Consider the following 72,089-nt stretch of genomic DNA (forward strand, 5'->3'; position numbering starts at 1 on the left):
GGAGCGTGGATACAATTGACTGGTGCATCCATGGGGAGACTTATTTAGGGATATAACATTGGCATACAATTATATAGTAATTAGTAATCCTGACATGTACTTTACACAGAATCGCTACATGGTGACAGTTACTCTGGGACGGACATTACATTTACATACACTATACTAATAGTATTTCAGACATGAACATTGCAAAGACACACACCAGACACCCTTAGGGTGACTTAATTAGGGACAGACATAACACTGATATACAATACAGTAATTAATTATCCTGATGTGTACTTTACATAGAATCCCTACATGGGGACAGTTAATCAGGGACGGACATTACATTAACACCACTATAGAAATAGTAATTCTGAAATGAACATTGCAAAGACACACACTATGGGGAAAGTTAATCAGGGCCTGTCACACTAAATTGACATACACTATATAGAAATAGTTATTCTGAAATTTATGAACATTGCAAAGACATACCCCATGGGGACAGTTAATAAGGGACGGACATTACATTGACATACACTATACTAATAGTATTTCAGACATGAACATTGCAAAGACACACACCAGACACCCTTAGGGTGACTTAATTAGGGACAGACATTACACTGATATACAATACAGTAATTAATTATCCTGATGTGTACTTTACATAGAATCCCTACATGGGGACAGTTAATCAGGGACGGACATTACATTAACACCACTATAGAAATAGTAATTCTGAAATGATTGAACATTGCAAAGACACACACTATGGGGAAAGTTAATCAGGGCCTGTCACACTAAATTGACATACACTATATAGAAATAGTTATTCTGAAATTTATGAACATTGCAAAGACATACCCCATGGGGACAGTTAATAAGGGAAGGACATTACATTGACATACACTATAAAAATAGTTATTCTGATATGAAAATTGTAAAGACACACACCATGGGGACAGGGATTTCAGGGATAGACATTTCATTGACATACATTATAGGAATAGTTATTCTGCCATTATCATTGTAACAACAAATGCCATGGGGACAGTTATTCAGGGACGGACATTACATTGATGTATACACTTTTATAAGTACTAGTTATTTTGACATATTAACATTTTAAGACAAGCGCCATGAGGACTGAGTTATTCAGGGACGGATGTTACATTGACTAGACTTAATTGACATACACTATAGTTATAGTTATTCTTCCATTAACATTGCAAAGACACACACCATGAGGAGACTTATTTATGGACAGACATCACACTTGACAATAACCATATACTAATAATTATCCTGACATTTACTTTACATAGAATTGAACCATTGGGACAGTTATTCAGGGACAAACATACATTGACTAAATGACATTATACTATAGTAATAGTAATTCTGACATGTACATTGTAATGACACACCCAATGGTGACAGTTATTCAGGGACGGACATAACATTGACACACACTCCAGAAATTGGTATTCTCAAATGTACCTACAAAGAATCTCACCATGGGGACAGTTATTCAGGGACAAGCATTACAATTACATACAATATAGTATAAATAGTTATTCTAAAATGTACTTTATAACAAAAAATGACACTATAGTGACATTTATTCAGGGATGGACATTACATTTGACTTTCAATATATAGTAATAATCATAATAGTCATTCTAAAATGTATGGTACATTACAAAGACACGTGCCATGGGGTCAGTTATTCAAGGACGAACATTACACTGACATATACTATAGTAAGAGTTATAAGGACATTTAGTACAATGAAGAGATACACCCCATGGGAACAGCTATTCACGAACAGACATTTCATTCATGTATACAACTTACAAATTAATAATTCTGAGGACAGGTACATTGAAAGTAATCACATCTTTGAAACAGTTATTTAGACCAATATAACAGTGACATATACTATAGTTATAGTTATAATGACATTTACATGGAAAAACACACACCATGGATACATTTTTTCTGAGGGAAGAATTTACATCTAACAAGCACAACTATGCTACCAGAAAGTCCAAACAGTAATAAAAATATGTCAAAACATGCACATACTGAGTCAATCATCCAATTAGACTTTTGAAGGTACAAGCCCGACTTCTAACACTAATGCTTGGCATTAATGTTTTTATCAAGCCCTGCTAAATAAAAATTGGGCTGGTGTCAATTTTGACCACTGCAGTCAGCTAAATATGCCATTAATATATAAAAATCATGCGCCAACCTGCAGATCATATATAGGCAAAACTGTTGTCTGTGTCATAAGAAGCTTACTAAATCTGAAATCTGGGGGCAGATCATGACAGTTTATATTGCATTATTTAGGATGTTGAATGCGCAATTACAGGCAAAAGACTTTCATGAAAAGAATAAATACTTTTAATAATAATGTTGTTTTTTCTCACCATTTTTTTAGGAGAGTGGGGAGGCCATGAATACCAGAGGCCTTACCTAGGGTCCTTGGGGTACAAGTCTAACATAATAGACGTGTTATACGGGTTTCTTCCAATCCCTAATGTCTAAACGGGTTTGTGTAAAAACCAGAGGTGTTTGAAAAATATTGAAATTGTATTAAGTGCAGTATTTTATGGTTGAAATTGATCATAAAGGTTTATATTCATAATTTACCATACATGTAAAAGAAGTTATTTTGCACAAAACAAGCATTAAATGCATTAAAACACATTTACCTTTCCAATAAAATGAAAGTTGACTGACACAGACAACAATTATGCCAAACGGAACAACTCGACACAATCTTAATAAGTAGGCCACATCCGACAAGCTTCGTGATAGACCGTCAAACTCATAATTATTCGTTGGATACTTATTTTTTGTGTACGGAACTAATATAAAATAACATAATCTGGTAATATTACTTGTTTTTATGATATTTAATGGACGCAATATGCTTTAACCCGGAACAACTACCCACTTTTGGTACAAAACAATTTGTACATTAAGGATTTGCCATATCAAAAATCATAAAAAAATCTGTCAACGTACAATTATTTGGATTACTTGGGGTACGGGATCATTTGGCAGGGATTTTATCGGCAGTTTGTCCCCGCAGGACAAGGATTTTACCTGGGCTTGGCTTGACAGAAAGCCAAAGTCCCCGCTTTTCTCCGGACCTGGGAAGGCTGTGATTGCCGGAGGCCTTACCTAGGGTCCTTGGGGTACGGGATCATTTGGCAGGGATTTTACCGGCAATTCGTCCCTGTAGGACAAGGATTTTACCCGGGCTTGGCTGGACAGAAAGTCAAAGTCCCCTCTATTCTCCGGAACTGGGGAGGCCGTGATTACCCGAGACTGGGTGTATACCGGGGATAGCTGGGGAAAATGGGCCGGGCTTAGCTGGACCGAAAGTCAAAGTCCCTGCCATTCCCTGGACTGGGGGGGGGGAGGGGCGGTTACAACTGACTGGCGCATAACCAAGAGTTGTCCTACTTCTTAGCCACAGGTGCAAGTCACATAATCAATAATCGCCTTATATATGGGATAAGTGTATTAAGATATTCTTATTAAAATTGTTTGTGTCAAGTAGATCTACCTGTGTTCTTAGCTGATACATATTCAACAAGCCACACAAAAATGCAATAGAATAAAATATATATGACTTACCATGGAAGTTAGGGATATATCCATTTTGCAAAACTTAGTGTCATTCAGTCATTCTGATTCATCGTTCTGCAAAGCTCGATGATTTTGTTTATCTTCTATGAAAAACAAAATAATCGTCTGACACATTCGTAATTTTCCAGCATGATACATGTACCCTGGTATTGATTATTGTAATTGTATGTTTGTGTTAAACCGGTTTAAAGTCAGATTCAAGTACCAATAATTAAACAATTTTAAGCAATATCATCTTTTTAACGTTACAACTCTTTAACGTCACGTATAATTTTCATTCCTGCAGTATTTTTAAAGACGTTTAAAAAAGGAAGATTTTTTTTTAAAAAGGTTACATTACACTATTTCATAAGTTTCGAAATTAGTCAAATTACCTTTAATAATATCATTTACATAACTAACATGGTTGTTATATTAAACATATAAGATACATATGTAGTAACATTTGTTTTTGCTTTAAATGAAGTGCAATAATCGCGTTTAAATCATAAATAGTCAAAACAGGTTTGCTGGGTTTTTCTCCCGTAAAAAAACATTCATAAAATTTCTATTGTTCTTTAAATAAAAAGCAAGTATTTCAAAATCCTTAAACAAGTGATAATTAACATCATAACAATAATATACTAGCTTAGAAGTGGGGTTTTTACGGATTTTGCATTATCGGTAAAATCTTGGAGTTTTATCCCGCAGGAGAAAAACCCCGTACTGAAAAGCGGGTTTTTTTTGTTTCGCGTTATTTCACTTCCGGTGTCGAAGCATAATGCTCCTTTTGATATAAGATGTTGTTTTGAGCTAAAATAACTTGAATCGTGTATTATTGAAACCCCGCGGGATTTTTCCCCAGCTTTTGAAAAACGGGAGAAAAATCCCGCGGGATAGTGAAAAACCCCGTGTTTTTCTGCGAAAACCCCGCTGGGGCCCGAAGTTGGCGGGTCAATTAGACAAACTTCCAAAAACATTTCGCAAACAAAAAACACCAAAATCATACCTTAATGAAGCCTTCTAATTAAAGTATAGGCCAGTATTCGATTACACCGTATTTAAAGGGTACTTGAGTTTGCGAAATCTAGGATTTGCAAACACAAATTGGAGGTCGTTAAAGCTTAATAACGCCGTGGACATTTTTACTAACACTTCTTTCTTTTTCATTTAACTTTGACCTTACGACTGATCCGATCAACAAGTGATCGATGGCATAGGGATCGATTTTTCTCGTGGCCATGACTTAATAACTAGTTCTCAAAAGTAAGAACAGCTTTATTTTGTCGTAGCCACCACTTGGTAATTTCTAAGTCGCGGCCACGACGTACAAAGTTGTGGGACCGATATAGATAGCCGTAGCCATGACACACTAAGTCGTTGAATATATATATTCACAAATGTCACATATTTGCCATCGAAGTTTGATGTGAAAATGAAAGAATGTCCTTTATATCGTTGCCTGTAAGTTGTAGTAATGACTTATAACGAACACAAATTGTTTTGTCTCAGGGATAGTGTAAATGATATCATTCTGTCATTTATACCTTTCATCTGAAAAACTTCTTTTACATTTATATCAACAAAATATGCTAATTGTATAGGCCAAATTATCGAGGGGTTATTTAATGTTGTATGCTCTTTTGTCCCTTCTTGTGACAAATTTCTTTTATATTTGTATTTACAGAATATGCTTTTTGTAAATTCTGACGTATACGCCCAATTGAGCACAAGCGCCAACGATTGCAAGACAAACATGAAATACCAACAGAGAATGCTCCGAGGTCACGGACAACAGATCATAAGTTTCACCCAACTTAAGTCCTGACTCAGCATTGATGGATTTCGGTCGACATAAGACCTGCTCTGAGCAGAATGAAGAACAGAAAGTGACGTCAAATTATCAGAAACACTCAACAATTGAGGCAATCCAAAAATGTATTCATAAAACTTTCGTACTTATTCTGCTCCGCCAGCTAATGTTCAAGACTGCATGCTTGATTTAGACATAAATCTTTATATATCTTCTGTTGATATCATTCCACCATATGATGACGATGCAACTTTAAATATCGCGCGTCCGAGACTTTTTCTGAACGCGCTTTTTTACATTTGTGAAAAAAATTCATAAGACAACATCGACCATTCCAGTGATTCTGAAAAATATTATTTAAAACCAGTCTAAAACGAAAACATAAATCAAGAAAAGGCGCAAAAGATCTCAATCACTAATAACAGAAAGAATGAAATTTTCCGCTGACACCACAATTTGGTAAATTAAGAACGAGAGTGATCGTCCCTTATCGAATACGTTTAGAGTAGCGACACCATCTTCCACTGGGTAGACAAATTTCGAAGATACACTTAAAGCTTATTGTTGCCACTGAAAAAATAGGACTAATGTTCAAAATAATACATGAGGTTCAAAACATATCGTAGATTTAAGATTAGGTCGCCGGGTATCTTCTGTAAATTAAACAGGTAAACATGTTTACCTTTAGACTTATCTAGAACGTTAGAAAACAGTTAAAGTAATAAATACTAAATGCGTTTTGAACATATTTTTTGAAGCTATTTCTATCCCAAATCATAAATTATAAGACAGAAGGGTAATCATTTTTTTATGTTTGTACGTTTCGATAAACACAGCTCTGTTTGATGCTGATTCCATTGAGGCTTAGCTTTGCTTTTATTGATAAATGATAGATTTAAAGTATTGAGCACTAGTAAATGGGTTTAAGCCCTCATTTAATGTTAAGTGGTATCCAAATGTATATCAACATCCAATAAGTTCAAATAATGTTTGTTGTTTTTCAGTTCTTTGTTGTTATTTTTTCTTATTTATTGCGTCTCGGTTTGTGGCCTTTGTGAGTACAAAAAGTTCGATGTTTAATGTCCAGACACATGTAAGGTCCTTCGAACGGGGCTTAGCAAACCCTGGATCTCCAGTTTACATTCATCTTTTGATTGGATGTTATCCATTGTTTATGGCCTTGTGGTAATAAAGATTTTATTGATGTTACCCATTTAAGGCCCTTAATAACGGGTTTAAATATTCCATGGATTTCCAGTAGCATTGTTCTTTTGACAAGACGTTACCTATGGCCAGCCCTGAGTTAAGGGCAGTCAAACAGTCTCTCGTGTTAGCTAATGTTAGTTAACTGTCCGTATGCATCGAAGCGTATACACTTCAAGCAGAGAATCAAATCACAAGAACATGTAGACAGCAAACACTGAAGCAGGACAGGCTTGCAGAAGTTATGACAGAGAGTTAGGCCTCTATCAAGTAACCAGGATTTTCTTTTATTTTAATGTGGACTGGTTTTTAGCAGATATGTCCCATAATATAAAGATATATATGATCTGTCACGAGTCGTCATATAAAACACAATTTTATTCAACGAGTCCAGGTAATATGTTAGTAAGCGAGCCTTTGGTGGACGAGCTAAATTTACTGGACGAGTTAAATAAAAGTTTGTATTATATGATGACAAGTGTCAGATTTTCTTTATCGCGTGCTTTTCCAGTAACAATAGTAATATATCAACCTACATGTTTCACTTGTGATGAAATGCATTGCAGAAACGAAGTAACCTGGATAATGTTAAACCATAGAAACAGTACAATACTGTTTATAAGTAAGATGATATCTAATGAGAATTACAACAAACACATGTTTCACGAAATTGGCTTTCTTTTAGATAGTGACGTCATATTCGGTAATATGATGTCACCTTTGTGATATGTTCATAACGTCATAAGCAGTTTCAAAACATAAGTTCCGACTATCTTTAAAATTGCTGTTCACAAAATCAAGACAAAATACCACGCTTTACTCAATATTTGGAAGTAAAGTGTATAACTGTATTCAAATAAGTTTCATCATAAAAACAAAATGAGAAATAAACGTATGACTTGATAGAATATTGCGAGATAAGCAATTATGTTTGCCATTTGTTTACAAACATGCGGAATGATGTATTTTTACCAATATAAAAAGAGGAATGTTATATTACATATGTGAAATACAGAAAAATACGTGATGACTATATTCAACCGGAAACAAGGTTTTACATGTGATATTAAACATACTGAAAACATTTTGCCTCTTTGTTAAGTTTCTAGAATGTTTTTGTCTTATATGTAACCTTGTGACCAATATTTTTACCCGACATGACCAACTGTCAAACTTGTGAGAAATCTTTTTTTTTTACTTTTGCTTAGCTGACCTCCAATTTCGTTCCGACATAATTAATAAATGAACTTGATTTTGGAGTGCGAATGACAAACAAAGTGACAACATTTCATAAAGATGCGGTATAATAATTATGTTACAATTAGCAACCAAGTTTTTGACCAGATATGACCCGTATTAAAGCCTGACCAGATCCATAAACACATCAAACACGCAAGTATGCGCTGTAAGTGTTTTACCATAAAGCAAAATATGAAGATGATATAGTATGATTATTGTAAAAGAAATAGTTGCAAGTTTATTGAATATATTCCTTATTTTGAAAATAATAATAAACCACAAGACATTGCCAAATATCAAAGGTATGAGCCATGTGGTTTGCAACAAAAATATTTTCAATCATTTCTTTATGTAAATATACCAAACTTGTGAACCCCTGGGCGTGACCAGTAATGGTCCCAGGGGCATACTTTGAACAAACATACATAAGCAATTGTGTTCAGACTGACGCACGAACGACTGCGCCATCGCATAAGCTCTTCTGACCTTGGGCCAATAGAGCTAAAAATGGCCTTGCCAATAGAGCTAAAATCAACCAACATCTTTAAACTGTAATTTAATTGTAATCTTTTTTAACAAGGGCAAGGGAGGGCAAACCATTAAACCAATAGCACAACCTTAAAACAGGTTGTCTCCGTGTAATTCTAGACTTGGCTAAAAAATGGCATTTGTTTATAATTTCAAGGGCCAAAATCTAGTCATGCAAGGGCGGATCTGGCTGATTTTAGAAAGAAACCTACATTCTCATTATTTTCCCCGAGAAGATATTTTTACTAAATATCCGGTATTCAATATTTAAAGAAATGTTTTATTATTAATATAACATTTTTTAAAGTAATGTGCCCAATCATCATAGACTGGCATTTATTTCTCAGGAGCCCTGATTTTGAAACTTACATTTTTAAGGAACACTTGAAATGAAGATTTGAAAATGAATCATCATAGAACATCACAAAATGGCACCTTGGGGCGGGATAATATTTTCTCCACATTATTTCAGACTCATTCAGTCTGATATTGGGTCTGTTATGTGGGGGAAATATCGCCTACTTTATAAGAAACTTAACTGTTTCTCTCAAATGGTAAGACAAAACGTAGCATAAAAAAACGTTAGATGCAATGTAAAATCATAAGCACAATGTATATATGTAGTAAAAGGCGGTAAATTGTAATATTCAACTTTTCACAATGAAATGGAAAAAATTGTTAACAAAAACTATAAGAAATAAATGCATTATCCAAATTCCCACAAATCATGTTTTGGTATTTGAATGCAAAAATAAATAACTACAGCATGAATTAAAAGAAGAGGAATTGAAATGTTTGATTTTGTGTATTTGTCTCATTTTATAATCATGGTTGTTTTATTTTAAATGCAAACTTGAGGGACATGAATATACATATACGGGTAAAAGGGTATAAAGTTGCAGATCAAAGCAGATCTCAGCCGATGAAAGCAAAGAAGAACCGCTCCAATGTTCCATGATATTAAAACAGATAAAACACATAATTCCTAAACGGGTATAATAGTGCAGATCAAATCAGATCAAAGCATAGAAGAACTGCTCCAATCTTCCATGATATTAAAACATATAAAACACATAACTCGTATACGGGTATACTGGTGCAGATCAAAGCAGATCACAGCATGGAAGAACCGCTCCAATCTGCCATGATTTGAAAACAAACAACACATACAACTCATACAATATATATTTGTGTGGCACTCAAAACAGTTCTACTTAATTTGTGATAAAGACATACATTATACGCAATGTATGAAATATGAGATATGTTTATTACCATGTTTTTAACATACCATTTATGTTAGGGGATTTTTAAGGTAAAACTCATAAGCATACAAAAACATCAATTATTAGAAATCTACCTCGATGATGTCGTTGTAACTTTTAATTGGAGATGAACCAACAACCTTGAAGTTTAGCCTATTCACCCTTATTCAATAGTGAACATCTACTGCTTAAGAACAGTTATTGTCTGGAGTTACTGGGCCCAAGCGTTCTTGGTTTATTGAGCGGAAACCGTATTTTCACATTAAGGTTACCGCGACCTTGACCTGATATCAAAATCAACAGGTGTCATCTTCTGGTCATGACCAACTGGCATACCAAGTATGAAATTCATGGGTGCAAGCGGTTTTTGGTTTTTAGGCTGAAACCATTTTTCAGCTTAAGATCACCACCAATATATATCATTTTTACCTGATAGTCATCGCGACCTTGACCTTTGACTTACTAAATGCAAACTCGTTAGGGTCATCTACTAGTTATGATAAACGTGCATACCAAGTATGAAGCTCCTGGCTCCAAGTGTCTACAGTTATTGTGCGGAAACGAAGTGTTACTTACGGATTGTCGGACAAACTACCTGACTGACGGACCGGACAAAAACAATATGTCTCCCAATGAATGGTGTAGACATAACAATCAAATTCTTTAGGTACACGAGTTCAATAAACCTTTTTCTGCATGTGGTCAAAACGCTTACATTTATATCAGTATGGTATGGTTTTCCGTTGCCGGACATTAAGTTTGTCATGCATGGAGGGATTTTAAAATTACTTTGCACATATTTTCGACACATTAAGTTGACGTATCACGTGCATGACCCACGTGCTCGTTTTCAATATAGACATAACACATATGCTGAGTAATTTTAAAATCCCTCTCTCTCAGACAAAGTTGCAGCCTGGACATGGAAAAACGAACGAACCGACGCAGGTACTGAAAGACGTTGCGATTTAAAATATTTTGGGGCATAAAAATCAGTGAGTATTTTCAACAGATCATGGTAACCATGTTAGTACGTGCATTGTGTAATATATAAATTAGATAGAGAAATTATTTTCAAACTAATACAGAAATAGAAGTCATAGCAAAATACACAAGTGATAGAAAACCCCCAGCGAAAAACACGTGCATAAAATGGCAAGACAGCTTTTGTCCGTATACAATCTCTTATCTATATGTTATTGTGATTCTGATTGCTAAAATTGTCATTAAGTGTGTCTCATTTGCACGGTGTTTTAAAATACATTGTTAAGCAATTTTCAACATATTTCGTTCACTTTGAGGCGCGTAGCTGTGCCCTAACTGAGATTACGCACCATTCTAGGGTCCCACAATATCTAAATGAGTCTACGTCATACCATAATGTGCCGCACAAAAACAAAAATAACCTTAAAAACATTGCAGCATTTAGAATTTATTTTTTTAACATGGACCGTCACTTCAACAAAAATAATATATATATATATATATATATATATATATATATATATATATATATATATATATATATATATATATATACCATGAGTTTCTAGTAAATTTTCTGATTCGTCTGTAATGCAATACGTAACCTGTAAATAAATATTTAGAACATGTTTAGCCATAGCTTGTCTTCACCTATCGCACAATTGTTCTACAGACTATTACATTCTAAAACCATAGAAGCGTACGTGTTGGCATCGTCACGGAGTCGAAGGTCTTGCAACCCAGCAATTTGTATACTTGTAAAAAAACCGTCGTATAAGTTTGTGTGCAACCGATAAGTCAATAATGCTTTTCCGACTGTAAGAGGATTCATACTAAGTTTTTCCCTTAATAGTACACGCGAAATAAAAGGGTGAGTCGTCGCTCCTTTCTTCTTGCAAATACATCTATCACCAAATCAATGTTTATGTCTCGATCACGGTGGATGTTCATTAAACCAAGCCAAGATAATCTACCGGTGTTCATGGTTGACCGTAGGTACGTCTTCACTCTTTTCATTGTGCTAAACGAAAGTTCCAAAGTAGGTGTCAAAACTTGCATTGACAGTAAAATGTGGAGGCATGTTGATACGTTTGGGTATAAACATATGTTTATTTGTGCTAATGTATCACCTATAGTGTCATACACTAGTTCATCGCTATTACACTTATTTTTCCAACGACACACTTCACGCTGGAACTCTTCCAAGGATTCCGCAGGTAGATCACGCTCAAACGTGACATATATTTACTGCACTATGCCATCATTCAGATGAGCGATATCACTTAGAATCAGATACTGTGCATTGAACCTGTCGCCATATTCAATAAGCCGGTCTGATAATTCATTCGAAAGGTGATCAACAAACGGTATGTATAGGTTCACCAACTGCTGATGAAGATTGTTGTATGCCCTTGGGCGTGATGGTTCAACAGTAACTATATGGGCCATGTCGACAGATTGTTATACAGGAAATCCCATACTGCTGGGTCGTTCCGTTCGGCTGCAACTTGTCGGGTTACCATTCTCTCACGGCTTCAACCAGATCAAAGCTTTTGTTCTGTAACATCTAGGATAACGACACCAACCCTGGCAGCACATGCTCAATAGACCAATCATGAAGAAGAACTGAGTGTTCGCAGCTCTGTATGCCCCGGCTTTGGCATCACTATAGTGAAGGTTGAGGTCATCTAAGCTATCAACGATAGTCGTATACGAGCACTTGAAAGTGTTAATTACGTCAGCCCTGTCTGCCCATCGTCTTTTACAAGGCGACTGTAATTTAGTCCGAATTTCCATTTGTTCCTTGCTTACTTGATCATTCGCGAGATTTTCATGAAAACGCAGCAGCCGTTTGCACGAGTAGTCAAACAGAAATGCTACTTCCTGAACAACGTTCATAATGTTTGTGGCTCCTCGGACGCATGAATAATCGCCAGGTTTAGGCAGTGTGCTTTGCAGTGGGTGTACACTGCGTCGGGAATTATCTGTCGAATTCGCGCTTAAACACCACGGAACTTTCCCGACATGTTGGATGCGCCATCATTGCCTTGACCCCTCATTTTTACAATGTCTACATCGGCTTTTCTAAAATTTGCAAAGGATATGAACTCTTCCCTAACCGACTTTGTTTCATGGGCGAAGTACCTCAAGAAGCGCCATTTGCTCCATGGAAAAAGCATCCGTGGTTCGAGTGGCATAAATCAAAGGAAAGGGCACTATTTCATTTAGGAAGAATTCCCTGACTGATTTGATCCTCGCATATCGTGATTATTTCATTTTGTATTTCAGGTGAATTGTACTTTGTTCTAGGGTCACCATTCTCCAAATGATCACGCAACACAGGATTATATTTGGCTTGGTATTTCAATAGTGCTTTAAAGTTACTATCTGTATCCTCATGACCACATAAAGCTAGATTTCGATTGACCACATAGGATAATTGTTTCAATTAGGCCTTTAATTGGGCGATGTTCTTCTTCGTTCCAGACATAAATGCAGTGAAATTTTCAGCTGACTCGAACGAACCCGCACTTTGTGTGAGCGATGATGACCTTGCCTAAATTACTTGGGTCGGTCGCTAATTGCGACACAAGCGATCATTTCTCAGATGCAACTAAATGGCACGGACCGCAATACGCTCCACCAGTAGACTTCGAATATCGTAGCCATGTGTTGTTCACAAACCATTGACGCACCTGTATAATACAAAGTAGCATATGATTATAGACGATGTAACATTAGGTTATGACCTATGTCAGTCAACAACGTTGCTTTCAATCGAATGCGCATGAACTATTCTTTTTTTATTTTAGAGTTCGCATAAATAGTGTAATGGGTTCCGATGCTTTTTAGAAATGCGATATACTAAATAAATAAATTATGCATGTATCAATCCATATGCAAGTATGTTTTTACAACATTTACCAAAAAACAAATGGCAGACCCCCGCACGGAATTTAACCAAATCGATTTAATTCTGGAGCCTGCCCCAAACCACTCGGCTGTCTGTTCCATTGAGTGTTATGACGATGGTTGTAATACATGACCCATTCTATCGGAATTGTTTACATGTTGTTTTTCTGTAAATTTTGTCGATGTAGTTTCTGGCAGCATATAATATTTATTTTATTTATTAAAAACAGCCTACTTATCTCGGAACAAACGTCTGAAATGAAATTTCAGAATAGATTTTTCACCTTAAATAAATTGCTGCACAGTATCACATTTACTCGTTTAGAGACACATTCTATCATTGTCAGTCGTGATCTTCTCATGAAAAACGTCTTGATATGGTAGATAGTGGTTGTTTAAAGGAGACGCCATTTTCTTGAAAAATTCCCGCAACGTAAACAGAAGGGAGGACACTCTTAGTTTAACGGCTTAATGTATATGATAAATTACAGAATTTTCCAGTTTGTTTTACCTCCCCTGACAAAAAGGAAATACTATATGCCTTGGGCATCTACAATCAATATATTGATATGCTTCATTTGGCAATGAGTTCCATACTTATGTGAAAACCCGTGTCTGATTTGTTCTGAATAACACTCATTTTCACCCTTAGGGTCCAGTTTTTATTGAATATTTCGCTTTTGTTTCATTTTTAGTATTTGTAACTCTCAAACTATATTTTACGCACGTGCAGTGTAAAGTATTTTCCACTAAATCTGTACATTATTGCTCTATATTAGCTAATATATTCATCACGTGTCCCAGATATACGCATATTAATGCATGTTAATTACTTGTCTCATTGAAACATTCATAACCGTATGCATGATACATGTTTTTAAAAACAATATTTAAAAAAGCATTTTAATCTTAGGGTTGTTACGTGTCATACATTTTTAGAAAACAAAGCAACTCTCATCTTCACACAGTATGATAAATCACTTGATTGGAAGTCCGTGCCACGGTAATCCGTACCATACACCTTCTGGATCAAGGGATTATCTGCATTGTCATAATTGACATCAGGAACAAACCACAGCAATCGAAACCGATCACAATCTGATGTTTTTATTGTTGATTATAATTAATAATGTTAAAATTATTTCTTTTTTCCAAATTTAAAATCCACGAGCTTCAAGGAAGGGAGGCCCTATTTGCCTATCAAGCACAGCCCTGAACATAATAATAAAAGCTTTATTTACCAAAGTTTACACATTAAGACATATGAGAACATATATTCTAATTTTAAATATGTCCTTAAAAGTAAATAAACAACAGAAAACACATTATTCTTGGTGCCTACCTGGTCCCCCTGACCCACGTACAGAAAAGAGTTGCGACAACTTTGAAAACTCGAGTGGGCATGCACCCTTTGTTAATGCTACACAATCCTAGCATGGGCAATGTCGTCTAATTATATAGTTTTGCATACATTGATCGATCTTAAATAAAACACACACTGTACATGTTATTTACCTCTTGCACACTGCTATTGAACCATTCATGAGGCATTTTATGAACATATAATAACTTGAAAATGTTATTCTTCAACTAGTTAATGTTGTTCAACAATCATGAACTGCTCAAGAAAAGACTCCAAGGACAGTTCATGTCCATAAGTTCATGAACACTACTCAAGAACTGGTAAAGAGCAGTTTCTTGAAAGGCACGATTCATAAATTTCATTTTGCAGGGTTTGCTTTCGGCGAGGTGTCAATTATCCTGTTAAAAAAGTCACAGATCATATGTGTTTGTGTCAAATTAGTTAAACATGATTACCAGGCCCTATACATGTGTACTACGAAATAGGTGCGTACGCTATCATTGTTATGGTCTGTTGGTTTAAAAACTGTCTCGATAATTTTCATATTGTTTTTTTTATATATACAATTATAGACGCTTAGCTTTTTTACAAAATCCTGAGCTTGTCGAACATGGCTTATTATTATCTGGACAAATTCATATAATGGATGTTCTCTACAGTAAACTAACCCATCAGTTGACGAGTTGTCTAGTCCAAATAATGGGTAGTTGGGGTGGGGGTGGCGGCGGTTAAAATTTCTTTATATGGCAAATCCTTCACAAACAAATTGTTATGTCACTATTTTGGGCCATTCATTCTGATTAGGAATCCTGGTTAAAGAATATTTTGTCTATAATCTTAACTCTAAACGATCATAAAAACAAGTTGTTCGTAGTAGTTTCTTGCACGAAAAGTCAATATCCAACAAACAAATCATGAGTTAATATGTTACTAGCATCAAATCGCAATACTTTTCAAAACACCCCATTTTTTCACCAACCCGTTTTGACGTTTAAGGATTAGCATGGGCCGGCTTCAGGATTTGACATTGGAGGGTGCATAAGTTAGGGACGTAACATTTTGACCTGCGCCCATTCCTCAGCACCAAAATTTAATTAGGTTTAAAGTATCGGAAGCAAATTTTAACAATGTCTAGTCTAAAATGGTGCATTTTGGGCGAATTTAATCATTCTTTTTCAAAAACTCTTCCTATATAAAATTTGGTCACAGTATGTCAACTAAAGTAATTTAGTACCAACCATTAATCTATTTTAGTAACAGTGACCTTGACCCTAGGGGGCCAAAGGGCAAATCAATGAAAGGTCGCCATAAACTAGTCCTAAATACAAAGTTTGGTCACACTATGTCAAACATTACGTAAGTTATTCAATACTTACCAATTTTTCCATTTTTAGCAGCAGTGACCTTGACCATAACTCATGGGACCCAAATCATAATCTCATTAAAGGTCTCTGGAAAAATCTTTATACATAATTTGGTCGCAATATATCGACCCTTACTCAAGTTATTCAATACTAACCTTTTTTCTATAAATAGTAACTTTGACCTTGACCTTGATCCTACGGACCTCAAACGCAATCCATGAAAGATGTCCATAAACTCTTCCTATATACTAAGGCTGGTCGCTATATGTCAAACCTAGCTAAAATTAATCGAAACAAAAGGTGACTTTGATGCTGCTATGCCACCAGCCTGCCCGAGCAATGACGCAAGTCATTTTAATAAATAGTTTTCTCTTTGTGAAAACCTGGTTAAGAATATAAAAATGCGCATGTTAAAAAAACAGAAAAGTCATTTAAGGGCCATAACATGTATTTAGGGTTAAAATGGAGTTATGAAACCTTGTTGTGAGGTGGGCCATAACATGTATATAGGGTTAAAATGGAGTTATGAAATCTTGTTGTGAGGTGGTCGTCAATATTTCTGCGGAGTATTAAGTCGATTGATTGAAGGAAATAGAAGTTTGTTGTTGTTTTTGTTAAAGTCCCAACATGCCCTTAAAATTTAACCTGCCCTAAAACTTAAGTTCCTTAGTCATAGGGGCCATAACTTGTATTAAGAATAATAATTATGGAGTCATGATGGTCCCTATCAACTGCGTGAAGTATTAAGTCAATTGAATGAATACCAACCTGCCCTAAAACTAAGTTCCATAGTCACTCAGGGGCAAATAATTGTATAAAGGATACTATGGAGATATCTAACCTCATTATTTGATGGCCCTGAACAACTGTGTGAAGTATTAAGTGAATTAAATGAATGGTATTGGACTTATAGTAAAAAAACACACTTATCCTAAAAATTTAACCTAGGTTTCTAAGCCAATCAGGGACAATAACTTGTATAAAGTAAAATATGGAGTTATGTAACCGCATTGTGTGATGGTCCTGAACAACTGTGTGAAGTATCAAGTCATTTGAAGTAAGGTCAAGTTATTAACAAATACCACAACCTGCCCTAAAACTTTAAAGTTCCATAGTTATTCAGGGGCCATAATATGTATAAATGATAATATGGAGAAACACAAAACATAAATAAATAAAATATATAACCTACCCATGGGTGTTTGATATATCCATTTTGCAAAACTAAGGTGCCATTTATCGTCCTACAAAGCTGAACGAAACACAAAATAATTCGTCTGACACATTCGAAATTTTAAAGCTGCAGATAATATTGATTTCTTTAACATGTTTGTGTTAAACCGGTTTGAAATCACTTTCAAGTATATTCAGGTACAAATAATTAAACAAATGTACGCAATGCTACAACTTATATAACTCATATGTATTTTTATCAGTATTTATTTATACCATCTGATTAGTTCCGCGTACGTGCAAAAGTTCAAATGTAGTATAACAGTCCGGGGCCTTGGTGGTTTTCTAGACTGAAAGTAATTTTTAGTCTTGTCCCTTGGTTGTTGGGCATATTGTACAGATAGTATTGTTTTAAACGCAGGAAAATTGCAACGCCCCTCTCCCGCTCTCTTTCTATGCACCACTCCTTCAGACCGGACCAAAGAGCTAGGGAAAAGCACCTGGATCTTGTATCATTTGTCATGGTTTTGAAGTCTTCTTCTGTCTGGTTGTGATCTTTCACACACAGGTCATTTATAGCTTTTTTCGTGATGGAAAACGCGCATAAAGCAATATTGTAATCAATGCATGTGCGTGTACCTTCACAAACTCTGAGAAATAACAAGAGGCCCGTGAGGGTTAAGCTCTACTTTCATGGTTTTTTCAATCCACAGAATGTATGTATGGGTTAAATGAAACAAACATATAGCTCACATGTAACGTTTCCAAGCACATTGAATTTGTTTTCAAAGCTGTAAAGATGGACCAAATTTGATTGCTGTAGCTTCAAATATCAGACAGTAGGTCAAAAGTCACAGTCAAAGTCATCCGCGGACAACATTGGTGCTTTGCAATCTGAACACTTGGTCCAAATTTCATTGCTTTATCTTCAAAAATAAAAAAAAATATATAAAAAAAGGTCACAAACAAGGTCATTAGAGTAAAAAAGAATATATGTTTTCAAAATTGTACACAAGGTCCAAATTTCATTGTCTTGACGTCAAAATTAAGAACGACGTTGAAAAGGTAACAACAAAGGTTATCCGAGGATAAGATAGATACTTGTTTGCAAATCTGTACACTTGGTACACATGTCATTGTCAAAGCTTCAAATATAAGAAAGTAGGTCACAAAAGGTCAGTCATTGTCATTATCTTCTGAGGACAACATTGCCCGATGTTTCGAATATGAAGATTTCAATTGGTCAATTTTCCATTATTCTAATTATTCCCATATTGAATGGTTGGAAAATTCCAATTGGAAAATTAATCAACGGCATTTGTTTATCAGAAAATGATAAATAATACTCTGAACACAATTGTTCAAGTTAAATAAATGACAATGTGTTTTTTTCACTTATTCGTTTTTAAATTTGGGAGAAATTACCAACAAACATTTTTCAGCTGATTTTTCAATTGGAAAAAAAAAAATTCCAAAGGGAAGGCAAAATTATGATATTTCAAAAAAAAAAGAATAATCTAACAATATATTTTATTTGTTTGTACAGAACACATTCCAGTTATACAAAAATATAAAACGTTGGGTTTGAAAATAAATCAATTATAAGGCAAAAAAGTCCGAATGCTGTTTTAAGACTGTGACCAACAGGGACATTGCCACTTATGGCAATCGGTGATTGTCGAAAGACCTATTTAACGTCCAGGACGTTACGTTTTGCGATTCTAGTATTCCGACATCGCAGCGGTCGTAGATGTTTTGTATCGGGTGCATATATCGACCGTTCGAATGATGGCCATGTGGCTTTAAACGAATAAGCTTCTGCTTTGGTGTCTTGTGACCTGCAAAAGATTTAGTAACAATTAACTTAAAAGTTTTCATTCTGTCTTCAGATTAATCAAATGGGTCACTCCTAACCTAGTATAAATAACTATAAATGACTGCAGTCAGAAAATCCCGAAAGGCCTAAAAAAAACTGTGGAAATACAGACAATTTAAAGGCATATGATGTTTGCCAGGTGTTGATTTCACTGTGCCACTCAGAATATGCTCAAGATGTATTTGATCAGATAGGTCATATTTCAAAGCGGCTTTCAAAGAAATGATTCACTTGAACAATACCTACATACAATTTGTGTATTAACTGGTGATGAAACAAGTCAAACGGTAGAAAATGCATGGACATAAAATGTGTCTTATGACCTTTAATGGACTACAGTAAAACTGCGGTTGTTCGAACAAGCGGTCGTTCGAGAACCGGCGGTCCCTCGAGGTCGGAGCTTGGTCCCGATCATATTTCCTTCTATTTTTATATAAAATATACCAAAACCTAAATATGTCGAAGAGTCGAGCAATATAGTCGGTCCCAAGTTTACAAATCATGCACAAAACCTTAAGGCTCCCTCGTGGTCATAATTTCAAACTTTTTCCTTATTTCGTGTTCCAAAATAAACAAACAATTGCTAGGTGTTAATATTTTCGCAAGTTGTAAAAATTACAATGACAGTTGAAAGGCAATTTGTTAAGGTGTGAAACACCGTTTTTCACTGTTTAAGCATGACCGATGAGAGTCTATAAGGGCATTTAAGAAAATAGTTATGAGAAATTTATGACGAGAAGTTAATTGCGAGAAATGTAAATGAGTAATAAAAATATAAATAAACACTACCATTTTGTACCCTATCGGTCCAACATCGGAATATCTGAAAAGAATTCCTTCTCGTCACTTTGCTTTGCAATACAGCAATTTTGTAAAATAAACATTTCTATTTATTCATTTATTGATATTTCTTTTACATTCAGTATACATTTAGTATACGACAGCCTTTGAACATATGAGCGATTTCCACAACACAACACATAATCGGTGCCGTAGTAAACAATCGATTTGACGTCTTCTAACTGAAAATACACTGAAAGATATTTCTGGAAAATTGAAATTCGGGTCGTTCGAAACACCAGTTCCCTCGAAGTTTTGGCTCAGTTCCCGGCGTCCTCGAGCGATCGCAGTTTTACTGGTATACACAGTATAAACTGGAAAACTATTAGGCACTTTTTTAAATGATAGAACTCAGCTGAGACAGCGACAAAGTATTCTTTCAATCATTTTAAATGATGTATTATCGGCCCCATACTAGCTCGTGTTGACAATTCTAGGCTTGTTTTGAAGAAATACTGTTTTTGCCGATGTTGGGACAATCTGGTTTTCTAGTCCCTTTTTCTTAGCTTGTATTGATTTTCAATTAGATGATACGATATAAAAAAATCGTCGTGCGTCTCAAATAAAGAAACTTTGGAAGCGCTGAGTTGACATCCAATTGTCCACTCCATGTTATCATTGTTGTGCTGATCTTTGAAGGGATAAATCTAATGTTATTATAACTTGTAGCCCAACCCATTTGTTTCCTTTTGTTTGATTTGTTTGTAAGTGTATGTATGATTTGTATGTATTGGTGATAACACAATAAAGTATGATTAAACTAATGTCTAGTTGCTAAGTACGTTAAAAACACTATCATTTTTTCAAAGCCTAGGTATGGTTGCATTATGATTAGGACAACATTCTTTGTTATAATTATGTGTTTTTGTACAATGTCAAACAAAACAAAATTGATGGTGTCTAAATGCTTCATACTTTTTGTAGAAGATGCGTTTTACGAAGATACATTCAAACTAGAGCTGTCACAGGAGTGACGAATACCCCCAAATGCCGCCTGGACACAGGAATGGCAAACCATTCTTTTGAAAAGAGGCCATAACTCCAAGGTTTCTGCACACTGCATCTTCTTTTATCATGCATGTATTGTTTTATTTAAATCTGTTGAGTAATTTAGAAGTTACACTGCTGAGAAGAAAAACTAGCTTTTCATGAGTTATCGTCCGGAAACCGTTTTTCTATTTTTAGTAACAGTGACCTTGACCTTTGCCCCACCAGCCCCAATATCGAACTTGACCTGTATTTTCTGATGTTACACCTGTGTACCAAAAATTGTTCAAATCAGTCAAGCCTTTCATGATCAATCGTCCGGAAACCGTTTTTCTATTTTTAGTAACAGTGACCTTGACTTTGGCCCCACCAGCCCAAATATCGAACTTGACCTGTATCTTCTGATGTTACACCTGTGTACCAAAAATTGTTCAAATCTGTCAAGCCTTTCATGAGTTATCGTCCGGAAACCGTTTTTCTATTTTTAGTAACAATGACCTTGACCTTGGCCCCACCAGCCCCAATATCGAACTTGACCTGTATCTTCTGAGGTTACACCTGTGTACCAAACTGTATCTTCTGATGTTACACCTGTGTACCAAAAATTGTTCAAATCTGTCTTGCCTTTCATGAGTTATCGTCCGGAAACCGTTTTTCTATTTTTAGTAACAGTGACCTTGACCTTTGCCCCACCAGCCCCAATATCGAACTTGACCTGTATCTTCTGATGTTACACCTGTGTACCAAAAAATGTTCAAATCTGTCAAGCCTTTCATGAGTTATCGTCCGGAAACCGTTTTTCTATTTTTAGTAACAATGACCTTGACCTTGGCCCCAATATCGAACTTGACCTGTATCTTCTGAGGTTACACCTGTGTACCAAAAATTGTTCAAATCTGTCTAGCCTTTCATGAGTTATCGTCCGGAAACCGTTTTTCAATTTTTAGTAACAGTGACCTTGACCTTGGCACCACCAGCCCCAATATCGAACTTGACCTGTATCTTCTGATGTTACACCTGTGTACCAAAAAAATTTCAAATCTGTCTAGCCTTTCATGAGTCCGGAAACCATGAAAACCGACAGACCGACCGACCGACCGACAGACCGACCGACCGACCGACCGACCGACCGACCAGCTCACTCCTATATACCCCCTCAAACTTCGTTTGTGGGGGTATAACTAGTTATATGTGGCATTGTCTGTCACAATACATTGGCAAAATGCAGCTTTGTGTATTTGTTCTAGTTCTTTGAAGTACAAAGCTGCATTGTTGATGCATGCACCAACAATGCAGCTTTGTTGGAGTGTTCTAGTTCCTTGAAGTACAAAGTACCTTTGTTGATGCACGCACCAACAATGCAGCTTTGTGTAATTGTTCTAGTTCTTTGAAGTACAAAGCTGCATTGTTGATGCATGCACCAACAATGCAGCTTTGTTGGAGTATTCTAGTTCCTTGAAGTACAAAGTACCTTTGTTGATGCATGCACCAACAATTCAGCTTTGCAGAAGTGTTCTTGTTGCTCAAAGTACAAAGTACCTTTGTTGATGCACGCACCAACAATGCAGCTTTATTGAAGTGTTCTTGTTGCTCAAAGTACAAAGTGCATTTGTTGATGCACGCACCAACAATGCAGCTTTATTGAAGTGTTCTTGTTGCAGTTGAAAATAAGGCAACATAGTGCTTTCGTTATTGCCCATTTTGGCTATGTTATCCCCAACTTTGTTTAACAAAGTTTTGTGGAAGGGAACATGGCTTTTCTAGATTTAATGTGGTTGTCTAACTTCACATAATACAGTGTTCAATACATTGTACATATCTTGAAATCACTAACCACTAGCAAGATATAAATGCTTTATTTACCTGGACTGTAAATTTTATCAAGCACAATATATGTTCTTCAGAACTCCACTATATGACATCGTGTACTGAAAACAAGAAATTCATACATCAGAATATGATATAAGTAGGTCAGAGATCACAAAACCAATTTTGTATATATTCTTTAGGCAATTGACCAATTAGTACGCGAAAAAAAAAAGATTTTTTGTGTTTCAGGATAGCCAACAACATATATGGGATAAAGTTCGACTTAAGTTCTAAACATTATACAACGTTAAAAAACGTTAAGTTTACTATAAGAAAAATAAAATTAGTTAAGGGTAACAAGAACAAACAATGCGGTGAAAATTTAAGCAAACAAAAGGTGTTTGTCAAACATATTGCCCCCACCCCCCACCCCACCCGAGCGCCATATTGTCGGGATTATTTGGACAATTGAATGAAATATGCATGGACCGAAATGAAAGCTGCTATGTCATTGACATTGGATGCCTTTGAGGCAGTTTTGTCATTGGCATTGGATGCCTTTGAGGCAGTTTTAAGATTATGAGCATTCAAAGTGTGAGGACCTGAAAGTCAAGTTTGAGGGTCATTGGTGCAGGCATTCTCAAGTTATCACACAGACAAGCTCTTTGCGTTCAAGGTTACTGTGATCTTGACCTTTGATCTGATGACCCCTAAATTAAGGCATCGTCGAGCAATCACTCGCACAACATTTTCGCATTCAAGGTCACTGTGACCTTAACCAAATGGCTCCTTAATTTGATAGGGGCCATCTTCTGGTCAGGCCAAGCCTCCATGTCAAGTCTGATGGCCATACATCCAGAAATTGTCAAGTTTTCATTCAAGGTCAATGTGACCCTGACCTTTGACCCAATGACCCCTAAAATCAAAAGGGGGTCATCTTCTGGTCAGGTCCGATCTCCAAATCAAGTTAGAGGGCCATGGGTGCGACATTGTTTAGTTATCTCTTATTGAGATAACTCTCGGACAACCTTTTATTATCTAAGGTCTCTCTGACCTTGACCTTTGGCCTGATGACAACAAAAATCAAAAGGGGTCATCTTCTGGTCTGGCCCAACCTCCAAGTCAAGTTTGAGGACCATGGGTGTAGGTATCGTTGAGTTATCACTCAGAAAACCTTTTATCAATCATGGTCACTGTGACCTTGACCAAATGACCCCTTAAATCAATAGAAGTCATCCACTGGTCAGGCCAAGCCTGTATGTCAAGTCTGGAGATCATAGGTCCAGGCATCATTGAGATATTACCGGAAGAAGCTTAGTTAACTTTTTCGCATTTAAAGGTCACTGTGACCTTGATGACCCCAACAATAAATGGGGTCATATACTGGTCAGGCCCAACCTTCATATCAAGTTTGATGACCATAGGTCCAGGAATTGTCGGGTTTGCCTTCAAGGTCACTGTGAATTTGACCTTTGGCCTGATGCCCCCTAAAATCAATAGGAGTAATCTACTGGTCAGGCCCAACCTCCAGGTCAAGTTTGGGGGTCATGGGTGCAGACATTGTTGAGTTATCACTCGGACAACCATTTATCATTCAACTTTTACCCAATAACCCTTTAAATCAATAGGGGTCATCTACTGGTCAGACACAGTCTCCATGTCAAGTTTGATGACCAAAGATCTAGGCATTGTTCAGTTATCACTCAGACAAGCTTCAAAATTATTTTACCATTAAAGGTCACTGTGACCTTGACCTTTGACCCAATGACCCCTTAAATCAATAGGGGTCATCTACTGTTTAGGCCCAATCTTCATGTCAAGTTTGAAGACCAGACGTCGAGGAATTGTTCAGTTATCACTCGGACAAGCTTTGGTCAAACAACGGACCGACCTTCCAAAAGACCTACCGACATGTGCAAAGCAATATACCCCACCCTTGGGGTGAAGCAATTTGATATATGGTCACCTCAGGAACACATGGGGTGTAGGAATTTGACAGAGTGTAACCTTAGAAATAATTTCTGTGACATTATTTTGAAATCGGGCGAATAGTTTCTGAACAGAATAAATTCAAAGTTGTCCATATATACATACAGTGAAAGGAAGCCCCGCACCCTGGCGGCCAAGATTTTACACGAATCAACTTTGGGTGAAGAAATTGATAAAGGGCCACCTTACAAACATTTCAGAGAATGTATTTTCAAATTTGTCCAGTGGATTCTGAGGAGGAGATTTTCTCTCATATAGACATATTTTTAACAAATCAACATGTGGTGAATGAATTTGATACAGTCATGGTCGCCTAAGAAACATTTCCGTGAAATTATTTTTGAAATCGGGCTAGCAGTTTCAGAGGAGTATTCCTTTCGGTTTCAATGGCAACGGAGCTCTGCTTGGAACTACATTTATTGAAGGAATCTGGAAGAGGACCACCCTATGAACATACCTATAGAGTTTGGTTGAAATCGTATCAGTGGTTAAGGAGAAGAAGTTGTTTGAAGGAAAAGGACGGACGGTGATGGACAATAACCCTAAAACAAAAGCTCGAGATAACGCTGAGTACTTTGTGCTTAGGTTAATTAAAAATAATTTGTTCATGAAAAATGAATTCCTATACATACAATTTTGATACAAATCATTTTAGTTTTTTTTTTTTGTTCACAAACCACTTACTGGATTTATCTGGTTCCTGCAATGGCATGAAATCTCCCTTGGTAAAGATCATTTTCCTGGTGTTACCCTGATGATCATCGATCATATACAACTTCCCTTCCTCAAACTGCCCTCCGCCCTCCAACACTACATCGTTCTTGTCTATCCTGGAGGAGAGGGGGCTGGTCAATGTCTGGTTCTGATTGGTCGATAGAAAAGACTTCTGCCGTAGCTCAGTTATGGTTCCCCTGTCATACAGAACAAACATAAATATCTAATACCACAGTGATGAATGCCACATCCAGTTCAATTGATTATGCAAGGTCCTTAACGGGCCACTCCAAATTCCCCCCGTACGTTTTACTATATAATGTACGTGCATTAAGCGGCCAACTGTCTAACGCGGCATCGGCCTTATAAACACTTATCCCTTGTCACTGACACTTCCGCTTATAAATTTTGCCAATACACAGCTTATATTGCGTATAGAAGTTTACGGAAAAGAATAACGGCCTCGGGTATCTCCGTCATCCAATGAAAATGAATATTGCATCACACGATTGCCATGCGTGTTTACTTATCAAGAAATCATGTTTATAACACGTCTGTGAATGTGGCGAAGTTTAATTGAGTTATTGCCCCCTGAGATTTAATTGCCACATTGGGGTTTGGTTTTGAATGTTCTCACAAGAAACAACACAATTTAATTTTTACAGTTTTTAATTTGTTTCAAATTTAATATAGTTTTCTTAAATGAATTTCCTAAATAATACACAATAAATCGTTTATCACTGACGTTTTTAATAATCCATTGTCTAAAATGAAAAACTTCTCCTTCAGCACTCTAAAACCGTTCCTTATATACCTTTCTATCCCACCACTCGGGCACGAAACGCCCGAGAAAAACGTGCACAATCCGAAAGGATTAAATCCGTCGGATATGATCCGGCGGAATGCTCGCGAAAGTCGCGACACTCCCGCCGACAATTTAATATATATGTATTAATATCAAGAACTGCATCTGTTTATATGAACATTGACACATCAAATACATAATAACAACATTACAAACAATATAGATATTATATGCTTACTGAGAACATAAAAAACAATGACGTTTAAATTCTAAGCTTATACTGTTTCATAATGCTACCTAGCAATACATAATTTTTAATGTTTCAATTGTTTTAAACACTTTCTGATTGCTACCTGGCAATTTAAAATATATTAACATATTAAATTTCACAATTAAGCATCAACCACATAATGGTCGGTAGTGACCTCACTTTTCTCAATGACCTGTACTCCATTCCTTGTTGAAACAATCTGTCTATATTCAATAATCCAGACTTTCTTTTCTTTTACACTTATTCAAAGGCACTAGTGCACTACACTCTTCGTCATCACTGATCCATACTACCTCTGGCGAATAACACTCTTTCACGGTCTTCGTACTTTCATCATCATTATTAGCTGATCCTGAATTATCCTGGGACACACTTTCGACATCATGAACACTATTCACATCATTTGAAGATACATTGTCGACAACATTACTTACGGTGTCCGTACCGGAAGAAGACTCACTTTCTGACGACTCACTGGTGTCCATACCGGAAGTGACGGCGCTGGAATCATTATTGGCAACATTACTGTCAGTGTCCTCACCAACAGAAGATTCGTCAGATGAACCATGACTTCCGGATTTTGTACCGGAAGATGAATCACTATCCGACGACTCTCTTTTGTCCATACCGGAAGTCACGGCGCTTGAAGCAACACCACTTCCAGAAGCCTTTACAGTGCTTTGGTTGCTAACGAATAATCCCGTATCAAACGAAGCTACAGCGTCGTCAAATTCTGTGGATGTACAATTGTTATTATTGATATCATTTATCAATTCAAAAACAGAATCGTCATCATTGACATCAGAATAATATTTGTTTTGTTTTGTCCCACACCTTGACGCGTTAACACACATGTTTACAGCTTCCGTCTTAGGTATCCCATGTTTTAACACCATATGTTGATACAAATAACTCCTCCTTATGAATTTTGAACTGCACGTCGTGTTTAAACATTCCCAATGATCAGCACCTAGATGCTTCTCTCGAATGTGCCTTCTTAAATTTGATTTATACTTATAAGAGCGATTACAACTGTCACAGACAAACATTTTGGCTGAAATGACTTTTCAATATTACCTTATACACATTATAATCGAGTTCCTCGTGCACAATTATTGAGTCCGGCGGATCAATTGTAATACAATTACCGTATGTACACCCACTGTAACTTTTGATCTGCTAGGCTGGTTATTCAATTTAATATAACTCTTAATTGATTATAGTACGCCTTGCCTACTTTTAAGCGAATATAATCACATTAAATTCAACAGTCAATGTCACTTTACTCTGCGAGTTGCGCTTTGATCTTTTTCTTAGCGCACTCTGCAGCCCTCCTCACCGGGCGATTTGGTTGGATATCTAAATCCTTAATATTTTTATTCATAGAACTGTCACTAGTTTGCGTATTTTGATCAAGGGGGTATAATAAGTTAAGTGCACGTCCAACAACTCTACCTGATGGCAACTGAAGTTTTGCCGATCGTATATTTCCATCCGAGCTTTTCACTAAAGATTTCACTTTTCCAAATCTCCAACAACCACGTGGTAAATCATCCTTGACCAGGACAACATCATTTATGTTTGGAGACTTTTGAGACTGAACGCGTTTGCCTTTTAATTTATATTGAGTTCGCTCCCTAAGACTTAATAAATAATCATCCCGCCAAAGTTTCCAAAACGCGCACAACAGTTTTTGTCCCTTTTTCCAAATATTTAAAAGGTCGTTAGCACTTTTATTTTTGGGACTGTAGTCACTGTCTTCATTGTACTCTATGTTTGGAACACTAAAATTCATGTTTGGTGAAATAAAGTGATGGTGTTATCGTGATGCTTGAGTTAATGTCTTCACCAACGTATACTAACAGACGAGAGTTTATAACGGCTTCTATCTCCTTCAATAACGTTTGCAATTGTACGCTAGTCAACAATTTGCGTCCGAGTGTTTTCGGACTGTTCGTTTTACTAATCTACCAAGTCGCTCATAAAAACCGCCCATCCATGGCGCAAGTTCAACTATGAACGACCAACGAATGCCTTTATTTGACATATAGCTTTGCACATCCTCCGATTTCAACACTCCTTTTAACACGTTATCTAAAGTCTTGTTTGCTGATTTGAACTGGAGCGCGTTGTCACTTATTTTGTTTGTCGGTACGCCTTTCTGTGAAATAAACCGCCTAAATGCCATTAAAAACTCCTCTGTTGTCATATTCTGCACCAATTCGAGATGTACCGCTCGCGTTACTAGACATGTGAACAGACAATTCCATACTTTTTGCAAACCACTGAAGACCGAAGTAGTCTATCCCTGTTTGAGAAAATGGTGGGTTTTCATTAACACGTGACTTCGGTAGGGGTGGCATTTCTGGCATTTTGTAGGGACCACCTATTCGTCGACATACGTAACATTTGTTTAGCACATATCTCACACTTGCTCGTCCTTGTGGTATCCAAAATCTTTGTCGAACTTTACTAAGTGTTTGTGATATACCACTGTGTAACAGATCTTTGTGCGACCGTTCAATCAGAAGCTCTGTGAATCTGTTCTTTTTAGGTATCAACACTGGATATCACGAGCCGAAGCTGATATTTGAATTCTCCAATCGTCCTTTGCAACGAAGGAGGCCAATCTCGTCTAAATATAAACCAAGTTGACGTTGTATGTTACTTGGTTTTTTGTTTGCAATGTCACTTATGACGTCACCAAAGTGTTTTCTTTGGGTATATTTCAACCACAATAACTCTGCTTCGTTCAAGTCACAACTATTTAATCCGTCGAGCTCTGATTTCCTCGTCTTCTTACGAAGTATTTTGACAAAACGAAGAACGTACGCACACGTATCAGTTTAGTTGCGGATGAAAATCGTTCTATATCTATGACATGTGACACGCACGGTTTTTCACAATCAAATTTCTTCTTTGGACAACTCACTAACTCCATTTCACTCTTTTGTTCGTTCTCAGTTTCACTTTCTTGATCATTCTTTTTGTCCCTTTCTTGTTCATTGTTTTTGTTTGCTTCACTTACTACTTCACTTGATCTTTGCTTATTTCGATGCATTGTGGACCATGCCACCACAAATTATTTGCTCTCAATTTTTCTACACTTATCCCACGGGTTGCAATAATGCAGCTGGGTTTTGATTGGTTGGTACGTACTGAAACGTAATATCTTCATGGTGTTGTATTTCGGCCACTCTATTTCTGACGAATACAGACTTTTCCGTCTTTGTCTTAATCCATTGTAAAACACACTTTGCATCTGAATATAGACACTCATTGTCAATATTCATTCTAAGTTGTTCCTTCACAAATTGCACACACCTTACACCAACTACAACCGCCATTAGTTCAAGTTTTGGAATTGTTAATTCCTTTATTGGAGCCAATCTTGTTTTTGCAAACACTAATTCTACCTTTGAATCACCTTTGGTTTCTTGCTGTAGGTAAATCACACAAGAGTATGCCTTCGCAGAGGCATCACAAAAACACACAATGCTGGTTTCAATCACACTATCTTTGGCAATTAATGGTACACATCTTGGAATCTGGAACTCACATATCTTTCTAAAGTTTGCCTTTATATCCCACAAACATTTGTCTTCATCGTCGAGCTCACTGTCCCATTTAACTTGCTTTTTCCACAAACTTTGCATAAGCAATTTACCTTGTAGCACAACTGGTGAATAAAGTCCTAGGGGGTCAAACACTGACGCCATTGACTTTAAAACAGTACGTTTTGTTTCGGTCTGTACACCTTTTTCAAGCACTGTAGATGACTTTAATCCAAAAGTGTCACTGCTTGTATCCCAGATGTGTCCAAGAACCTTCATTAAACCTTCAGTAGCTCGATCGGATTCCCGAATCACAGTGTTCACTTCAACACTATTATATATCCATTCCCTTATGTTCATTGAGGCTTCATTGAACATTTGCTTTGTACCGCTGTAAAGCTCAATTGCTTCTGTGATGTTTCTTGCTCCTGTTACTAGATTGTCTACGTATATATCACTCTTAATTTTCTCAGACAATTCGCACTCGTACGAGTCCAAATGAGATTCTATGGTAGCACCTAGAAGGAACGGACTCGATATAACTCCGAAAGGGACACGACAGAAGCGATATTATTCGATCGTATCTTTGTTAACCACAGGCTTGTCACAATCTTTAATCCATAAAAAAACGCGTCACATCACGATCACTTGGTTGCAATCCTATTTGGAGAAACGCCTTTTCTATGTCGGCGACAACTGCAATGTTGTGAACACGAAACCATAACAACATTCCGCAAAGGTCATGAAGCATGACAGGACCCCTATAAAGGGACTCGTTCGAACTCTTGTCACAGGATCTAGATGTTGCCGACGCATCGTAGACCACTCTCAATTTCGTGATTGTTTTCAACGGAGTAATCACTGCGTGGTGTGGTAAGTAATGTATCATTTTACCAGTCCTTGCGTTGACCTTTTCGATGATACCTTTGGTCAGTTGGTCCTGTATCACACTGTCGTACTTTATCATTAACTCCGGTTTATCTTTCATTCGAGCAATTGTCGAACGCAGTCGTCCCATAGCTAGTTGGCGATTTATTGGTAGATCTTGTGATTCGTCCTTCCAGGGCCATTTGACTTGATAACGTCCATCAGAGAATTGAAGCGTATTTTTGAATGCTGACATTGCTTTTTCGTCACTAGAAAGCGTTGGACAATCATTGATTCCGATGGATTCGATTTTCCAGAAATCTTCTAAATCTGGCACTTTCGGTAAACAATCATCGGTGGAAACGAATGCGGTGATTTCATTAAACTTTGTACCATACGTCATAATTAACATGTTGACGTCATTTCTGTCATGGACACCTTCCTGTGTACGTCCGGTAAGTATCCAACAAAATGTGGAACTAAGTAGATATAATCCTGGTTGAACTTCAAGTTTTTGACTAAGCACAATGTCCAAGTAGTAATCATTACCGATGAGTAGATCAATTTGGCACAATTCACTATCATCGGCAATGTCATCTGCCAAATCCACTGATTTCAACAAATAATTGGCATTTTCGGATAGCCCTTTCATGGGTTGCCTTTGAATATTTCCACTGATCACAGGCACAATCGTCACCGATATTGTCATATAATCACCCGTTTTTAACTTAAGTTCCATTGCAGATATCTTTGTTTTCACAACTTTGGATTTATCACTACCAAACGTCATAACATTGATTTCCTCTTTTCCTTCTTGTTTTAGGTTTAATTTTCGAGCTAAAGCCTCCGAAACATATGACCTCTGAGAACCAGAGTCTAAGAGCATTCTCACAACTCTGTGTCTGTCACTTTTTGCACCTTAAACTTCCGTTTTCGCCGTTTGCATTTCTCCTGAAGAGACAAGAACGTTTTCCTCTGGAATATCACTTTTTTGTGTCATTGGCAACTCTTCCGTTAAATGAACACTAGATTCAGAACTCTTGAAGCGCTTTGGACATAGACTTCTATGGTGGCTGTTTCTCTCCCCACAATAGACACACACTTTGTTCTTCTTACACTCTGCTGTTTTATGTCCAACCTTTAAGCATCTAAAACAACTCTCCTTAAGCACTTGTTTACGCGCACTGAGTGTCCGGTACTGTAGACACTCGTCACTCCAGTGATGTTTTGCGCAGTATCTACACATTTCCGAGTAATCTTTACTTGGTTTTGATTGCTGCGGCGTTAGTTTCTTTGTATTTGCAACCAAAGCCTCAGCCGAATTTATTGCTTTATAACCATAGTTTGATTTATTTGGTATTCGATCACTCACCGAACCACAATACAGCGATTTATTTTGTGGTATCTTTGGTTTTGTATCAAACTGCCGTTTGTCTGACTTTTCTCGTGCAGCTATATATTCCCTCAGTCTATTCCTTAATGTAGTTATTGTCCATTTTCTTTCAGCACCATTTAACATTTCTAATTGAAGAAGCACATCTTAAGGAAGTTTTGCTCGTATCATCGATATGAATACGTCCTGATTTATGTTCTGTTCTAGAACCTCAAGGCTCCTTAGATGACTCTCAACATTATCCAAGAAATTCCTTAAACTGGAAACATTGTTATTTGCACTGTGTAAATTTATCAATTTATTGTAATGTAAGTCAATCACTTGTTGAGTCTTACCGAATCTCTCTTTCAGTACTTCAATCGCTACCTCATAGTTCTTGTTTGATAACGCTAATCCGGCTATAGCACCTCGCGCTTCACTATAGAGCTTGCTTTTGAGATAATTAAATTTATCCACTTTTGATAATTGATCATTCTTATGCACTGTACATTCGTACGAATCCCAAAATTCTATCCAACGTAATCTATCACCACCGAAGGAAATCATCTAAAGTTTTGGGAGTCTAACTGAAGTTGACGCTTTCTTTTGGGACTCTTTTTGTTCTTTTTTTTGTAGTTCAAGAAACTCTTGTTGTTGTTTAACTTGAGCATGAGCAATATTTTGAAGTTCATGCTGTAACTGTACAAACGGACTTAATTCATCCTTTTCTTTCTTAATATCCACATCCTGTTCTTTCTTAGAAATGAGTTTAGCCTTATACTCTTTCAAATCGAGTAAAGCCGATATGGCTTCATCACACAGGCTACAGTCCTCATCAATAATTGCACTGACGAACTCTGTTTCACTATCATCAAGAGCACTTGCTAATTTTCCAGATTGAATTTCTAACTTTTCTGAATAGGTTTTTAGTTTCTCTAGACACTTACTTGTCTTCGAAAGCACATCATCTATGTTACTTGTATCTAAGTTACACTTTATTAACAAAACACTTTTGTCAATTTCGGTCTCTAAGGTATTTCTGTACCTCGTTCTAACTCCCTTTAAATACGAAATCCCAGCCATTTTGTTTAATTTATTTCCTTATTGCTTTATTCCTTATTCACTGACAAACTTATTAATGTCTAATTCGCTTAGCACTGAAAATTCCAGCTGCATAACTTCATCACTACACAATTTTAATCCATCTTATTTGCACTCAAATTACATTTAATTACTTATTATTCCACCTGCACACTTATTCATTATGTCCGGTTAATAGTCCCGGGTTCCGGCACCATCAATGTGGCGAAGTTTAATTGAGTTATTGCCCCCTGAGATTTAATTGCCACATTGGGGTTTGGTTTTGAATGTTCTCACAAGAAACAACACAATTTAATTTTTACAGTTTTTAATTTGTTTCAAATTTAATATAGTTTTCTTAAATGATTTCCTAAATAATACACAATAAATCGTTTATCACTGACGTTTTTAATAATCCATTGTCCAAAATGAAAAACTTCTTTTATAGCACTCTAAAACCGTTCCTTATATACCTTTCTATCCCGCCACTCGGGCACGACACGCCCGAGAAAAACGTGCACAATCCGAAAGGATTATATCCGTCGGATATATATATATATATATATATATATATATATATATATATATATATATATATATATATATATATATATATATATATATATATATATATCATAGTATTGAAGAATAAACCAAATGAACTTCAGGTAGAGAGCAAAAATATTTTTTTCACCTGAAGGTCACCTTGACCTTTGACCTACTAATTTATTTAGCAGAAAATTAGTGTGACATATAGAATGATGAATGATCCGACAGACTGACGGACAGGGAAAAAGCAATATGTTAATTGGGTACACATAATAATTTCATTCTTTAGGTGCATATTTAGGTACACGAGTTCAATAAACTTTTTTCTGCATGCCGTTAAAACGCTTACAGGTTAATTATTATGGAATGGTTTTCCGTTGCCGGGCTGAACCTTTGTCAAGCAAGGAGGGATTTAAAAAAACATGGCACATGCTTTGGGTACATAAAGTTGACGTATCACGTGCATGACACACATATACATGTCATCTTTTTATAACGAACACATGTGCTGAGTAATTGTAAAATCCCTCCCTCCATGACTAAGTTACAGCCTGAACACGGAAGATCAAAACTTAAAGCGAAAGCGAAAATTATATGTAACAGTTAGATATATTTATATATAAATAGAAGTCATAACGACATACACAAGAAATTGAGTTACGGTCTTTAACTGTTCAGCCAGGGCATTGTTTTGGCTGCTGAGATGCTGATAGATACTGCTGTTGTTCTGCCCTGCAATGTAAAACTGGCTTTTGTTTCTCAGGCTTAGGCCTGCTGACTTAAAGCTCTTCTCTGATGCTACAAAATAACAAGAAGGTCAAGATGACCCTATATTGCTAACCTGAGTGATAATGAAAGAGCAATAAATTTCAGGTGACTACAGTGATCTGGTGAGCTAAAAACCTAAGACCCCCGGGGCGGGACAAGCTTTGACGCCAGGGGCATAATTTGAACTTTTGGTAAGGAACCTCTACATGATGCTGGGCCATGGGGTTTCCGGCAAAAAAAATTCAAAGGGAGATTTTACCTGTTAAATGTACTAACTCTTCAAACCGGAGTTGTCTCGCTTACTTAACCCTTTTGCACATAGACAAGTGGCCAGATTACACCTCCCAGTCAATAGCCATCTTACTGATAAGCAGTCCTTATCTGTATAGGTACTTTTCAGGATATTCGAAAATGAGCAAATGAATACAGCGGTATGACCTTAAAATCAATATTACTCCAAATAATTGTTTCCAAATCTTTTTTATGTGAATACATTTTTTATAGGTAATTAAATTATCTAATAAATGGTGTCAATGATGAAATATAAAATTATTTTATTTCATCTGTGAATGCATTTCCAAGATGGAATTGTTACATTTCTTTGAAATGTCATAATTGCATTAAATCAAAGGGTAATAATATGCTGGGATCGATCTAAATTGTATTACCCCTATCATAAAAAAGACCCATCTGGATTAAAAAGCCGACAATTGATGTTCTTGTGTATAATACACGGAAATGTGGCAGGAATATCCGGTGTCATCCAGCTGAGAGATCCAGCCCAGAGCGTCTGTTTAACTTTATTACCCCCTCATAAAATTCTTTACAAAAAGAAAGCCGATAAATGTTTTCCAAGTAATGAAAAAAAAAGAGCTAAATCATCAAACGCTTGCACAAATGTTGTTTACTTGACCTATTTTACGACCGGAACCATGCTGGCCATCGATTAGCTCAGCAGAAAATTTACTCATCATTTTCTCAGCTACTTATTGTTTCTATTGTTTGTAACACAAAATAATATCTTCAAATAATTATTATCTTTATTAATTTCAATGGTAAATTAAACTGACATAATATATTCAATGATTTACGCATCAATGTTTTGGGGGAAATTCCATACTGTACAGTATTGCCATTCCTCGAGGTTTTATTGCGTCACAGTAGGATCTCACACCTGTGATTGGCAATATAAATAATAACCTTTAAGTTTTAGCAGACGACATTTTCGAGGGAAAATCAATACACAAAAGGTTAATATTTAGCTTTATAAACATCCGGGATATTGTTTACAAAAAGAAAGATGCAATATTGAAGTATTGAAATGACCCTATTGAAATATGCGGGAGATGCGTTTACATCCAGTAGTGTTTAGGGTCGGCCAGATGCGTTTACATCTGCTAATGAGCTATGTCGGCCTATCTCGTTTACATGCGCTAAAGGGTTAAACTGCATCTTGCTACATATCATATTATAGAATAAAGTCATATATTGAAAACTAGCCCCGTCACCTGTCGGCAGAGTTTTAAACGAACCAACATGACTTGAAGGAATTTGATAAAGGGCCACCTTAGGAACATTGTTAAAACAAGAAAACAGTCATGTAACACTGAGAAGTCACCGTGTGACAAGGTGGCATTGTTTGTGAATAAGTTCAAAGTTTGAAGTTTAGATCTTCAATGATTGTAGAACAATAAAGTAATGATATAATAATAATAATAATAATAATAATAATAATAATAATAATAATAATAATAATAATAATAATAGTAATATAATGATAATAATAATAATAATAATTTTGATATAAGTGTCACCTACACAATATTTCTGTGATTTTTGTTTTTGAAATAGTGCCATTGCTCTCTGAAGAGAAGATTTTCAAAGTTGTCCATATAGACGTATAGCGAAAAATAGCACTGTTGTTGGCGTCAATGTTTTTTATGAATCACATTGGGGTGAAGCAATTTGATATATGGTCACCTCAGGAACACATGGGGTGTAGGAATTTGACAGAGTGTAAAATTAGAAATAATTTCTGTGACATTATTTTGAAATCGGGCGAATAGTTTCTGAACAGAATAAATTCAAAGTTGTCCATATATATACATACAGTGAAAGGAAGCCCCGCACCCTGGCGGCCAAGATTTTACATGAATCAACTTTGGGTGAAGAAATTGATAAAGGGCCACCTTACAAACATTTCAGAGAATGTATTTTCAAATTTGGCCAGTGGATTCTGAGGAGGAGATTTTCTCTCATAAAGACACATTTTTTTACAAATCAACATGTGGTGAATGAATTTGATACAGTCATTGTCGCCTAAGAAACATTTCCGTGAAATTATTTTTGAAATCGGGCTAGCAGTTTCAGAGGAGTATTCCTTTCGGTTTCAATGGCAACGGAGCTCTGCTTGAAACTACATTTATTGAAGGAATCTGGAAGAGGACCACCCTATGAACATACCTATAGAGTTTGGTTGAAATCGTATCAGTGGTTAAGGAGAAGAAGTTGTTTAAAGGAAAATGTAAACGACGGACTGTGATGGACAATAACCCTAAAACAATAGCTCGAGATCACGCTGAGCACTTTGTGCTTAGGTTAGCTTAAAATATTTTCTTCATGAAAAATGGATTCCTATACATACACTATTGATACAAATCATTTTAGTATTTTTTTTTTGTTCACAAACCACTTACTGGATTTATCTGGTTCCTGCAATGGCATGAAATCTCCCTTGGTAAAGATCATTTTCCTGGTGTTACCCTGATGATCATCGATCATATATAACTTCCCTTCCTCAAACTGCCCTCCGCCCTCCAACACTACATTGTTCTTCTCTATCCTGGAGGAGAGGGGGCTGGTCAATGTCTGGTTCTGATTGGTCGATAGAAAAGACTTCTGCCGTAGCTCAATTATGGTTCCCCTGTCATACAGAACAAACATAAATATCTAATATCACAGTGATGAATGCCACATCCAGTTCAATTGATTATGCAAGGTCCTTAACGGGCCACTCCAAATTCCCCCCGTACGTTTTACTATTTAATGTACGTGCATTAAGCGGCCGACTGTCTAACACAGCTGCGGCCTTATAAACACTAATAAGCGGCCACTAATCCCTTGTCACTGACACTTCCGCTTATAAATTTTGCCAATACACAGCTTATATTGCGTATAGAAGTTTACGGAAAAGAATAACGGCCTCGGGTATCTCCGTCATCCAATGAAAATGAATATTGCATCACACGATTGCCATGCGTGTTTACTTATCAAGAAATCATGTTTATAACACGTCTGTGAATGTTTTGATCAGAATTGACACAATAAATTACACAATTAATAAGATTATTAAATAATTACGAAGTTAATTATTAAATACTGACACAAAAACCCGATAATTATGAATTCACAGTTTGCATTGTCATTCAAAGACGTGAAACAGGTACGATTTTTTTATTCACTTCAATATTATTTTTAAAGTGTGCGGATTTATATTTCTACGGACGGATATTTACAATGCACTGTTCTTGATATTTTTTTAACTAATTGATTATGGCTGAAAATAACACTAATCGAAAGTGTTTGACTCTAAAAGAACGTGTGGAGTGTATAAAGTTATTAGAAAACGGCCGTAGTGCAAGAAGTGTTCCCAAGGAATTTAAATGTGGAAGGACTCAAATCAATTTCTTACTTAAGCATAAACGTGAAGATACATACTCCATCCTTGAATAAAGCTAAAGTGGCCGAAATGTCAAACCTGGATTAAGTGGCCACCTGTCTTAAGCAGCCATTTTAATCATTTCCCAAGGGTGGCCACTTAATACAGGTTTAAATATATATGTATATATATATGTCTATCATAGTAATGAATAATAAACCAAAGGAACTTCAGTTGGTGAGCAAAAATATTTTTTTCACCTAAAGGTCACCTTGACCTTTGACCTTCTAATTTATTTAGCAGAAACTTAGTGACATATAGAATGATGAATGATCCGACAGACGTTAATTGGGTACACATAATAATTACATTCTTTAGGTACATTTTTAGGTACACGAGTTCAATAAACTTTTTTCTGCATGCCGTTAAAACGCTTACAGGTTAATCATTATGGAATGGTTTTCCGTTGCCGGGCTGAACCTTTGTCAAGCAAGGAGTGATTTAAAAAAAACATGGCACATGCTTTGGGTACATAATGTTGACGTATCACGTGCATGACACACATACAAGTCATCTATTTATAACGAACACATGTGCTGAGTAATTGTAAAATCCCTCTCTCCATGACTAAGTTACAGCCTGAACACGGAAGATCAAAACTTAAAACGAAAGCGAAAATTATATGTAACAGTTAGATATATTTATATATAAATAGAAGTCATAACGACATACATAAGAAATTGAGTTACGGTCTTTAACTGTAGGGCCAGGGCATTGTTTTGGCTGCTGAGATGCTGATAGATACTGCTGTTGTTCTGCCCTGCAATGTAAAACTGGCTTTTGTTTCTCAGGCTATGGCCTGCTGACTTAAAGCTCTTCTCTGATGCTACAAAATAACAAGCAGGCCAAGATGACCCTATATTGCTAACCTGAGTTATAATGAAAGGGCAATAAATTTCAGGTGACTACAGTGATCTGGCCAGTTTTCGACTGGTCCAAGGTATAATGCCTATATACATTCTGAATAAATGTGGTGATAATTAAACAAATGCTTGTAAAGTTATTTAACGGACAAGATCAATTTTAGGTAATTTCTTTAATTAAAGCCCCTGGCAACCATGTTTCTTTATGAATGAACATGGGGTGAAAGAATTCTACAGAGGGTAACCTTAGGAACATTTCTGTGACATTTTAATGTTTCCACATACATATAGTGAAAAGAAGCCCCGCCTCTGGCAGCCATGTCTTTTTATGAATTAACGTAAGGTGAACGAATTGGTCAACTAAGGAACAATTTTCTGTGGAATTATTTTAAAATCGGGCCAGTATATTCTGAGGGGAAGATTTTCAAATTTTCCATACAAAAAATGTTGCACATGGACGAATGGACGACGGACAATCACAATGGTTGAGCACATAAGCTGAGCACTAGCTCAGGTGAGCTAAAAACCTAAGACCCCCGGGGCGGGACAAGCTTTGACGCCAGGGGCATAATTTGAACTTTTGGTAATGAACCTCTACATGGTGCTGGGCTATGGGGTTTCCGGCAAAAAAAATCAGAGGGAGATTTTGCCTGTTAAATGTACTGACTCTTCACACCGGAGTTGTCTCGCTTACTTAAACTGCATCTTGCTACATATCATATTATAGAATTAAGTCATATAGTGAAAACTAGCCCCGTCACCTGTCGGCAGAGTTTTAAACGAACCAACATGACTTGAAGGAATTTGATAAAGGGCCACCTTAGAAAGTATTTTGAAATCCGGCCAGTAGATTCTGAGGGGAAGAATTTTTTTTCCCCATGTAGACATATACATGTATAGTGAAAGTAGCTCCGCCCCGTGGCGGCCATGTTTTTTCACGAATCAACATGGGGTGAATGAGCTTGATACAGGAATTCTGAAATCAAACCAGCAGTTTCTGAGAAAAATATTTTCATAGTTTTTCCTTTTGGTTGTCATGGCAAAGAGAGTTCTGCAGGAATCAACTTTTATTCAAGGAATCCGGAAGAGGAACACCCAAGGTACATGCCTGGAAGTTTTGTTGATATTGTCCCAGTGGTTTACGAGGAGAAACTATTTGAAGGCAAATATTGATACCAGATAGACGGCTGACGACGGACAATCACCCTATCACAATAGCTCACGCTGAGCACAAACGCTGAGCACAAGTGCTCATGTGAGATAGAAATGCCGCTATGAAGCTGAAGATGCATTATTGGAATACAACATGGCAAAAATGTTTCATATTTCTGGTATCATATCAAAACTCGTATCATAATGCTGATTAATATGTCATTTCAAATTCGATGCCCATGTTGCAGGTAAAAATGTATCCTCCTGATTGCAGGGTCACGGTAAATGTCACTGGCATTTCATGACCTGAAAATCAATAGGGGTCACGTACTCGTCACGCAAAACCTCTATGACAAGTTTGAGAACCATTGCTGCAGGCATTGTCAAGTTAGCACTACGACAATCTTTTCACGTTCACGATCATCGTGACCTTGACCTTTGAACCTGATGACCCCCGAATCAACAGGGGTCCTCTCCTTGTCAGGCCCTACCTGAATATTAAGTTTAAAAAAAACATAGGTCTAAGCATTGTCTAGTCATCACTCTAACAAGTTTATCACATTCAAAGTCAGTCACCTTGACCTGATGATCGCAAAAATCTGCTCGTTTCAAGACAAACAATAAAAAAGTTGTCAAAACGTTCAATCTGTGAGAGTGCAGCTTTAAAAACTGTTGTTACTGATTTCAGGTAGATAAGTTGTTTAACACCTCTTCCTCAAGCAATGATCATCATACTTATAATCTGCACTTGAGATAAAGTTCTAGATGGTGTTTAAATGAGTTAAAGGGCAGTTAAACAATTGTTCTTCTTTATATTGCATATAAGACAAAAATATTTTTCGCTCTTCGCTCGCTTATGAAAAATTGGTTGTGGCAAAAATTCGGAGAACAAACATAACTTGTTGCAGTCCAATAAACATGTATACCGGTAAGTAAAAAACAAAACAAAACAACTAACATTATTTCCTATTAGCCTTTTCTCTTTCAAGCTCTTATGGTCATCATTATTTTACTTTTTATGTAAAATAGGTTAAAAGAATGATATGTTACCAAAAATGGACTGTCAGAGATATGCATCGTTTTTGCGTTTATACATGCATGATGGTTTAAGAAAAAAAGGGCTGTTTTTAAAAAGGAATTGGTGTAAAATAATTAATATATATATATTTTGTTAAATTTAATTTTCTGAAATGTAAACGCGGTATATCCATCTAACGATACATTTATTTGGCGTGGCCTTATCACTGTCAATATTTTTTAGCCGCTTTATGTTTATAAATACTTTTGAAAATACATTTGCATTAGACAAAAGTATTAAATTTTCTATATTGTTATTAAATGAAGAGTATAATTGAAACAAACTAATTATACTATATATTAAATATGGAAGTTTCAAGTTAGTCACCTTTCTGTGATGAAACTAGTCTATGTTTGTGTTGTTGCTGCTTCATCTCCTGCTGTCGATGTTGCTGCCATAATGCCGAAGTTGATTTACCCTCTTCCAACCTTCCTATTGCATTTTTAAAAGCTAGCAACTGCTCAGTTGCAGGGTCCCTGTGAAACTTGCACCGGGGAACTTTCCTCTTCCGGTCGACATCTTCCATGGCAGTCTGGAGACCTGCCAGCTCTTTCATAGCTCGCTTTCCTACTACAAACAGATGCATGTTGTTGGCTTCATGTGCTGGTAGCTCAGACTTTAGTTTTTCAGTGTCTGATTTTATGTTTGTGCATTTCGACTTCAGGTCACTTAGCAACATCTTGGATGTTTGTTTCTTCTGATCAATTTCTGCCAAGAGCTCGTTTTCCCTCTTATCCAGGTACTTGTTAATTTCAGTCCTGAATTTGCGAAGCTCATTGATATTGGTAAGGCTTTCCTCTTCAACTGATTTCATACCCGTTTTTATGTCGTGTGAAAGCTTGCTAATGTCAGTGACCATCTGCACAAGACCAGTCTTTATACCGATGTATTCTACATCATATTTGTATCGTTTTGCTGCTTGAGAAATCTTTTCTACTTTACAAGAACGATGAACTTGCTTCTCAGCCAAACAATCTCCACACAGAAGGTCCTCATGATTGGGACAGAAGTATTTTATGAACTCTCTAGCATGGAGTTTACATGTTTCTGTGTACTTCTCATCTTCGCTCTCTGCAACGTGGTTTGGGGAAGGCATATTGCTATTTTCCTGCAGGACGTGAGTTTTGGTTATCTTTTGGTTCCGGTGTACTCGGGCACAGTTAGAACACAGGAACTCCTTGCAGACGGGACAGAAGGCCTCGGGAAGGAATTTATTGCCATCTCCTGCGCATGGCTGGCAGTAGGTGGGGTCAGGAGCCGATCCTGATTCCATGGGTGCCTTTCTGCCTGGAACTGCATCCATCCTTCAGAATGCCTTTAATATTTTAAAATATTTTCAGGTTACAATATGAAACAGACAGTTTTAACGAAGGGTGTTCCTTGTTCTATGTTTTGACAATATTTTTAAATCTAAAGTACTACACATGCTGAAACGAAAATACGTATTTTTTTAGCACAAAATACAAGAAAGGGTTAAATTCAGTCTTTAATGAGGGTCAGTCTCGTTTCGGCTCTAACCTTCCTTAACTGCTTTCCTTGGCCTAAAAACATCAGGAATTTGAGAATGAATTTTAATGGCGTCTGTCTTTGTACTACAAGTGTAGTCAAATCTTCTATCAGAATTATCAGTGTGTGCATACCACGTGATAAATTAGGTCATATATGCTACGCCAGAAGGCAATATTTTGCTTAAAATGAAAACTTTAATCAAAGATATCTTAAAGTACACCATTTTGAATGAAACAAAGGGCAGTCTATGCCGTTTAAAGAGCACGGCCTTCGTTTTATTACCAGAGTTGGATAAGGTGATTAGGTTCATCAAACACTTCGACAAACCTGTTTCCAAAATAATGTTTGGACAGTGTTCCGTCTGAGACGGCCATATTGTGAAAAGGTTTGTCGAAGTGTTTTAAGAAACTACACACTCAATCAATCTCTGGTAAAATACCAAAGGCGGGGCTCTGTAAGCGGCGTAGACTGCGCTATGTTTCCTTTAAAATGGTTTAGAAATAGGAAAGTTATCTTTGTTTAAAGTCTTTATTCGTGGCAAAATATTGCCTTCCGACGTAGCATTTATGACGCAATTTATCACATGGTATACATGTCCACTGATTATAGTCACACAATTTGTTGGCGAAATTTACAAAAACAAAACCCTCAAAATATAGATTTGCGCACATAAGAAAAAACATCAATTTTATTCAATATTATGTTTAACTCATTTGTCTTTTATGATCAAATAAAAAAGGCATTTGATTTGTGTATCATGTAGATAAAAAAAATAAAAGCATTTATAAATGGGATTTTCAATTCATAGCTACGTGGCCACAAATTCCGCACAAAAGCCAAAATATTGCATTGCATGCTGGGATGTTTTCAGCGTATCGCATGACCGTAAAATTCAACAAACGTGCACCATTTTTCAAGGGTATTTTGGTACACTTAAGGAGTAAAGTTAGTAATATTATATAGCTGATAGCAGTCTTCGTCTTAACTGGGTTGCCCAAAGCCCGAGACAAGCAATTACTGTTTCGGACAAGTAAAAATTCCCAGGTGGTTGCCCGAACGGGCAAGTGCATTTTTCCGGAATTTAAATCTCTCAGTTTTCTTAATTTCTTCAGCAACAATTCATAAATCCTGAATGAACGTTCTAAATATTAGCTTTCGTATATTTACGCATGAATTGGTGAAGTCACAGCATTCCAGGTGCTCAGCATTTGTAGTATTCAATTAATAAGCGTCTAAGCGTCTGCCCGACGCTTATTTATTAAATAATAAATTTATAAGCGTCTAAGCCTCTGCCCGAAACTTGGACGCTTATTAATTAAATTCTTCTCTAGTTTGTGTTTTTGTTTTCAATTTGCAGTTATCCTTTAGGGAATAAATGATCACCTCAATTTGATTTTTGTTGGGTTTTTAAAAAATTATTTTGAGCAAGTTAAACTGTTTTTGGGCAAGTGGTTTTCTTCAATTACATGCCCAAAAGGACAAGTACTGAATTTTTTTTTAGGCAGACTGTGATAGCTCATATAGTAAAAAAACAAGAAAACAAGCAATTACGCGGGATGATCCAAAATAAACAGGATTGTTCTCACATAACCAATATGGTTTAATATTTATACATCAACATATACATTAACAAGACGCGGATAGTATCCGCTACAAATACTGACAATTTCATGAAAATAGTACGTATGTTGCGAAAGTTACAGGGCTCTGACGAAGGTCATTAACGCAGACCCGGCACACGCTGGATGCATTGGAATGACGTTAACAGCGTAATCGACGTCATCCTAGTTTTTTTTCAAAATAATCGCCGTCACACTGGATGCACCGTTGGTGGCGATGAATCCATTGGTGGCGGAATATATCTCTATACCACTCAGAGTCATATTGTTTGATAATTTGTGATGTTGCCGTGCGGAGATCTGTCAGCGAATCGAAACAATTTCCTTTTAATTGTGTTTTGATTGCCGGGAAGATGGCAAAATCAAAAGGTGCCAAATCTGGGGAATATGGTGGGTGCGAAATTGTCTCGAATCCAAGGACCCCGATCTCCAAACGTGTCGTCTGTGCAGTATGGGATGATGCATTGTCCATATGCAAAATGAAATTCTCGAGGGGAGTCCCCGGTCTCCTTTTCTGCAATGCGTGCACGAGGTCCCGGCGGAGTACTTGTTCAAGTGAAAAAGACATTACGGCCCGCATATGTGATAATAAGTGTGACAAGAAACGATTCGCTATATGCAACTTACAAAATTACGTTAGATAAAGAGTATGGTATCACATATTTTAAAATAACACATATTTTTTGTTCATTTAAAATAAAAAAGGGGTACATAAATTGCTTAATATGTAGCAATTAAATAGTTTTTACTTCAAACATAAGGAAATATTTGAATTACATAGTGATATTTATATCAAAACTCGAAAATTGAATAACAACTAATTATCAAGTATAAAAAATAATCCTGCCTTGCTTTAGTAATCTGCATTTATGGTCATATGGCTTGGGACGGCGTGGCTATGAATCATCCCGTGCATGTCAGCAAACATGATGAACATGTACTTTCCGCAGCTCTTTGACACCCGGGCCTTCTTGGGAGGTGGGGATCCGCTTCGTTTCCACACGGCCGACTGCGATTTTGTCTCGGGGTCATAAAACCAAAGCCACGTCTCGTCTGTTGTTATAATCCTACTAAGAAAACCGTCTCCCTCCCGCTTATACCTTTGAAGGAAAGTTCTAGAATCATGGACACGGAGTTCTTTTCATGGTCTTTTAACAGGCATGGAACCCAGAGTGCATGAACCTGCAAGCATTATTTTTTTTTTAAATTGAAAAATCATTTGTGAAAATAAAAAAAAACGTGTATTAATTCAATTATTAATTCAATTATTAAGTTATTTAGATCCTTAGACTGGGCAAGTTAGTTTGATAAATTATTTCTGATCTAATTAAAATACGTTTTTTTAACATAAAGATGCTGAATCATTTATGAGCAACTATTTTTAAGAAATAATAGTTTCATATCGTATTATTAATGCACACACCTTCGACATTTGTAGATCCTCAGTAAGTATTCTTTGAATTGTTCCATAGCCAACACCGAACATCTCCGACAACGTCCTGACCTTTAACCCTCGGTCCTTTGCTAATGCGTCAGCGATTGACGTCACCAATGTCGCACCGTATTTCTTTTTTCTTCCTCTACCCTCATCATCTTTAAGGCTCTCTCTGCCGTCGCGGAAACGCTGATGCAATTCAAAAACCAGACTGCGACTGACACCAGTGTTCTTTACACTTGTCGTCTGTATCATCTTGTAGGTTTGTGTCGGCGTTTTCCCTAATTCACTACAAAACTTAATAACTGCCCGAGCTTCAATGCGATCTGATGACGCCATTTCGTACACTCTGATCGTTGTTTCTAGTTTTGAATGATACATTTACTTGTTCGCATATAACGTTCAAATGACGTCAAACTTGCATATGACGTCACAAATACTTCAAATGACGTTTTGGCGGTTTTTCAATATTATCTGAGCTATAGTGTTGGAGGTTATTACAAATGCATTACACATATGTTAACTGTACATTTTACTGCGCCGGTTGCGCGTTACCATGGTATTAAAAGGGGCCGTTTTGAGAAAAGTGCAATACAAACATATTCGGCAATAGCAATCGATAGAAAATACTTAGCAGGTTAAAACGGTATATATATATTGTTACACTTGAAAACTCCGTTTTTTACACAACCTGTCAGCTCTGTCCCAGATTTACAGATATCAAGATACTTGATAAACAATCGACACATGTAAGTGTTTTATGATATCTGAATATGTTTTTTGGGGGGTATGACATACATGTAAATAAATATGTGTGTATGCACCAGTCATTTGTAACCACGCACCACCCCCAGGTCCGGGGAATAGCGGAGAAAAACTGCTGATAAAATCCCTGCCAAATGCCCCCGCACCCCAGGTAAGGCCCTTTCCCCGGTATTTTTGCAAGAAGAAAAAAACACCACATATACACGCACTGCGGGGACACCTGGAAGATAAAAACCAGGCCCATTTGCCGGGCTATCCGGGCTAGAACCACAGGTGCTCGTCACATTGCCTGGATACAGTAATACATACTTATTTCATATTTTCTTATTTTTTTATTTTTTTTTAATTTATTTTTTTAATTATTTCGGTCAAGATAAAAAAAAATAAAATTAAATGACATATATTTACTATTTTGACCAAAATAAATAATAAAAAAAATAAAAAAATGTTTTTATTAAAAATAAAAAATTATGAAAAAAAATGTATTACTGTATCCAGGCAATGTGATGAGCACCTTTGCCTGGAACTGTGGGGGGGGGGGGGGAGCTGGTTACAATAGACTGGTGCATTAATAGTAGGCAATAACAGTATTGTAGAAATTTGAATTTATAACAGAGATAATTTCAAAATTGTGGCTGCGAGGATACTCTGCGCAAAGACCGTTTGGTACTTTTTCTGGGATGGTGGACGTCTCGAGTCGTCCATAGTAAAAAAATTGTCAAAATACTTGTTGAAGGACATTTAGGTGGATAAATGACAATTTGAACACAAAATTATTTAAACTGATGCAAATTAACGCTATAAAGATTAATATGTGTTGGCTATTTACAGATCCTCTTGAAATCCCATCAAACAACACTGAGGACTATGGAAGCTTCTTAGGTACACAGTGATTTGGAGGGAATGAGCTGAATTTTGACCTTTACAAAATTTAGTGACATTTTACCTAAAATAACCTAAAATATTTATTTTTTTCTTCAGATTCATCAAAGGGGTCACTCATACCAACTATCTAGCATAAATAACTATGAATTAAGGCACATAGACAATTCGAGATTTTCTGACTTTGTAAAAGTGCCGTAATTCAAATATATTTTAGGTTATTTTAGGTAAAATGTCACTAAATTTTGTAAAGGTCAAAATTCAGCTCGTTCCCTCCAAATCACTGTGCTTAGGTACGGACCTTATTGGGTACGATCGACACAGCTATAACGAACTTTGACGATGTAGCATTTACCTCAGAAGTAAACCCATCATATAAAATAGAATACAAAACTTAAAATAATACACATACACGTAAAGATACTTACAACGTGGGGGCTACAAAGATGTGCCTAGGACAACAAAAACGAGCTAATCAAGTAAGTACTATCTGGGTTACAGAATATCCGTTTACGAACAACCATTACATTAAATAAAACATACAGGAAAGAGTTATGCATCCTGAATAAGGGTTAAAGTGGGAAGGGGAATAAAATACAGAAAAAAAATAAAGTAAAAATTTGCAACATAGAAAATATAATATATGTCATGATTAAACATCTATAATGCGTTTCAAATACTGCAGAACCAAGGAAATAAAAATGCTTTTCCTTTTAATGTTTACCAAATTGGCTAAAATTGTCAAACATTATATCTTGCTTCATGTGACACTACAGTTTCTTCGTTAAACACAACGATTTTGAACATTTCCCAAGAATTTTAAATTTATATAAATATAAAGCCTCCATTTTGAATTTAAAGAATCTTAAAATATCAACAGACCCATTCCCAAATATATATTTCCTTCAAATTCCATTGAAAAAATATGAAAAATAGCATGATCATATTTACCCACAAGGGGCTAGTTCCATTGGCCTGATAACCTTAATGACCACGCACCCTGCCCCTCAGTAGTCTCAAAACATTCAACAAATGACTGAATGTGTAAAAACTTCTCAATGATACAATGGGAACTATGTACAGGGATATGCAATCACACCCAATACATATTATGCGTATTTATAATCAATCATTTTGTGTTTTAAGGGCTGCAAAAATGTTGGGGGTGGTGTAATGTTGTCAGTGTAATGTATATAACAGACCCAAAACAGGATGGTTTAAAATAGCATTATTACATTCATACAGATACGCATACGATTTTGAATCCAATCAATAACTGAACTATAAACATACATGCAACTGTTAGCCAGAGGCGGGCATAATACACAGAGGCGGGTTTATCAATACTGGGCTCTGATTGGCCACTACATCCTTCCTTTACACGGATTTGATTTAACTTATATGCAAAAAAAATCAAAAAAAAATCATATAAACATATTTTCCTGAATTATTCAGAAAACATTTTATTATTTAATTTTAACATAAACTATCATTTTCTTAAATATTATTGCAATAATCAAATCATTTGCAACCATGTATCAAATAAACAAGATTATTGTCTGTCTATAAATTTACCTCTGACCCTTTTTCCTCGCAAATTTAGAAAATGTCAGGTAATAAAACTCTCACTGTCTAATAGCACACACATTATATAGATCATTAAGAACAAGCATTAAATTCGAATGTTAGAAATCCGGCTTGTGCCTATAGCATTAAGATGATATCATGTAAATGGTTTGACCGGGAAGAGATTTGCCCAGCAAATGTCTGTTTAATTATCATTATGCGGATGTAAATCAGTTTCGGATCTTTGCAATGTTCTGGTCAATCGGACGCTCCCAGAATTTTGAGGTTCATTAATATTACTCCATGGAATTGGTTAACACACTTCACGAATTAAGTTTATTAACATTTTGCATGTGAATAGTTTTTTTTCTTGTTATTTTTTAATAAGTTTTATTATGACCTATTGGTTTCAAACACCTTTTCTATTATTATTTTTAAATCCAGCACCATTAACACACTATTATCATCATCAAGAAACTCATTTATACTATGCGGGCATTAGTATGGCCTGGATAAAAAATATCTCACAATTAACACTCATTCAATCACGATAACGTATCGGCTAATGACGACGTCTGTTTGATCGACGTTATTTGTTTTCGTTGTTATGCTGCTCACGCAGCCCTGAAAGCTGTTTATATTGTTGGCTGTGTGTTGGCGGTACAGGTACCAACTTAAAGTGTGCGGCATCGCGTGTCATTTCACGGTCACCATAGCTTACTGTGACCATGGATTCCTTTCGTCTGACGACGCATCCCCATTTATGAGTGAATGGCGTTGTCAATTTATTTTGTTTCGGTTGTTAAACAAAGACCGGATCGCCTGGCTGTTATATACACGGTTTTGCCTTCCGTTTCTTATCGGCATACTTTTTGTTCTTTTGCTTTGATTTAGTGTCCCTTTTGCGTACATATATATATCATTTCTCGGCACGGTAAATGTTGGAAGTTTTGTCTTTATTTTGCGATTGAATATTATTTCAGATGGCGAACGTCCTGTGCTTGGATGTGGGGTTGATCTGTTATTCATTAGAAAATAGTAAGTTCAGATTTAAAGTTCTTTTCAGACGCTGTCGCAGTTTCCATTGTTTTTACTGGTGGCTTCATAAATGCTCCTACCAATCCGTTGGCTTGTGTGGCTAGTTGGGTTATCTTCCGGTGTTTGAACCCGATACCGCTCGCAAATTGCGTAAATTCATGGCCATTGAACGGCGTTCCGTTGTCGTATTTGACCACACTTGGAATTGAGAACATTCCGAAATTCTTTCAAGGTGCGATATGACATTTTGTGCAGTCAGGCTTGTTAGTCCTTCAACTAATGGGTATCTACTGTAGTCACAGATAACTACCATAAAATATTCTCCTGTGGGAAACGGCCCACAAAAATCAACTGACACTTCATCCCACGGTTTCTTTGGTAATGGGCTTGGCTTGATGGGTTCTGCCGTCGTTTGTGGTGATGCAGTCATGCATGGTATGCAATTCTTGCATTGCTCGTCGACTAATTTGTCCAGATAGGGGAACCAGCAGGTTTCTCGTAAGACCGCTTTTGTTCTGTTTCTCTCTTGGTGACCCTCGTGTGCTAGGTTAATAACTTTCGATTGCAGGCTGTTTGGGATGCACAGCTTGATTCCTTGTAGGAGAACGTTTCCATGCTCTGTTGACAGGACGGTCAATTCGTCTGCAAGCTGCTGATAACAGATATTGCTGCCATCACCGGCGCATGTTTGCTTAATACACGTGTTGTTTTGAAGCGCGGAAATTATGCATGTCAGCAAACAATCTTGGGCTGTGGCACTTGCCACGTATTGGAGATTTAATAGGCCTCTCTCAAATTATATGCTTACCTTGCATTCCATAACCAGAGCGAGGCTAGCTAAACAAGAATCTAAACACAATGGCTGACCACCTGATAAGCCCAAGCACGAAGCAACTCAGTGCAAAATCTGCTTTACATTGCTGTGTACCTTTATGTAACTCAGATTCTAGGTATGATAATAACATACACTTCCATAAAGTACCTAAATATTCAATTATGAAAAAGAAATGGATTGTGAAAATAAGACGAGATGAAGGAGAACATTTCAAGGTAAATTCAATTTGTTTTCTATTAAACTAAGGCTATTTGTCTGACAATGTAATGAAAACATTTGCTATAAGACACATGTTCATAGGCTGAATTGCTTTAAAAAAGTAACACTTAAGCATGTCATTTCAAAATAAATATTAGTAATAAACAATCAAAAAGAAACATAAACAATGCTTAGCAATAAAGTTTAGTGGGTCAGTGCAGACACTTAGCAATACCGTATTTATGCTAAACAGCATTGATAAACAAGAATTTGATTTCAGATCACCAAGATGACGGTAGTTTGTTCAAAACATTTCAAACAAGAAAATTATAGGGCACGGACACCAGTCCGGAAGTGTCTCAAGCCAACTTCTGTACCGTCTGTGTTTGATTGGAGCAGTGACCAACCAATGAGGAGAGCATTGAAGAGGAAGATCTTGGCAGATGATAGGTATGTAAACAAAGTAAAATAACACATATGCAAGTATTATATTTAATGAGCATATTACACATCAAAATGAAAAATAAATGTGATATTATAAGCTGTAATGTTTAATGTAAACAAACTTAATACATGCACATGTATGAAAATTAAATGTGATATTATAAGCTGTAATGTTTAATGTAAACAAACTTAATACATGCACATGTATATGTATTCATTTTGTTTTCAGTGTTCAGGTGTCAACTGGTGATGACAGTCTACCTCAACAAGCATCAAGTTCAACTGCTGAATTCACAGCGACACTAATTCAAGAATATACTATTGAAATTGAAAGGCTGCAAAAAGAGCTGGCTGACCAGAAAGTTGAAAATGAAAATCTCAACCAGCAACTTCAACTTGAAAAGTTTGGCATCACTAGGTTTTTATTAGATAGTTCATTAGTTTCATTCTATACTGGATTTTCACCATACTTTGCATTTGTCACATTTTTTGACATCATAAAACCCTCAGCTCAGACGATGCAGTCGGCCTATTACAGAAGTAGTGGAACAATTAGTTTAGCTGGACGTAAACGAAATATGTTGTTAATTGACGAAATGTTCATGTTTTTTTGTCGCTTAAAAGCAGGATTGTTAAAACAAGATTTGAGTGTCAGATTCAATTGCTCTCTTTCAACTGTAGGCAGGAATATTATAACATGGGTTAATTTTCTTTACTTTACGCTTGGCTTATTACCTATATGGATTTCTAGAGATGAGATTGACAAACACATGCCAGAAAGTTTTAAACAACTATATCCTCGAACAAAAGTAGTAATTGATTGTACTGAATTAAAAACCCAAATGGCATCTTCATTTATTTTAAATTCTTAAACATATTCTAGCTACAAAGGATCACCAGCAGTCAAGTGTCTTTTAGGTATAGCCCCACATGGTGCTGTTACTTTTGTTTCCAGTCTTTATACTGGGTCTATGTCTGATGTTGAAATAACACAACTTTGTGGACTACTGGACCTTTTAGAACCTAATGATGATGTAATGGCAGATAAAGGTTTTACTTTAAAGAAATTTTTAAGTAAAATTGGTGTTACTTTAAACATACCAGATTTTTTAAGCAACAAAAAACAATTTGATGTAAAAGAAGTAGAGAACATTGAACAAATTGCACGTCTTCGAATACACATTGAAAGAATGAACAGGCGTATTAAAGAAAAAACATTTGTTTGATTCACCAATCCCATGGTCGTTGGTTGGTTCTGTCAATCAGTTATAGACGGTGGCATGCATTATAGCCAACTTTAAAGGTCCACTTTGTTTTTTACATTTTGCCAAACATCTCGATTAAAGTAAACTGTTTCGCAGTGATGAGCATTACTACACCATACAAACAAATCACACCATTCAAGACCAGTAACTGCTAGCTGTGTCAACACAATAATAATAAGTATGATTTCTTTTAAGATGCAAATTCCCTGTGTCATCTCTGGTCAAATAGGGGACTTCTAGAACACTTGTAGCTTGGGGACACTTGATTTATAATAACCCAAATGGCGAATTATTCTCAGGATTGTATAACTTTCTGTCAGGGCTTGCTGCTAGCCATGGCGATGTTATGCTAACAAAAAACCCACAAGGATACAGGTTTACTTTGTTGTCTTTAAAGTTGGCGTATGCAGCTGCATTTGGTTCACATTCAATTCCATGCTTCATTGCAATTGTTGTGACTTTTCTTGTAGATTAACGAGACACAAGTGAGGTTGGCTCCTTTTTTTCTTTTATATATTTCGCCAACGTTAGATGCAGTGATACGATTTCTACGCATTTTATACCACAGTGGATTTCTACTTTGTAATCTTGTCTGAGTTTCAAATCTAATGGATTCTTGAAAGCTAAATTTAAGGTTTTCCAAGTCAGTTTGTTGTTTTTCATTTGGTGGACATTGGAGCATATTGACAATTATATCACTTGCAGGTAGGTCAGGGAAAGGCATTCCGTCATAAACATTCATGATGTATCCATCTTCAAGCTTCTGTTGATAACTTAACACTGACCCTTTAGGCACATTGCCAAATTTAGTGTTAACCATTTCTGGATCATTTTGTTGTAGTGAAGGTAAAATTAACATATGCTCATCAACTTTCTTTAAGCTGTTCACATGTTCTTTCCATTTTATTGGGGTGCTTCTTACCGGATTATACAGATTTGATGAGATGCCTGAAGCTGTGGCTGTCTCATCTGTTACCCGTTTCGAATAGCCAGAAACTTGCAGGTCTTGAACTGCTTGGCCCTTTATTTGAGGTCCCCTTAGTAGATGATGGGTTTGTGGCTGAGACGTTTTGGCTACATCTTCAGGTAAAGCCCTAAGCCCAAGCTTCTTGTATTTGGCAATTGTGTAGAGTGCTCCCACTACATGGCCACAAACACCTGTCAAACCAATAGGGCACGAACACCATGAGGTTGTGATCTCTATATTCTCGTCATTCTTGAAGGATACCTGCAGTTCATTCATTTTAAAATTTTATCATTATGGATGTTTATTTTAATTTATAAACGCATTGACTTGAGAGAAAAATCAACATAAAATGTATATTGCATTTCTTCATTTGTTATTTTATATTGATATATTGCCTCTGTACATGTATGTCATCATGTTTTTTGAATTGTTTTAATAAACATACGTTTAACTGGTGTGGGTTTTCATTTTTCCTTTGGGATCTGTAACATTTTCCATCCAATCGACACCCATTATCTGTTTTTGAAACTGCAACAAAAAAATTAAACACATCACATTTTGTATGGTGAAACTACAAACCAATATAACTAGATAAAGCTTTATGAGAACTATGGTAAATCAACCACTGAAATATTCTGACCATCAGATCACTCCTTGTAATTAAAGAACCCACAGGGATGTGTATTGATAAGCCCTCTGGCTTAGGTGGTAAAAGTGTGAATAGCTGCCCGCTTATTACATAATATATTAGGGATAGAGGGTTAAGATGATTATAAACGGGCTCTGAATGATCAATCTTTACAGCTCTGTATCAATATGGTTTGCAATTTACAGGCCTGTATACATAAACAATGAATGTAACACAACATAAAGTAACATACCTTTGAGATCCTGGATGTAGCTCTCACTATAGTATTTAAACCCTTTATCAATCGATTTTTCTCCAGAACTTTTTTTGTTATCTTTCACATAATTTTCAACAAAACTAAAGTTTAAATGTGGTATTAAATCCAAATCACGATGAATATGAGATGCTGGTGCTAATGCTTCCGCCATGGTCAACTATACATGTTTCTAGGGAAGCAGCTAGATTGCTTGTTTAGAAAGCCTCACTCTGAGATAAACATGAATATTCATTAGGCAATATTAAAAAGGGCATATGACTTGGGCACTGCGGAATTGGCAATAAAATTCACATACTCCTGAACTATATTTCCGTTTGAGTAATTATTTATTGGATGTCGGGAACAGTAATCTGTTATCATTTTATTTCCAGGCATGTGCTTGACTGTCAGATTGTAGGTGGTAAGTCTTAATCGCCATCGTTCAAGTCTAGCTGACTGCATGTGTTTAGAGTTGGTGCATATTGAGAGCAGAGGGCGGCAGTCTGTAACTAGCTGGAATGCCTTTCCATACAAGTAAATGTGAAAATGTTTGCAGCCCCAAACACATGCAAGCATTTCTCGTTCTGTTTGGCTGTAACGCTTTTCCATTGGTGTCAATGATTGGCTTCCATATGCGATAACTTTGTTTTCTTGTATTAATATCCTTGATATTCCCTCGGGGCTTGCGTCTGCCCAGAATTCTGAGGGTTTTTTTCGGGTCAAAGTAGCTAATCACTGTATCGCTGCATAGCGCTTGTTTCAGCTGATCGAAAGCAGTTTGCTGCTGATGTGTTCATTTAAAATCGCTGCTATCGTTCAATTAATCGCGCAGGGGTGTCGTAATTGTAGAGAACTTGTCTATGAACTTTGAGAGGTAATTGGTCATACCTGTTGTCTTCGGCTCGGCTATATTTTGAATTGCTGTGATTTTGGCTGTGTCATATATTTATTATTACTGGGAAGCACAAGGAGGCGATGCATTCTTTAAGACTTTTAATACCAGACTGATTCATTCATGATATTCTCAGAACAACAAGGTTACGAGAGGTCAAGAGGCATGGACCATAGAGGTCATATACAATTCACATGACATCTCCTTTCCTCGCAAAGATAATTGTTATCAATTCATTAATACAAACAACAGCTGTAAATATTTGAAGGTTCTTGTTAGTTTACAAATAGATGAAAGTCTTCTGATAATTTAGTCATGCTGATTTTACAGGTTATCAAATTAATGTTTCTGAGTAGTCCAATTATAATGGTTCTGTCCCGTGATGTTTCACTTGCATGGTACAGTATTGTTCTATTAATGTTCTTGCTGTCAAGAGTTGAATGTGAGGTCAGTATCTGTACACTGTACTAGGTTAATTCAAGAAAACTTTCATGTGCACTTCAAACAAATAATGATGTTTTATACAACGTAATTAAACGATATTTCACACAAATTAGTTTTGCAAACAGTAAGACCTCAATACTTGCAATATTGGCAAATTGAAAACTATTCCTAGTTTTAGGTTTTAAGAAATATTACATATATGTATTTTGCTTATTTCTGTTATTTATCTTTGCTTATTGAGGTAATGCTGTATGCATTTGTAATGGTGGGATAAGACGTTACTAGCGCATTATCCCTTTTCGCACTTTTTTTAGGTTTTACACTGAATAACTAATAACCCATTTAACACTTTATTCCATGTAGCGTGCTGGTTTGTTTATTTGTTGTCTGGGTCGCTGCGCTCGTCCGAAGTTTTCGACTTCTTGACCGGGCACGTGTGCGTCTGTTACCCTGTCCGCGTTGTTTTTGTTTCTCGTGTCAAATATGTGACGCCGATTTCGCCTGAGTCTAGAACCGGTGTTCGTGTCAATTATATACGACCTTGGTGCAGGGTGGCGTGAATGAACAACTGCTGGTTCCCAGCGATCGTTCTTTCTATACATGATATTTTCTCCGGGGTTAAGTTTACTTAGAGGTTTCGCTCCTTTGTCAAAAATCCGTTTTTGATTTTCCTGGCATTTTAATAACTGCTCGCGGGCATTTTCACACACTTTCGGCTTCAAAAGATCTGACTTCGTAGGTATTTTATCTCGTAATCGCCTACTCATGAGCATTTATACGGGAGAATATTCGCATCCAGTGATTGGCGTATTCCGATATTCCTGCAAGGCTATGCTTTCGTCTTGTCCATTTTCATGAGTTTTACGTAACAATGATTTGATTATTCCTACATATCTTTCAACCTGACCATTACTTTGACTGTATGTTGGTGATGCCGTTGTTATTTTGATTGAATGCTTTTCACAGAATGTTCTAAAGTGTTCGCTGTTAAACGGCATGTTATCGGCTACAATTTGTTGCGGCCAGCCGTGCACTGCAAATATAGCCATTATATGTCTCTCTACCGTTGGTGCATTTTTTCCATTTAATAGCCGTAGCTCAACGAATTATGAGAAGTAATCAATGACAATTACGTAATCACGGTTCCTGTACTGCATTACGTCTATCCCTAACTTCTGCCAAGGTCCCAGTGGGAGTCCGTGTTGTAGTAATGGTTCTTTGGTATTGCTTCTTTTGTACATGTTGCAGATTGTACATTTGGAGCATATTTCTTCAATGTCTAATTTCATCCGTGGCCAGTTCACTGACTCAGAAGCTCTAGCTTTTGTCTTTGATATTCCCAGGTGGCTTTCATGTAATTTCATGATAATTTCTCGCCTCATTTCGATCGGGATAATAATTCTTTCGTTAAAGAATAACATTCCATCAATGATGTGAATTTCATCTTTAATGTTCCAATACGGCTTAAGACAAGCTTGGATACTTTTTATGTGATTTGGCCAGCCCTCATTTACCGTTTTAGTCAGTAATTGCAGTTCATCATCATTTTCAGTTTTGTTTTCTATGATTTGCAACTGTTTGTCGTCCATCGGATGTTCCGATACGAGCGAATGTATCATTATGTTCATATCCTCCTCAATTTCGGTCTCATCTGAGATATTGTCGTTAAGGTGTGCTCTGCCCAGAGTGTCATCTGCGTACATTTCTTTGCCAGTTACGTATCTTATGGTAATTAAGTATCTTTGTAGTCTCAACAACATTCTTTGCAGTCTAGGTGGCGCTTTAATTACTGGTTTGCGCCAAATCATCTCAATCATCTCAAGTCAGTGACCTTGAACCATATGCAATCACATGTCCGTCTTGCATAAGACAACAACCAATTCCGTGCTGCGAACTGTCCGTCTGTACCGTGACATCTTTGTTTAAATCATAGAATTTCAGCACTGGTTGGCTTGTCAATATTGTTTTCATTGTTTCCATGGCGGCTTTTGTTCATGGTTCCATTCAAACGCTGCATTCTTATTCAATAGCATGCGTAATGGCGCTGTAATTTCGGCCATATTAGGAATATATGAAGCCAAGTAGTTTATCATTCCTAGTAGATGCTACACGCCCTTTTTTGTCTTCAGGGGGTGGCTTTTCTGTGATGCTCTTTATTTTTTCAGGATCTGGCTTCATCCCATTTTCACTGATTAGTGTCCCCATATTTTTCACAGACTTCGTCTGAGCACTTGCCGTAGCGCTTCATCGTGTTCGGCTTCATCTTTTCCAGCGATGATCATGTCATCTGCAATCATATTGACATTTTTGATGTCCCCAAATGTCTGCATATTTTTCATGACAAATATTTCGCTTGCACTTTTCAATCCAAAAGGTACGCGTGTCCAACGTTGTCTTTGGAATGGCGTTTGGAATGTGCATAGGTATGAGCTTTTTTGGTCTAGCTCTACTTGATGGTATCCATCTTTTTCATCAAGAATTGTGAAAATGTTCTTTCCACTTAGTTCAGCCGTGACATCCTTCAGTGTGGGTATTTTGAAGTGGTGTCTTTTTATGGCTTTGTTTAGGTCTCTCGGGTCGAGACAAAGACGTAGGGACTTGTCTTTCTTTTCTACGATTCCTAGGTTGTTGACCCAGTCAGTCGCCTCATATACAGGCTTTATTACACCTTTTTCTTCCAACTTATCTAATGTTTCTTTGAGTCTTGGCATCAATGTGAACGGTACATTTCTTGGTGCATTTATCACAGGAGGTACGGTTTTGTCTATTTCAATATGATGTTTCCCATCAAACTTCCCTAAACCTGTGAATATGTGTCCATAGTCTCTAATTATCGATTCGCTTGTCAGCGATGAGTTTTCTTTGATTGCATCAATTTTCCGAATAAGATTTAAGTTCTTGCATGCGTTTATTCCCAAGGTAGGCGTTGCTTTGAAATGGACTACGTAAAAATCAAATGATTGCACTTCGCCATTGTTTAATTCGCACTTTATGGTCGTTGTACCCATTTGGGTGATAGACTGATTGGAAAATGTTCTAAGAGTAATGTTTGTCTTACGTAGCTTTAGTCCAGGTAATTTGTAGAAGAGACTTTGCAGAATAACGTTTCCTTCCGCACCGGTGTCCAGTTTGAATAGAACTGTTGCGTCGTCTTCAAGTTTTATATTTTCATACCATCCATTGTTGCTGTTAATTGCCGATATTGTGATTTCACCGGCAAACACATCATTTTCATTGCTCTCGTCAATTTTATTCACAGACTTTTTGTTGTAAAAGCATTCAGACGTGAAGTGATTTAGCCTCTTGCATGTTTTGCATTTAAATCCATATGCAAGGCAGGCATTGGCCTTATGCTTCCGTCCACATTTTTTGCAGTCAACTGTTTGTGTTATTGACGGCCTATAGTAGTTTGGAAGCTTAGGTTTTTGTTGTGTTTTTCTAAATTTGTTTGTTTGAGTCGGTCTTGTTTTTATGACATCTACCTTTTGTTCCTTGTTTATTTCCTGTATTTGCTGCTTACTGCATTCTGCAGCCCGACATAATTCAATCACTCTGTCCAAATCAGGAGTTTCACCTTCAAAATTTGAAAATTATTGTAAATTTCAATTCCTTCATCTCCTAGGCATGTTAAAAGAACTGCGACTTGGACTTTTTGTGGCTTTTTAATTTTGTCAGACGCCAACATATACAAGTTGAATTTTTGCTCCCATCTTTTGAAAGTTTCCGCTAAATTGGGTTTCCTCTGTTAATCGGTGATGATGCTTTGGACTCCATTCTGATTTCTTTGGCATAATCACTTTAAATTTACAGTAACAAGTTATTCACATATATGAAATAATATTCCAGATAATTAATAATCCTTTGAATCACTTTTCTTCTGACACCATGTCATATATTTATTATTACTGGGAAATACAAGGAGGCGATGCATTCTTTACGACGTTTAATACCAGACTGATTCGCTGGATCGGGACTTATGCTTTGTCCGAAAAAAACAAAACCATATAATTTGGCAGAAGTTTTACCAAATTCGCACTTCTGCTTGTTGAGTGTGAGATTTCCGTCTTACATTCGTTGCAGTACGGCTTCGAGTCTCCGATCATGTTCTTCACGGTTCGGTGCGTGTATTATAATGTAATCCGATATGTTTAATGTTCTCTCGAGATCTGTTAGCACTTGTCGTATTTCGTTCTGGAATAATTCTGGCGCTACGCTTACACCGAAATTCAGTCGTTTGTACCTGTATAATCCGATATGTGATGCAAACACTGTCATGTTGCGTGACTCTTCGGACAGCTCGAGCTGGTGAAAACCTTTGTTAAAATCCACTTTGTAGATTACTTTTGATCCGTTTAATTCCAGGATGATGTCATCAGTTTTAGGCACTACATAACGCTCGCGCTTCAAGGGTTGATTCGCTTTTCTCATATCCACACAAAGCCTTATTTGGTCTGGAGCGTTGGGCTTTGGTGCTACAACAATGTTCAAAACCCAAGTTGTCGGCCCATTCACTTTTTCAATGATATCTTGCTGTTCTAGTCGTTTTATTTCCTGTTCCACTTTTTATCGCACGTGAAATGGAATTCGTCTAGCTGGTTGTGCTATAGGCACGACGTTTTCGTCAACATGAAGCTTAATTTGTTTGTCTTTTAATATGCCTAGTCCTGTGAACACAGACAGATATTTGTCACATAATTCCTCGTATTTGTTATTATTCACTGAGTTTATTACTGGCACAATACCGAGTTCAACAGATGTCTGGTAACTGATTAATGTCACTGATGACCCCTGAAACGTGACATTCTGCTGCTGTCACTTTTGATTTAGTTTCCACTGTAAATATATATTTGCTTTTTATAGTCTACGGTTTATTTTGTGCAAATGCGAACACTTTTATGTTTGTTTTCTTCAGCTTTGGCCTTGGTTACATTTTGTTTACAACATCTTGGTTGATTATGTTTATTGAACTTCCGGTATCAATGAGAGTTTTCGTTGGAACACCATTTATTGTTAATTTTAGCTTCGGCACTTTGTCATTTGTCTAAACGTTAACTCTAAATAATGCTTCTGTGTCGGACACTGATTGCTTATTTCTCACCTGATCAATTCCATGAACCTGAGCCCTTTCACGCTTTCTGCATACTGCTATGAAGTGATTTTTCCTGTGACAATAATTGCATGTGGCTCCATAGGCTGGACACTTGTTTAGATGTGGGTATTTGCCACCACATTTTCTGCATTTTTGTCTTGACTGCTGTTGACGTTTACCTTGTGCTGAGGGTGGATAGCTATAATTTGCATGTTGCGATTTTGTGTGTCGCGATGTGGCTTTAATTTGTTTACGTCGCTGTGTTGCGTTTCCATTGCTTTGGCTTGTCTGTCCGCAATTTCCATTGTTCTTGCCATTGTTAAAATATTTTCAAGTGGCTTGTCTTCTTCCAGACATTTTAGTCGTAGCTTCTTTGACTCGTAGCCTTGGATGACTTGGCTCTTTGTTTCACCGTCTTTGTCCGAAAATTCACAACTGTTTTCCTTTTGGCGGAGGCGAGTTGCAAATTGGTCTATTGTTTCAGCTTGTCGTTGTTTAAGGTTCCTAAATTCGAACCGCTCGAACTCTCTGTTTTTCTTCGGTTGGTAATAGCCTGCTAACCCTTGCTTGACGTCATCGTAGTTTGAATCGCTGTCTCCAAGATTCAATGTTTCGTATATTTCGAATACTTCATCTCCGGCATGGTGAGGTAATAGCGCTTTCCTCCGGTTGTTTTGAGTTAATGCTATGTCTTGTGAACAAGTTTTCCAACTTTGTCACGTATTTAGTCCATCGGGTGCCAAAGGAAGTTTCCTCCACGTACAAATCAAATTTCGGGAACGGCGCTAATCCAGACATTGTGCGTTAATCCTGACACTGACGTATTTCTTATGTTAATCCACTAGCACTTTTAATCCTCAATCCTCGTCGCCAATGTAATGGTGTCAGTGTAATGTATACAACAGACCCAAAACGGGATAGTTTAATAGAGCTTTATTACATTCATACAGATACGCACACGATCATGAATCCGATCAATAACTGAACTATAAACATACATGCAACTGTTAGCCAGAGGCGGGCTTATCATACACAGAGGCGGGTTTATCAATACTGATTGGCCACTACATGTGGCATATCGATCAATTAATTTACTTTAATCGTCAACCGTTGAATAATGTAACTCAATATTCTAGATGCAGCCGAAGAGTTATATACATGCAAACAATATACATGTCTATAAACATGTACTTGTTTTGTGTAAATTGATCAATGTTACATTTAGTTGTTATGGACAATGCTCTCCTACGATGTTTCTCCTTTTTAAGAAAACTTGACATAGCTTTAAGCTTCAGTAAAAACATGGCATACATGCATTTCATTTCAATGTTTATCAGTCTAGAGTTGGCAAACAAAATACATGTTACCAATGTTCCAATTTATCATATATTTATATTTATCTTCAATTCAGATAGAACATAAAACCATAGAATACCTCACATTTAAATGGATGTGCATTAAATTCATTCCTTATTTGCAATGCTTTGTAAAAGTATTTCACCTACATTGTGGGAGGCACTGGCAACATAGCGAATCAAGGCACAACGCTCCGTTAAAGTGTTTCACCGTAATAGGGATACGAACTGGTATCATAGCGAGTCAGGGCACAATACTCCTCTAGGGTTTCACAATGATGGGGAGAGGCACTGCGACAGAGCGAATCAGGGTACAATGCTTCGTTAAAGTGTTTTTCCGTCATATGGAGAGGCCTTGGCAACATAGCGAATCATCGCACAATTCTTCGTTATAGTGTTTCACCGTTATGGGGAGAGGAATTGGTATAATAGCGAGTCAGGGCACAATGCTCCGTTTAAGTGGTTCACCGTAATTAGGAGAGGCACTGGCAGCATAACGAATCAGGGCATAATGCTCCGTTAAAGTGATTCATCGTAATTGGGAGAGGCACAATGTTCCGGTAAAGTGGTTCACCGTTATTAAGAGAGGCACTGGAAACATAGCGAATCGCCGTAATGGGGATAGGAACTGGTATCATAGCAAGTCAGGGCACAATACTTCTCTAGTGTTTCAAAGTGATGGGGAGAGGCACTGGCAACATAGTGAAGCAGGGCACAAATCTCCGTTAGAGTGTTTCACCGTAATGGGGATAGGAACTGGTATCATAGCAAGTCAGGGCACAATACTTCGCTAGTGTTTCAGAGTGATGGAGAGAGGCACTGGGAGCATAGCGAAACAGGGCACAATGCTCTGTTCAAGTGTGTTTCAGTAGTTGGGAGAGGCATTGGTAACATGGCGATTAAGGGCACACTGCTCTATTAAAGTTTTCCTCAGGCATTAGGAAGGACACTGACAACATAGAAAGCTATGGCACAATGCTCCGTTAGTGTGTTTCGCTTCAATGGGGACATAGCGAGTAAGAACACAATTTCGCCTTAAAGTGTGTCGCATTGAAGGGGAGAGGTGCTGGGAACATAACGAGGCAGGGTCCAAAAAAGGGTACAATGACCCTTTTAAGTGATTCATTAATGGGGAGTAACAGAAATCAGTTACTCCTCCTGCCTGCCAAGTGGCCCGGTCACAATTGACTTATACGTGTAATGTTTTTTATTGAGTTTAAGTTTATGTCTTGTGCGATTGATGGGATACTGTAATACATATTGTATTGTTAATATGAAAGGTCAAGAAATGTTGTAGAATTTGTCTCTGGATGGCGAAATGTTTATTTACTCTGATTAAAAATATGACCCTTTGTCTCTTATTGTGAACATGGTCATGTTTTATCATGTTCTCCCTCTCAATGTGAAATTATATCTTTCTTTGTTAATGTTTCCGTTGTATTGTAGACTTACGCGTTATATTGAACGATATGCTTATTGTTTCTTTTGATCGATTGTTTCGGATAGACTTATTTCCTCCGAGTAATTTGGTTTGTGCAAAGCAAAAATCTTTATCTTTCAAGGGGGAGTAGGAAAACTTGGAACTTCCTCTCAAAGGGAACTTACTGTGTAAGAAAAGTTATGTTCTTGTTTTACTTTCTTTCCCCTTGACAGTGTTTGTGCAAGTATTCCTATGATTACAGATGTGGAACACACTAAGAATGATTATATATTCTTTTACGTTATAGTCAAATGAAAAGAGTTAAATTAAAATCTTAATTATTAATAATGGGCGGAGTGAGCCTAGCAAACGAGCCCTTCGTTATTATCAATACTTTAATTCAGGTCAGCTTACTGATTTAGATGGTCAAGCACCCACTCTACGTAGCATATAACAACTGATGTAGCGCGTAAGGGCCGTATAAACACTGATGATTGAGCACTAATTACGAAGTTCACTCACAGAAAATATAGCGTTTATGTGGCATACAATTAATGATGATAAAGCATTTCGGGGGCGTTAATCACCGACTTTATAGCATTTAGGGGGCGTACAATCACTGTTATTATAGCATTTAAGGGACGTACAGTCAAAGCGGATGTAGCATTAAGGGGCGTTATGTAATTGATGATATAGCTCTTAAGGCGCGTAGAGCCACTGATGGTGCAGAATTTCTGGGGCGTAATAGCATTGATGGTGTAGCATCTAGGGCGCGTAAAACCACTAATGATGCAGGCTTTATTGGGCGTAATGTCACTGACGAAGTATCATTAAGGGGGCGTACAGACACTCATGATTCAGCATTTAGGGCCCGTTATGTCACTGATGATGTAGAATTTAGGGGGCATCTAGGCATTGATGATGAAGCATTAAGGGCGCATAATATTACTGATGATTTCAACTTGTTTACAACATTAAGGTTTTTGGCTATTTTTCGAGAACCGTTGTAAATAAAAAGAGGAAACAAAATGAAATAAAAGCATTTAAATGCAATTTGAGTTTGTTTTTATTTCCTTAGCAACGGATAAGCGATTCTTGAAGCAAGTCAAGCAGTTTTCTAGGCCAATGACTCAGAGGAGTTATTAGACGACACGATGAAATGTATCAATTGACGACACAGGCGTATCAACACATACTAAATACGTTGTTAATAACGTATATCATTTGTAACGTAATTGTGGAGAAATGTAAGCCATCGTGACATTTAGGTTTACACGTCATGGTCATGTCAAAACAACTTCATGGAAAAGGGATTTCGTAGAGTGACGATTTTCAAAAGAATCTTATTTAACACAAAACTATTAAAACAAGACCTTATATTGAAGTGTTTACAAAATATGTGTATACATACTGAAAATATAAAACTAATATAGCAATGCTATGCGTAATTATGTGGGTCCTTTGGGTCCTAGCCTTGTGCCTCTGAATGGTATTAAATATGAAGTTAAAACCTTTCTTGTGGCCATACATGATTGACTTCAAACCCGTCATCTTTCACTCGCAATCCGATTAGCTATATCGTTCTTAGATCCAATTAAGATTTATATTGAATATATCCCATGAACAGCGTGTTTGCTTGATTGATTTATTGATGGGTCTGTCCGGGGATTTGTCATTTTGGCATTTATGTTTTAGGCTTTGATATTGCTTTATACATTTGGAAGGGTTATTGTAATTAGGTTTTATAAATAAGTGTTTGTTTATATATATCTGTTCATTTTATTTATAGAAATTTATAACAAAATCCAAAAGAAAAGGCGTTGGTTATTGTCTCGATTACAACTCTCTGATTGTATTTTTAAGATATATTTAACAAACTTTGTAAAATCCAGCGATATTGTCCTGTTTGATCGGGAAAAACTTGCTAGAAAATAACTTTAATTGATCTTTATCAACATCTATGTCCGTCTTTATGGTAGAAACCAGTAGAAAGGCTTAGAGAATATCACATTTTGGGGCTTGAACTTAGGTAAGAGGTGGATACCTTAATCACATAACCAATTTCATCCTATGTAACGTTTATTTGTATTACTCTAGTAACCTCAAATTTAGCCGAATTTTTATTATCAAGAATAGCTGAAGTAGAAGGTCAAACTAAGTCACTGAGTCGAATAAAAGAAAAATAAATCCCTGTTTTTACCAAACTAGGTATGAATCTTAAGAGAAATGAATGCCTGTGTTATATGTATACGTAGGCAGTGTAAAACGAAGTAGGATCTGATAGGCCATTAGGTTAACCTAAGGAAGATCAAGACTAATACTCTATCTCCTCAATTGATACATAACCAGTTATTGCTTATATTCTACTATTTCCATATGTACATACCCGACACTTTGTAATCGCCATGTGGACATACCCAACACTCTATCATCGCCATGTGTACGTACCCAACACCCATTATCGCCGTGCGTACATACCTAACACTCTATCATCGCCTTGTATATATACCTAACACTCTGTCATCTTCATGTGTACATACCTAACACTCTATAATCCCAATGTGTGTACATACCCAATATCCTATCATCGCCATGTGCACATACCTAACACTTTAATATCTTCATGTGTATACCCCCATCACTCTATAATCCCCATGTGTACATACCCAACACTCTTTCATCGCCATGTGTACATACCAAACACTCTATCATCGCCATGTGTTCATACCCAACACTCTACCATCGCTATGTGTACATACCCAACACTCTATAACCCCAATGTGTAAATACCCAACACTCTACCATCGCTATGTGTACATACCCAACACTCTACCATCGCTATGTGTACACACCCATCACTCTATAATCCCCATGTGTACATACCCAACACTCTATCATCGCCATGTGTACACACCCATCACTCTATAATCCCCATGTGTACATACCCAACACTCTATCATCGTCAAGTGTACATACCCAACACTCTATCATCGCCATGTGTACATACCCAACACTATATCATCCCAATGTGTACATACCCAACACTCAATATTCGCCATGTATACACTCCCAACACTCTATTATCCCCATGTGTACATACCCAACACTCTATCATCGCCATGTTTACATACCATACACTTAATCATCGCCATGTGTACACACCCAACACACTATCATCCGCATGTGTACATACCCAACACTCTATCATCACCATATGTACATACCCAACACCCTATCATCGCCAAGTGTACATACCTAACACTCCATCCTTCCCATGTGTACATACCAACACTTTATCATCGCCATGTTTACACACCCAACACTCTACCATCGCAATGTTTACAATGTGATGCTTTCAATTTATTTCATGCATAACATTGAAAGACTGGAAAATATTGGTGAATGATCACTTGATCATTTCACTCTGGCTCGAGTGAAATGATAACATTTGATCAACAGACAACTCGGGACTCCTTTTTCCATTTTACATAAGACTTGCTTCCCTTGACTTGAAAAAAGTACATGTATGTAATGCACCAGTCAATTGTAACCACGCCACCCCACCCCCCCCCCCCCACCCCAGGTCCGGGGAATAGCTGGGACTTTGACTTTCGGTCCAACAAATCCCGGGTAAAGTCCCCGCCCTGCGGGGACAAACTGCTGGTAAAATCCCCGCTAAATGCCCCTGCACCCCAGGGACCCTAGGTAAGGCCCATTCCCCGCTATTTTTGGCGTGAAGACAAAACCACCGCATTCACCCGGCACTGCTGGGCCACCTGGAAGGTAAAAACACGGCCCATTTCTCCGGCTATCCCCGGTATACCCCCGGACCTGGGAGGCCGTGGTTACAATTGACTGGTGCATAACAAGTACATGTTTGTTGTCGTCTGTAGTGCAGTAATAAACACATAGGCGGAATAGTATAGAATTGTCAATATCAAATTATGCCATAGTTTTAATAAAACAGATTATAACTATTTAAAAAAAATGAACTTACCATTTTGTGGCTAACCTATTTCATGGAAAATACTGTTACAATTAACCCGCTTGGTAGGTATCGGTTGAATATTTACTTGGCCACATGTGCTAGTTATGGAGTTGATAGATCATTTCTACCTACAAACTCTAACCGCGTACATGTATGCACAAGCATTTTGAATTTGACTAATTTCCTTCAATCGTTTAACTTCATCAGTTAAACAATTCCTTTTTCTTTTTTAAATAATGCGAGAAAATTTCCGCAGATTGTGCTCCATCCTTCTTAAAAGCATCTTCGGGCACATCCTCGACATTTCCTCTGGGGTTTTCTTAGACCCAAGATTTAACGGAAACGTGATATTCAAATTTAATAGATATGAAACATATTCGCTGTCCCAACAACAAAACATCCTTCGGCTGCACAGCATGAATTCACCCCGAAAAAATACCGTAAGATCCAGTGTCTGAGAGCGACAGTGAATAGATATACACTACGAAAAACACTGCACACCGACTTATAAGTCCATATTTGTTAATTTAAATCTGTTGAACTTGTTCTTCAATGAACAAAAAATGTCACATGCCCAAGTTTCATTCAAATATATGTGCCTCAATAAATGTTAAAAATGGAAGGTTTCGTTAATGGTAGTAGGGTTTTATCTAAAAATAATTTCAATTGCATAACCATTTCCATATAGTGTGGAACTTTTTTGCGGCTATGCCGCTTTTGTTATGACTACATGGAATTTTGAGCAGGCTGAAAACGCCGCAGAATTCATGATGAGTCATCTCAGAATGTCAGTTCGAGGCCAAGTAGTTCTCAAACCCATGAAGGCAGTGTACATGAATTATGGTTGATCTTGTTTATTTTTTTCGGCAGTGTTTTCTATCAATGAATGCTAAATGATCTTTTTTCTTTTAAATTCAATGAAGTAGTTAGGTACCAATTAAAATGAATATTTCATTCCGCGCCATTATCAAAAGCCGAATTATTTCCTTAGGAAAAGTGAATCGTGAATCCGCCCGAAAAAGAGTTTCCACATTATACATTGTCAAAGCATCCACCGTTCAAGTGTTATTTGTGAAATGATGTTCGAATTTTAAACTATACGACAAATTGAACACTAATTGTTGCTAAAATGACATGTATATGACCGATATTTAAATTTCCAAAATATTCAGATCTTGTTGCAACCGACTAAATCTTCGTAAATAGAATCAAGGTCCCAGCCTTAACTGTGACGTCAGCTTTATCATGTACCATTTTCTGAATAAAACGGCAGCCATGTTGGATTTACGGAGAAAGAAAACAAACATGCATTTTAAATGATAACCAGCCTAGTCTAATGATAACTTATTTGTAATTAAAGTAAACGATTTAATTTTAGAATTAAACAGCAGTCAATCAAGCTTGATAAACGAAAAATGTGTATAGCATGTTTATCAATGTTTATCAAAGTTCAGCCAAAAATTGGAAAAACAGGAATTCATAGAAGTTCAAGAATCAAGTGAAGTTTATAGCAATAACAGATACTGGAATCATTTTGACATTTTTATATGGATTATTTTTACACTAACCGTGAGTAACATGAAATGGGAATAAATGAAATATAACATGCAATACAATTTCGTGGCATGTCATTGCAAACGGAAGTCAAACGGAGTAAAAAAGAAATAAACTTAGAATATGCACATACTTATGCATACGGTTTCTTACTCAATAAAGCCAAATGTATGATTATATGCAAAACCACATGACGATCAAAATGTTCAAGTGATGCTTGTTTAACTAAACATGATTTAGTATCTTCATTGTAAGTACATACTACATATAGATCACCTAAATGGCCGTACACGAGTCTTTAGACGATTTTGTTTTACTATGGCAGACTCGTGACGTCCACCATCCTAGCAAAAGGTAGCGAACGGTCTTTGCGCAGAGAATCCTCGCGGCTACAATTTTGATATTATTTGCGTTATAAATTCAAATTTCTACGATAATATTATAGCCTACTATTAAACTCATATTTATTTATGTCATTATACCAAAATACATGTTCAGATATCATAAAACACTAACATGTGTCGATTGTTTATGAAGTATCCCGATATCTGTAAATCTGGGACAAATCTGACTGGTTGTGTACATGTTTAACGATATTCGTGACCATGAATATATTTATGTGAAAATAACGACTGTTATGACAAATTAAATCCAGTTTAGATTATTGTCGGGTATATATTGAACAACTTTGTCGTTATTATTAACATCGATGCATAATATTACTATAAATTCTTTCGCGTAATGTTAAATGGTAGAGAGTTGTAACGTAACAGGGATACATAAGAAATGTCAAAATAAAAAAAGTATCCCTGATCGCTCATTATTGTAGCTAATACTATATACAGTACATGTTTTCATAGTTTGTTTGCGCTGTTTTGTGCTGCATCAACAGAAATGATGATGAAAACAGAATATTTATTGTAAACATGTAGAAACCGTAGATAATATGAAATACTTAATTGTAACTTAATTCACTTAATGTCGGTGTTATCTGCACTGAGACCAAATTTTGTTTTGTTTTTACCAAATCAGCAGAATTTGACATTTACGCCTGATTGGATTGCATTAATAAATAGTTGATTGATAGTCAAGCTTAAGCCGAGGCAAGCTTAAAGATAGACCACCTTGTAGTCAAAACGTTCTGAATTCGTATATAAGTTGGCTGAAATTATATCTTCAAAGTAATCAGAAGCACAAAATAATGGTCAAAACATTGCGCTTCTTCAATTGTTTGGAAATCCATATATTACAGTTCCAACATGACACGCCTTTACCGTTTAATAGGTGAGCTTTACTTATTTTACAATAATTGGGAAAAACGTTATATAAACTTGTCAGTAAATATTATTTTCTTTACAATACTGGTTCGGCAAAACGAACCAGAGACTTTAAGTTTTGGTATTTCAAGTCATGTGGCGAATAAGTTAGTACATGTCTGTGCTCACCATTATGGAAAAAAATCTGCTAGTGAAAAAAGGTGATGTCTGTTATCCAAATAACATCAACATCAGTTTTAAAAGGGAATTTACCATATATGTCATATTAAATGAGCAGGTCTTGTGTCTTTTTCAGACGTCTGCATGCTGCAAAAGACTCATGTTAGTACCTTTTTAAATTTCCTCTCATTTCAAGTCAAAAATATGAAATAACGTTCAGTATCCACTGTAACATAGCTGTACACTCACCCTCCTGTGTTAGTCGATGAAATGGTAAACTGTATAAATACATTGGCTTCAATATATTAATACACAACTTTCCGCAATTTTAATGGCACTCATCAAATGTATTCAACAGAGTATATTTTTTCAATAAATGCATGGCGTGAGCAGGTTCTTCTAAAAAAGCGGCTGTATAAATGATTTTTATCTATGCTTTTAGTTAAGGGTTATGGTCATCATTGTTCATGTCACATAATTGGCAATTAGACCCTCAAAAAGACCCCCAGCACGCTTTATTAGTGCATGCACATTAAATAGGACATTAACGGTAAGAAAATATTATGATTTACAATGTAACAGTTGACACATCTAGCATAAAATTCTGATGAATAGGTGTGGTAATAAAAGTACAACCTAATATAGGGGTGAACTACAAAATGTCTTTGTCTGGCTAATCAAATTTGGCACATTACCATATTAATTTAGTAGTGGCCGGTTTGAATCAT

At 36.7% G+C, this 72,089-nt stretch overlaps 2 protein-coding genes and 1 long non-coding RNA gene across 3 annotated transcripts; all 3 read right to left on the minus strand.

Moving 5' to 3' along the window:
- Positions 1 to 19,243: 19,243 nt before the first annotated feature.
- LOC128218230 (uncharacterized) lies at positions 19,244 to 25,780 on the minus strand. The gene is made up of 3 exons (XR_008258340.1): positions 25,670 to 25,780; positions 23,051 to 23,115; positions 19,244 to 19,322 (listed from the first exon to the last, which is right to left on the minus strand). It is a non-coding gene; the product is annotated as an uncharacterized LOC128218230 (long non-coding RNA).
- A 7,355-nt stretch (positions 25,781 to 33,135) lies between these two features.
- On the minus strand, positions 33,136 to 48,466 carry LOC128216357 (uncharacterized). Its single transcript, XM_052922915.1, has 5 exons — positions 48,415 to 48,466; positions 42,104 to 43,091; positions 39,356 to 39,443; positions 37,662 to 37,888; positions 33,136 to 33,482 (listed from the first exon to the last, which is right to left on the minus strand). The coding sequence occupies exons 2-5, from the start codon at positions 43,077 to 43,079 to the stop codon at positions 33,136 to 33,138; spliced, it is 1,638 nt and encodes a 545-aa protein (XP_052778875.1). The 5' UTR covers positions 43,080 to 43,091; positions 48,415 to 48,466.
- LOC128216358 (protein GVQW3-like) lies at positions 45,758 to 46,678 on the minus strand. Its single transcript, XM_052922916.1, has 2 exons — positions 46,326 to 46,678; positions 45,758 to 46,019 (listed from the first exon to the last, which is right to left on the minus strand). The coding sequence occupies exons 1-2, from the start codon at positions 46,676 to 46,678 to the stop codon at positions 45,758 to 45,760; spliced, it is 615 nt and encodes a 204-aa protein (XP_052778876.1).
- Positions 48,467 to 72,089: the final 23,623 nt, after the last annotated feature.

Source organism: Mya arenaria, chromosome 14 (genome assembly GCF_026914265.1).
Source record: "Mya arenaria isolate MELC-2E11 chromosome 14, ASM2691426v1".
Taxonomy (NCBI): domain Eukaryota; kingdom Metazoa; phylum Mollusca; class Bivalvia; order Myida; family Myidae; genus Mya; species Mya arenaria.

Excerpts from the sequence above, each read along its gene's own strand:
- LOC128216357 (XM_052922915.1), bottom strand. The coding sequence starts at position 43,079 with ATGGATGCAGTTCCAGGCAGAAAGGCACCCATGGAATCAGGATCGGCT. Across the intron at positions 39,444-42,103 it reads ACTAGTTTCATCACAGAAAG|GGCAGAACAACAGCAGTATC; the intron begins GTGACTAACTTG and ends TTTACATTGCAG. Across the intron at positions 33,483-37,661 it reads GCAGGAACCAGATAAATCCA|AAAAGTTAGAAATTCAATCT; the intron begins GTAAGTGGTTTG and ends AAACCTATTCAG.
- LOC128216358 (XM_052922916.1), bottom strand. The coding sequence starts at position 46,678 with ATGGCGTCATCAGATCGCATTGAAGCTCGGGCAGTTATTAAGTTTTGT. Across the intron at positions 46,020-46,325 it reads GATCTACAAATGTCGAAGGT|AACTTTCCTTCAAAGGTATA; the intron begins GTGTGCATTAAT and ends CCATGATTCTAG.